The following is a 70,679-nucleotide window of genomic DNA, read 5'->3' as shown; positions in this document are numbered from 1 at the left end:
TGATGAAAGAGTCGGTTAAATTTGACATGTTAATCGTATTTTATCTGGCATATTTGTTCTATTTTGATGGGATTTTTCGTTTTTAGCCAAGTTCTTCTAATTTTACTGTTCTTCTTTACTGATTTATTGAGTTGGCTTTCTTTGATACTTGTCAAAACAAAAATTAACGAAAGATATAAACTGTAACATAATCAAAATCTCGGCCTCCCAAAGGGAAAAAAAAATTCCTAACTCGGTCACTGATTGAACTATAAAGGTGGGGCTAAAATTAAAAAATAAAAAAATCGACTTAATTTTTGATGAATATTAAAGGTGTGGCTAAAATTAAAAAAATGGACTTAAAAGGCATGGATCCTAATAATATAACGGGTCCCTCATCCCGAGCAAACATTATACCGTCGAAGGATCATTATTCTAGTCGAATTATCATAGCTAGCTCGAACCTCGAATATACTCTAGGTGGTTATATTAATCAAAGAATTATGTAATATTGCTATCCTACGGAGAATGAACCTGAAATTTACCCTATCAAAGCCGGTTCTCCGTTACCTATTTGCCTCGGAATGCTCAATTTCATTACAGAAAACTTGCATGATTAGAGTTCTCGAACCAATTCAAAACTTTCGAATCAAGTTTTACCCCGAGAACCGGTCTTAAAAATCACATAGGACATTCGGAGTCGATTATACCGGTCATTGGTCGGTTTCCGTATTCTTTACTCGAGATTCGAGCCCGTCCTCGCACGAATCAGCTTGGAATCGGGATCGGTCAAATAAGATCCCGTCCGGTTCGATTTTTTTGGGTTACACCGGTCCGACTGCTCACCTCGAATCAAAAGTCAAAACCCAACCCACGAATTTGTCATGTTTCGTCTAATCTTTTTCAGTGTTGAGCGTTAGAATCACCATTTTCAACGACACTATAACTCGACACTTGACAGTGCCGCGAGTCACGACAAAGCCAAACCTATCCATGAAGAGAAGCCATTTCAACGCCTACCTACGAAAGAACCAATAATTTAATTTGACTCGCCCGATCCAAGGATATGTTCGTCTATACGGACCAATAATTGGGACCTGTCCACGTCACGATGGGATGGTGGCCATTTGATCACGCAGATAAAAAAATTATGTGCTTTCTGAATAAAATTATATAATATAATAGACACTTAACTGTAGAGCATTAACATTGCAATAATGACATTCTCCTATTTAAACTAAAAAAAAAATGTTAATGATTGTGTTGTCCGCCGATGTAAGCCTGAATCATATGCTTCAAAATAAAATAACCACGCGATGAGATGGTGGATAAAAGAAAAAGAAATTATGGATGGATTGAAGTCGGGAAAATTATTGAAAAAATCATAAACTTATTATAATTGTGCCAATTCAATTTTAAATTATTTTGTATCAATTCAATTCTAAATATTTTATAACTATGCCAATTCAACCATTCGACTAATTTTGATCGGCCGACAATAACGTGGACGCCGACCTGCTTCCATCGTCCGGTGATATAATATTTTAATATTTTGTTAGTTTTTTATTGGGAAAATGCCAAAAAAGGGTCCCAACTACACTTATTTTCTCAATTAAGGGCCCAAAGTGTAAATTGATTTAAAAAGGGGCCTTGAAGTGCCTTCTTTCGGTTCAAACAAGGGCCCGAATGGGGGCACTTTCGTCTTTTTATATTTTGAGATTTTTTTTCCTCCCTTTTTCCTTCTCTTTTTTCCCTTTTTTTTTTCTTTCCTCTTTTCCTTGCACCTGCGTACGGATGGTTCAGCCCCCGCACCTCTTTTAGCCGCGACTTCCCCGACGGCGACCCCTCGCCCAAGCCGATCGCCTTCCCACCTCGTCCCGCAACGGATGCGTAGGGGGTCCCCCCGGCCCCCCGAGGGAGACTTAGAGTTTTGCCTCAAAGATGCGATCGCTATGCTCTCGGCCGACGAGCTCTTCTCCGACAAGAAAATCATCCCGCTCTAGCTCTCCGCCGCGGAGCCGCCATTGGAAGCGCCCTGTGCGGCGAGCCTCCGGTCGCCAGAGAACAACTCCGAGCGCAACCGGAGGATCAAGATGAACTCCGGCCGCTGGAAGGAGCTCCTCTACCTCAAGAAGTTGTACCAAAATCAAAACCCTAAGCGTGCTGAGTCCAATCGAAAGAACACCCAATCTACGTCCAAATCGGTGATGATTTTCTCCACCGCAGCTCCAAATCTACCTTCGATGCCTCAAATATCAGCCTCCCGTTGCTAAGAGAATCCTCCGACGGCGAGTCCATCTCCATCTCTTCGTGTCACTCGCTGTCTTCTTCGTCTTCCTCCAATCATGAGCTCGAGGACCTCCACCGCCTCTCGCTAGATTCCGACTAGCCTAACCCTAACTCACTCCACAAGAACGGTAATATCGTGGCAACGATGAATGTCCCCAGGATGAGACTCATGAAGTTGAGGCCGGACGATCCGAAGGCGTCGACGGATCACCATCCGGCGGCGGGCGGGGCGGAGAGGAGCCCGATGCGGAGATCCACGGAAGAGCCATCGGTGACGGGTAGGGCAAGAACCGGAGCGAGCGTAGTCGGTGAAATCTCTCTCTATCCATCTTCGGTTATAGGAAAAATCCCCTGAAAAACGCCGTGAAACCGACCCTCGTCCGAGCCGAGTGAGGCAAGCCCTCGCGGCCGCTCGGTCCACACCCACCGGCGACAAGGAAGGGAACAAAAGGAAACAAGAAAGAAAAAGGAAAAAAAGAAAAGGAAAAAGGGAAAAAATCACAAAATGTAAAAAGACGAAAGTCTCCCCATTCGAGCCCTTGTTTGAATCGGAAGGAGGCACTTCAGGCCCCTTTTTAAATCAAGTTGCACTTCGGGCCCCTAATTGAGAAAATAAGTGTAGTTGGGGCCCTTTTTGACATTATCCCTTTTTTATTTTATTTTCTTTCTTTTTATCTTCCCTCTCCTTCCTCCACCCGGTAGCCGGATGACCGTTGAAGTTGAGCTCGCCGACCTTAGGCAAAGTTTGCCCTCGCCATCCCGGATCGAGCAAGGTCGAGCCTCTCCCAGCCATGGTGAGGCTCATCGCCAATCAAAGAAGCCTCCTCAAAGTAATGGCTGAGTTCCCTTATGCAAAATCACCCTTTAGTGTCATCTTCATAGGAGTTGCTTTGCAGCTTCAACCCAAATTTTACTCTATCTCCTCCTCACCATGGCCGAGCGCGGCTCACCTTATCGTGGCTACGCAAGGCCAAGCCTTGCTAGATCCGGGTTGGCGAGGTCGACATAGACGATCGTCGCCTCTGGTTGATCGTCAAGGTCTGGTGACCGGCTAGAGGAAGGAGAGAGAAGAAAAAAAAGAATATAAAAATATAAAAAATATTAAAATACTGCATCGCCGGATGGCCAGCACCGGACAACATCTACGTCAACGCCGACCGGCCAAAATTGGCCGGGTGAACATACTTAGCACAATATAAAAGATTTAACACTAAATCGAAAAAAAAAAGGATTAAATTGGCATAATTGCAATAGGTTTAGTATTTCTTTTTGTAATTTCGTTATTATGACAATATGTCATAATTAAAAGGTGTGCACTTGCTACCTAAAACCTAGTCGCTTAAGCAAATCTTTAAATTCGAATGTAATAAACTCTAAGCAATTTCGATTTTATAATATGCGTGATCGTTTAATTTATATCATTCCCTACTTGCTAAAACCAGTGAATGGGTCTGTCGTGGCCGAGACATGGCATTGACCCGATGGAGTCGTTCTCTAACCTTTGCCGGAACTGAAAATATGCTCTATTAAGAAGGAAAAAGAGTTTGGATGAAAAAAATGAAAAATATATATTTTAAAAAATGTATGTTGAGTTTGAAAAATGATTCTTAGGAAGAATTCGGTTTTTATATTAGGAAAAAAAATGAAATGGAACGAGCAAATTATAAAAAAAAAGAGTGTAGAATCTAAATTGAGTCTAAGTTACATATGAGGCTTTGTCTTATTAGACATGCTTTCCAATGGATCCTCGATGGCTCGTTTCGCGGTTCAAATCCATCCTCCCTTTTTCGACTCCTACCCTCATTACCTCCCATACCTAACTTCATAATATCCGGATGTAACATGTAGATCATGTAGCACCAAACGAATAACAACTTTTCTCGAATCAAGGACGATAGAATGTCCCAATTTGATCCAAATCGGCCCCATGTATCTCTAAACCTAACTTATCGGTCGACACGTTATTGCCATATCACGGCCAAATCAATCACGCTGTTGTGACTATAGCGAGGGAAGGGTCCTGTATTTGCATTATACTAGTCCAATTCTCTCACATGTCGATTTTCTACCGATAATGATTGGAACATTCTATTTTACTACTAGAGAACCCGATCCAGGTCCTTAATACTTTATTTATCTTTAGATTTCACTCTACGTTTATATATATATTATTTAGAATATGCTTTTCGGGAAAAAAACTGTTTTTTTTTTTTTTTGGCTTTGCTATTTTGTGGAATAGAACGTATAGACAAATGATCGATACGGTGTCGGTTATAAGACCACATCAACAGGCCCGTCAAAATTATTGCCGAGCGTGCATGGAATGCATGCATGAAAAACGATTCAAGCAAATCATCGGTGGGGATGAATTCCTCGAGACATAATCTCTTTGAAGTGCCAACCGACAACTCGAATGATGTCGATAGCCGAATCTTAATGACTACATAACAATTGCGAAGGCTCGAACCCAAGACGTTATCGACTCACGATATCGACATTTTCAATCAACTTCGACCGCCCCATGCTATGCTCAAATTTTCATCCTAATCAATTTTTTTTTTTTTAAATGACACAAATGGTCTATAAACTTTGGCTTAATGTATAATGCAATTACTGAACTATTAATTTGTTCAATGTTGTCCATGAGCTTCAGTCTAATGTATAATGTAGTTTTTGAACTTTTAATTTGTTTGATGCGATCCTTAAATTTTGGATACATGTTCAATTTAATCTTTAAGATATGTAAAAAAATAAAGTTCGATGTTGTCGTATTAATTCAACTTAAGAAAACTATTGACATTTTTGTCTAATTCATGGACTAGACATATACTAAAAATTCAGAGATTACATCGAACACATTAAAAGTTTAAGGGAGAACATTACATATTTGGCTAAAATCAGAAACTACATTGTACATTAGACCAAAGTTCATAGATCATTTTTGTAATTATCCCTTCTTTTATGAGTCCAATTTATCTCTCTATCTTGTTCACCTGTGAGCCTGGGTAGCAAAATTATCGGGTAAAGCTTATACGCTAGATTAACAGATCGATCTTAATAGACAGGGTTAATACCGTTAAAAATCTCAAAGCGGTACTTTCACGATACATTTAATCTAAATTAATTTTTATTTCTCACAAAAATTGCAAATTGCTACGCCCAACCCACATTTATCATTCGTTAGTATTCTATCCAATATCCCTTTAAAATGCATATTGTCGGTACATGTGTCGAAAATCTATCTTGCAGCTATTCGCGCAACGTGTTGACACGTATACAAGTCTAATGTAGGGTAGATTTGGATCGATGGTACTTGTTTCTGATTTTTCATAAGAAGAAAAATTAGTTTGAGAGTGAATGTGTCATAGATGCATCGGTTTAATTTTTTTTTTTTGGTGAGATGGAAATCAATTCTGAAAATATTATAGAGGCATAGGTTTGAGATTTTTAATGGTATTAACCTAAATACATATCCGAAGAATTTCATTGAGGATTGGATTGGGGATCAACTTAAAGGGGACACACCCAATGAGTGTACGAGAAGCCGACACGTGTAAAACACTAAAAGAAAATGAAAAGTCAAAGGAACGATAATGAGGGCTACCCAAAATGTCTTGAGTGTTGACCCCGAGGTTGTCGGCTTGTGTGCCGACTCCTCCCACGCGCCGCCGCGTCAAGCACTTGACACTCGCCTTCGAATTATTGAATTTAATTTCCACCTCAATTGCTCTTATTTTGCCGCCTTGGCCGTTTTTCTTCTTCTGTTTCCGATGCCATTTTTTGCTTCCTAAAATTAAGGAAAAAAAGATGAAATTACACAATATAGTAATCGGTAAAACAAAATCTTTTCGCCACTTGTGTGTGTCCCCCCTCTCTCTATTTCACCCACTCTAACCTCGGATCAGTTTCTCCGTATCTTTCCTTAGTAACCGTTTTTTATCTGACGAATTCGGTTATTGCAGAAACGATTAACCTATTAATTTAAACATGGTTAACCATATATTCGATTGACGAATTACAAATATAAATATTACAGACTTTTAAATCGAGTTAATTTTGCCGTGTGTGATTGCCATAACGTGCGACCAACTAAAAAAAACATAGTTTAAAAAAAAGAAAAGAAATGAAAGAAAGCATAGTTGGAGGAGATTTCCTTTAATTGGAATTGAAGAAAAATATAGCAAAAAAAAAAAGGCGTCTTACTTGGGTTTTAGAGAGACTGTAATGCCAAATTTAAAAAGGTACATTATAATTAAGAATCCAAGCATGAACTTTTTTATTTTTATAAATTGTCTAATGAATCATTAATAATTATAGAGCGATATACATAAGATTAGATGACATCATATTTGGACTCTATCTATTTTACGAAAAATGAATTATTTTAAAAATATTAACGATTGCTTACTGGGAACATTTAATGTATCATCGACGTCCCCTCCATGCAAATTGGCTGATGAAGACTTGAGAAAGTTAAAAAAACAAAGTGATATCCAAATCGATATCAATGTGATGGTTCGTTCGGTCAATTGCTGACTTCAATCTCGCACGATTCGTCACTTTCACACGTGTTGGCAACCGCAACCTAATTAATTTGCATGAGTCGTCTGTTTCAGTAATGTGCATGCATCATGTGATTTTCTTTTTGTTTTGTTTTTTCTTTAAATAAGTAATTACTGGACACGGCTTGTCTTATTGTCATCTGTAATTTTCAGGACATTAATGATCTTTTTTCATTTTAGGTTCTCGACTAAATCATGTTTTGTCACATGTCATGTCTTTTGTAGTTGGAACGAAAAGGACCAAGAAAAGGCCAGCTTCCAAGTTCCGAAAAATTATCCGTAATATGAAATTTTAGTAAAAATTATATTACTAAAATATTTTGGATGATTTGTATAATTAAAAAATAAAAATAAGTGTTTATAGTGACATGGGTCGGATCGAATATGGACTAAATTGGATATGGGTCGTAAGATTTATACTGCTTAAAAATATATCAAAATGGGTTAAATGAGTTAATATAGGTCGGATCATATTCAACCCGACCCACATGTTTGACAACTCTAAGTACAATACCAGTCTTTGGGGAGGAAATTTCTCGCCTCGATCCGAGTCCGATGGATCGTACCAAAGGCGGTCGCTCGTCCTATGACGGTTGTGATTCGGCCGATCTATGAATTAGCGTGTCTAGGAAAGTGTTTTGTCATTGTGGTCCAGGAGAGTCGGTACCAAGTTCCTGAATTATTGTTGTGTGGTTCGGGGGATTTGGCTCGTGGCCAGGCAAAGTTCGTCATCCTAGATTTTTTGCCTATTTTTTCACCCACTGCGCGACAGCTTTTCCCTGTTCCTTTGCTCCTCCCGAACTCACCCCCATCATTCGATGTAAGATAAAGGAGCAATTTCATCATCGGACGTATTCGATTTGTCGTCTTGTTATTATTTGCCGATTCCTTCTTAAGGAATATCCCAACAACACTTACTAAAATAAAATTATGTGCGATTTTTACAGCATCGATTTTGCATGTCGCGAGTACAGTTAATGCATTAAGACTTTCGATAGCATTGTATATGCACTTTTAACAAAAATTAATGACACATAAGCGGTTTTTGCTAGATTCTTATTAACGGGGCATGTTAAAGCATTTGTTGCTTAGACGCACTTTTATTTAACAAATTTACTAACCCATGCCCCCAAAAAAAAAAAACATGCTTTCGATTTATAAAGCACTGATTATTTCATTAAAGAGAACCGACGTCTTAAAAGTTATTTATTTGATTATCTAACAATGGTTTAGGTTAAAGTCCTATGCTTGCTATTTGACATGCATGAATATCTTATTTAAGTAATTGCAATGAAAGATCGGCTTTGTTAGTGAATAAATTAGGAGCACGGCATAAGTTCGATTTTTTCACGCCGTTGAAAAAAGGAAAATAAATGGTACTTGAAGCTCTTGTCGCCTCGGCCTGGGCTCGTATAGAACATCGTGATTTTTGTGAACAAATTATGAACAGGTGGCGATTCGAATCAACATTCGAAATAAATGCATCTTCTCGCACTATACCCATTGTTTTTTTTTTTTTTCGAAAATTCATTTCTCATATGGAATGGTGGTCATATCGTGCAAATGGGTCGTGTCCAAAAGTTACGACCAAAGGACCTTTCGAGGAAGTCCATATGTCACATTTTTAGATATATCGATACATAGAATGTGAAGGAAGAAAGCAAAACATGAAAGAGAGATTTGGGAAGGTGGAATGATGCACACAAATCCTTTTTTGACTATTTCTCTCGTGTAAGCCAGCTAATGAAACAATTGAATGACGTACCACACTCTCTTCGCCCATAATTTTTCTTGCTGTTGGCCGGCTAATATCTCGAGCTCCCTATCCTTCTCCAACAGTACAACATGAATAGCTCGTTGGAAAACTAATTAACCACCGTTGATTATGATGCGGGAATGATTCAAGATGATCCTATACTTGAAGATCCATCAAGTTACCATAAGCTCGTTGGAAAACTAATTTACCCGACAATGACCAGGACTGATATATGTTATGCTGTACAAACATTAAGCCGGTTCATGCATAGTCCAAAACAGTCCCATATGAATGCAGCTTTGAAGGTCGTAAAATATTTAAAGAAATGCCCAGGACTTGGGATACTTCTTTCACGGTGTTGCGCGTCGAAATCTTTCGACGGGGCTTTGCTGGTTATGGGTTCTAGGCCCAAATTGACTATGGCCCAAAGAGGGTTACTTGCGCGAGAATCTTTTATCGAACTTAATCCGTTCGTTTTCCGAAAAGGAATTCTGAGTCGGTTTTGGACAGAGAGTGTCAAATGCGGTAGATTTACACAAAAGGGCGTGTTACAAACGGGCTTTCGACAACTTCGACGGCCCAATGTGTGCAATAGTAACAGTATGTGACAAACTTCGACGCGACGCCGGAATCGAATCGACAGGATCGGGAGATGATATAGGACACAATGCTGGAATTTAATCGACAGCATTGGACGGGGAATTGTAGGACACAATATCGGAATTGAATCGACGGTCTTGGACAAGATGGGTGAAGGGTGCAATACCGAAATTTAATCAACGATCTTGAACCTAACGAGTAGACGCCGGAATCTAATCGACGACACCTAACTCTGGCTATGATACTCGCCGAAATTGAATCGACGACGGGAATCTGATAACTATAGCTAGGCTAGGCTAAAAGCTAAAGGTTAAGAGCTAGTTTGAAAATGCAAGTGTCTTGGATTTGTTGTGTGTGTGTATCTTGCTATTGCGAGGTATTTATAGGCAAGCTCTTTGGTAACCGCCGAGCGGTTTCTTCCTTTGGCCCCACGCTTTGCTCTTTTTCATAAGCCACGTGGATGACGGTTTCCCGGGCTTCGCGCCTTTTCTTTTCACCTCGTAGGAATTACCGCCAACCACCTCGATCGTGGCCTCCCTCCGCGCGCTTTTTCTTGCTCTAGAAGGAAGTGGCGCCAGAGTTTACCTCGACACGTGGCACCTTTCCGATTGGTACGTACCTTACTTCGGTGTTCCTTCCCGTAGCCGATTATCGCCTCCTTACGTGCTCGTCACGAGTCTTTCTTGGATTATTTTAAGTGTCAACATATGCCCCCTTTAAAAGATGTAAATCGAAGATTTACCTCTTTTAAAATATCTTCCTCCGGTTCGGTGATCTTCAACTGTACAAATGATGATTACGCTTTCCCCTTGATCTCTTTTCCCAAAATGCAACCTTTTCGACTTCGTACCGTGCACCGGCTTTTTCTTCATCTCGCTTTTAAGGGTCTTGAAAAAGCTCCCAATTGTCGTCTTTCTTCATCAGCGGTTTTCCTTAAACCCTAAACCCCTTTTTCCGAGCATTCCAAGCTTTCATGGCGACCGAAACCCCCGAGTTCCTTCCTCATCGGCTCATCGCCCTTTTCGATGGGATCATCAATAGTGATGACGCTGATCATTGTTTCCTCAAGTTGTTGAATACTCACCGAGAGCATGCCGGTCTCATTCTCGGGCCCGGTCTCCATGATCACCACCACATTCCGTCATCTCTTCAGCCTTGCTTCCCAATGCGGGCCGACGAGCGACTTCCCATTCAAGCCTCTTTGCTAAAGGACATTTGGTCCATGTCGCCTCGGCGGTTTAGGAGTTTCCCGTCATTTGACGACAGGGCTTATACCTGGTTCCAAAGGCTTCAGGAAGATATTCCAACGGTTGGCCTCTGGGAAACGGCACAAATCAGGACAGCAATTGAGGTCAGCATGTTGTCCCATGATTTGAATAAAGGTCTACCGGGGTCCGTTACAAGCTTCTGGTCCTCCTCTATCAATTGCTTTTTCTTCCAGTGGGGTCCCATGTCCGTAACCCTTCTAGATACCTTCGTCATAGCTGGTCTCTCCCCCTATGGGGCCTCGGTCAAGAATCTGGGAAAAACTAAGGATTACCCTATTTCTGACGATTCTTTTGCTTATGGGAAGTTCATCGATGCCCATAGTAAAACGTCCGGGGATGTTTCCTTCGAAGAACGAACGGCTTTCCTTCTTTTTTGGCTGTCGAAATATCTATTATTTAGCCAAACACTCAAAGTGTCCAAGGACTATTACGACCTTGCCTTACTTCTAGCAAAAGGAAATATTGTTGCCCTTGGCCCTCTTGCTCTGGCGTCTCCGTATAGGAGTATTTCTTACGTTGCTCGACTAATGTCGAATTCCGAAGAGGATGGTGTAATGTCGGGTCCGCTCTGGATTCTCCAAGCCTGGGTCGCATTCTACTTCCCTTTCATGTTTGAGAGCGTCCCTTCCTTCAACCCTAACATGGTTCCTTTGAAGCTTGGCGTACGACTACTCCAAGCTGTCCCCCCGAAGGTCCCCGGTGATGTTCAACCTTTTCGGTTCTTTCTTCGACAACTTCTATCTCATGAGGCCGATCGAATAGATTTCTTTCCTTACCGCTCGGGCGAATTCAGCTCTTGTTTTAACTCTCGAACCTTAAAACGGTTCAACCACCGTGACTTTTGGACCTTTGTCCTATTCCCTCGAGACCTTCCAATCAGGCTATGTCTTAAGGGAAGGTTCTATCCCGGCTTTGAACCATATTCTCCTCAATACTGCGCCGGGCGGTTCGGCTTTCGACAAGCAGTGCTTATGCCCATCCCTTATCTCATGGATTTCCCATCGATGGACAAGAAGATCTATAACATCAAAATCGATGGACCGTTCACCTGTCGTGCCGAAATTACCACCATGATGTATCGGCGGTTTTCGGGGGACATCCCATCGGCCATTCGTTCTAGTCCCGGCGTGACTTCTGAGTTTACGACCTGGTGGACGTCCTTCGCCTTCGAAAGCCCTTTCGAAGATGCCATTTCATCCATCCTTCAAAGCAGCGAGATACTGCCCTTTGGTCCCGCCTTGAAGAAAACTTGGAAAAAGGGTGCAACCAAAGCTCTCTCGATTGGTGGTCGCAAACGTCCGACGACCGTTTCTGGTGAGTCTCTTTCTTCCTAATATTCTCGGTATTACTGGCCCGGAGTGATTTTTGCTTTACTTTCGCTGTTAGGTGATGATTCTGACGACGAAGCTGATGAGGAGACGCTCACTTCTCTTAAACGGCGAAAGATGGCAGCGAAGAAGAGCAAATCTCCGATGGAATCTCCAATAGTTCCTCAGGACGTCGAAGCGTCTCCAACCGCTCGTCTTGAAGATCCTTTGGTGGATCTTGATCCAACCGTTGGGGGGTCCAGCAACATTACCATTGCTAGAGGTTCGTCCGAACTCGCGGCTCCTTCGCCTACTGAGCCTCAAGGGGAACCTTCTTCGCCGACCCTTGCCATTGTCCCGGCCCCGATAGTCGAAGCTCTTTTAATAGCCGAAGGTCCCTCAACACTTGAAGACCCTTCATCTGCGGACGTTATTTGGGATCTTCCTGTCGCTTCTCTTCTTACGTCGCCCATCGAAGACGTCCAAACTCATCTTGCTGGATCTTCTCGCTCTTCGGATCACCCGAGTATGCTCGAATCAAGCGGCTCGCGACTCGAAGATTTTCAGCAAACCGGGAATCATGCTATCTTGCTCCCTGGACCTTGTTCATTCAGGGGTAGCCTCCTTTGTCGACAACCCATCGAATATTCGAAACATCCAATCTGTGATGGAGTGGTCGGTCAAAGAGGAAGTCAGCGCGAAACTTCCCCAAGGCCTAGTCCGCCGGTGAAAACATTCTTGGAGCACTTTCCTACTCCCTTTATGCATTTTCGACGATATCGGGACAAGATGCTTGCTCTATCGAATTTTCCCGATCGGCTCTTTTCTCCTAGCTCAGAAACCCAAGAAGCGAGACAACTTGTAACTCAAGGAGAACAGTCCCTTCAATCCGGTGTCGACGAGCTCGTCGCTTTGGATAAGAAGGAGGCTACCCTGGAGCAACAGAGGCTAGCGATAGAGAGAGAACTAGAGGAGACTCGAAGTCGCCGATCGACAGTTCTTTCCCGTCGATCCTCTATAGAAGATCAACTGAAAACGTTCGTAGCTTCCTTAGAAGAGAAGAAACGAGCCGATTGCGCTCGGGTTGTGCGAGCAGAAATAGATCGACGTCATACTAGGAATGTGTATATAGATAAAAATAGGAAGTTTGAACGTTTACTCGCGGAGTTGCTTGAGGGGATCAAGACGGCTTTGTATCCCGATATTGGTTAATGAAATCTCCCCTTTTTTCCTCCTTATTTTCCGTGTTGCGTTCTGCCACGATCCATGTAATTGGCCACGTCCGAGTAATCGCCATCACAATCCCGAGTCGGTTACTTCGGAATCCCTTATAAATAATGATTGCCTCCAAATGCCAATCCATACGAACTTTGCTATAGAGTTCACATGACTACTCGCGCAGCTCCTTGCTTGTCGCGCTTCGACGCTTTCTCTCACAATGAGGCCAAAAGGGAACTTTCCTTATCCTTTATGGATCACCAACCCAGCAATGGTCACATAATTTTGGGTCCGCATCTCACAAGTCTGCTACCTCCTTCTTTACTGATTAATTGCTTTCCCCACAGCTCCGAAGAAGTCTTACCCTTTGAGCGGTCTATCATTTGTACCTCAGCTTGGTTGTCGAGTAACTATAGATTTTCTTCATATCCAACCTTCGACCATTAATTTTACAACTGGTACAAACGACTAGAAGGAGAAGCAGCTACCATCCGGGCACGAGCCGGGATAGATGTCCTGTTGTCCTTTTGCGGTACATCTATTGATCCCTCGGAGTATGGCCTCGTCGGTAGTTTGTGTTGCTTTTGGTCACCGTCATCGAACTGTTTCTTTTTGCCTATTGGTCCAGTGACGCCTACCATTCTTGATATTTGGTTTCTGACCGGCCTTTCACCATTTATCGATGGTGACTCTCGACCTCCGGACGATCAATTTTTCCTTGATATGTCCCTTGCCTTGACTCGCCATATGGCGAATTCATGGATCGCCATGCTAAATCTTCGGGACCCATTCTTCTCGGGGAACATACGGTCTTCCTTCCGTGTTGGTTTTGCAAATATGTCTTTTGTCTCCCCACATGTCGAATTTCCTCGGAATTCCTTGATATGGCTTATGAACCGGCATGTGGTGTTGATATTGACCTAGGCCGGATGTTCCCGGCTGCATTATATCGGGGATTGTCGGATGCTCAATCTTCGCTAGTAGACAAACATCCCGCCCCCTTTTCGGGCCCTTTATGGATTCCGCACCATTGGCTCCGAGTGTACTTTCCTCATATGTTTTTTGATCAAGCGCTCACTTCGACAACTAGGTTATCGAAAATTGAAAGGAATGATGTACCACGGGCGTTCAATCAGACCCTTCACTGTGTTCCCGACAACCTTACCCCTTTCGACGACTTCCTTATTGAACCGTTGTCTCTCATCGGTTTTGATTTTTCCAGGCTGCTCGTCGATAATGATGTCTATAGCTCCTCCAGCGCAGATCCCGATTCTCGCCTTTTCCGGATGAGCGTGTTAGTCCCAACTGACTTAGCCATGAATTTGTGCGGTGGCGGCAAATTCTCATCAGGATTCGAGATTTATAACCCTCATTATTGTGTTCGTCAATTTGGGCTTACTTAGGGGATTCCAATGCCGGTGGTGTATTCCATGAATTTCCCCTTTTGTGGTTGCAAGGAAGAGGTAACTGACATGATGGGCCATATCGAAGTTGTACATGTTGTTTTCGGGCGCTTTGTATTTGTTTGCTTTTCTCACCATCCTTGTAGCACCTCATTTTTCGACAAATGGTGGCTCTCCTATCGCTCCTCTTTGTTCTCAACTTGTGCAATAGACGTTCTTTCGAAAGTCCGTCCAAACTCATTGGGCTTGCTGCATCCTCTAAGAAGACCTGCTTCTTTCCTTATACCGAGCATTATACTTGAGCAACCAATCGATGAAGGTAAACCCTTTGTCGATATAAACAATCTGATAATGAAAGTGGGTGCTTCTCCGTATTCCCGTTTGATGTAAGTATTGATCCGACTTCATTCCCGGATGATTCATTGGCTTCTGATGGCCGTACGGATGACTTACCCAAAAAATCGTGGGTTGGTCATATGAACATAGCGAGTGCCTCACTTGGCCCATCGAATACTCTTCGCTGCGACTATCCATATCTTCGCGGTAAGTGGTTACGCTTGCATGACTTACTAGGAGGAGGATATGCCGACATATGCAACAAAGCATACATTGCGGACGAGATCAAAGCTCTCCTTGCTTTTCCGGCCCATTTGCCCTATCCGATCCAATGTCGTGCCCTTGGATTTGCCATTAATGAACTCTTCCTCACATTTGGCTCGACTTTAAGGTCATTCAGGACAAGACAACGTGAACTAGCGATCATCGATAAGTTGGAAGCGGATTCTCTCCTTGCCGACAATGAGCTGGCTCATCAACGCAGTGTTCCCGATACCCTGGAAAGTGACGGTTGTACCACCCCGCAAGTACTATCTGCACAATTGAAGGCAATCAAACAGCAAGAGGCAATTTGCGAATCACAGCGCCTTGATATGATGCAGACCAATCATCGAAAGGAGGCAATTGTTGACGCCAATTGCAACAATGAACTGCAACTTCATAGTTTCGTCTTGAGTCTTGAACGGCACGTGCTGTAGTCCGCTGTTGCTAGTCCCACATTAATGCCACCTGTCCTTGTCATCTTATTCTTATCATTGAACTGCCGGTCTTAGTGTCAATTCTCCAAAGTTCATCATGACATGATCTTCTCAAGATCATCCTTTTTCCATGCGGTATTTAATGAAAGACGTCGTTTCCGATTCTCCCTCCGAATTCAAATCGTCATGACGGTTCGACGTGGTTAATAGCCGCTGGGAAACCCGCCACTCGCGTCATTATGGTTACTTATGTGCTTCACCAATCGCGATATACCTCATCGCCTCGATAACCGTCCATTAACTTTACCGCCTCGATCATCGGAAGGTCGTGGGCGGATACTTAGCGTCGTAGGATGAACCGTTCCTTGGCTTTTATCTATAAATAGGACCACTTGCCTGGAATGGGTACTCATCCAAACCCTTCTGCCTTTCATTCTTAGAGAAAAACTTCTCAAAGCCTTAATGGAGCGTGCGTCTTCTTCTTCGGCTTCATCTCCCCCTACATACTTCAGCCGTGAGTTCTCGGCTATCCGGAGGGAGATTATCTCCCTTCCGAGTTACACCTATACCATCTTGGTGGTGAAACCACGGGCCCTCGAGAAGCTGCATACCCCGCTCAACCGCTCTGCGCCCCAAAATCTTCCCTCCGACCACCCATTCCAATCGGACTACGAAGAGTTCGTCACACTCTTCGACTATGGGCTGGAGAAGTTTCGGCCGGAATCGGCAACCATGTCTCAGCACGATCTCACCGACCATGAAGTTTGGTGTAAGATCGAAGAGATTGAGAACGGCGAGGTGGTGCACAAGGAACTCTGCAACGTCCAAGAAGCCCTCCATGCCTCTCACGCTAGCGTCCTTCAACTTCGGAACATTGTTTCCGACCGCTTGACCGCCCGCCAGCGACACTGCGAAGGCTTCTGAAGGAATCCGAGCAGCAGGAACATGAACCGGCTGAAGCTTGTGAGACCCGTTCCTTGGCTTCTATCGGAGCCCCTTTGGAGGGTCTGAAGGCCATGTTGGATTCTACCAATGGTCTTGTGCGGGGTCGGAAGGAGCACCTTTAGCGGCCGGAGAGCGAGAAGGACAAGCCGGAGGCGGCTCGGGAGGAGTTGGTCGAAGCTCATCACCGCACAAGGGAAGAGAACGCCAAGTTAGAGTGCCGGCTGCAGGGTTTCGTTGTTCGTTTCGGGGAGCACTTTTAGTAAGGGTTTGCTAGGGCGAGCGAGAAAGAGGAAGAGGGGAAGAAAGAAGGAGAGAGAAAGAGAGAGAAAGGGAGGGAAAGAGAAAGTGAGGGATGTATTAAAGTTTTATGAATGAATTGAATTTTCTCACTCCTTGTCCTCCGACTCTTCTTGCATTTCCCACATCGATGGGTAGAACTTTTTCAAATACTTTCCGTTGATCGAGCGTTGTAGTTCTCTTCCATCGATTTCCATTACTCGATATGCATTCCCTAGGAGGGCGTCTATTATCAAGTATGGTCCTTTCCACTTCGACGACCACTTGCCAAACTTCTCGCTATCGAGGTTCATAGGCAAAATAATTTTCTACACCAAGTCTCCCACGTCGAAATGTTTAACTTTTACATGTTTGTTGTAAGCCCCGGCAACTCTTCGCTCCTGAGCCATCAATTTTTCCAGTGCTGTGGCTCGGTTCTCTCCCAATTCATCTATGTTGGCGTACATCATTTCATCGTACTGCTCTTTAGCTATACCATCTTGGAGCTTTACTCTTAATGATTGCACCGTAATCTCCAGGGGTAACACGGCTTCTTGTCCATATGTTAGCATGTAAGGAGTGACTCTAGTGCTTGATCTTTTGGAAGTTCGATAAGCCCATAACACCGTCGACAACAATGAGTCTCATTCCCTTGGGTTGTCCTCCAAATACTTTTTAATCAATCCGATGATTATTTTGTTGGAAGCTTCTGCTTGGCCATTAGCTTGAGCGTAGTAGGGCGTCGAATGAATCATCTTGATACCCATCGACTTAGTAAAATCCCGTATTTCTTGGCCTGTGAAAACTTTTCCTTGGTCGGCAGTGATAGTCTCTGGAATCCCAAATCGATGAATAATTCGCTCTTCGATGAACTCCCTAACCGTCTTTTGTGTCACGCTTTTGTACGACGCCGCTTCGACCCATTTTGTGAAGTATGACACCTAAATTTTGATTTTTAGAAAATCATTCATAAAAATGAGATTCATAATTCTCACAAAAAATAAATTTTCATGCATTGCATATTTAATTTTCGTCATGTCGGGTAGTCCAGAGATGAGTCAATTGAGCATGATTCCAATGGACGACCGAGTTAAAATCGACCCGAAAGTCATTAGGGAGGGTGCGGAATTTTTTTTACTATGATTTTGGACTCAAAACAGCCCGTTTGAGATCTTAAAATTGCAAAAAGGCCTTAATTAATTACCCATTTTATTAGTTAAGGTGTAGGTGAGTTCGGAATCACAAAACGAGCCCATAAAACATGGAAAAATAGCTCATTTCTCCCTCCTCATTCATTTGGCCGAAAATTGTAAGAGTCTAAGTCCAATAGGACTCCTCAAGCTCAGAATTTTCGATCTAACGATCGACATCTAATTGGAGCTTGCAATCTAACGGTTTAAATAAACCCCGCAACTCAAAGCCCTACTCTTCTATATAAATACATCTTGATGCCTAGGGTTAGGGGGGTCGGCAATTTTTCTGCTCACACAAAAAGCATTCACGTGAGTAAAGAGAGAGGGAGGGAGCTCGGTAGCTCATTGTTTGCGCCACCCCATCGCTGCGCTATCTGTTCTTCATTCAACCGAAGTGTCGTCCATCATCCTTGCCACATCTTTGTGCCACGTAGTGCTGCTGTTTCCTCGTCTTTGAAGGATTTGCGAGCTGCTGCAAATAATCAAGACAAGAATCTCGTCACAGCCTTTTGCGCCACTGTTCCAGCCACAAATTGAGGTCGATCGGTCCCTCTTTCACCAATTTTTGAAGGTCTAACTTGGTTCCTACTTGTGTTAAGCTGTTTCGAGTATTTGGCCGCGAATCAAGGCAAGAAGAGACTATCTTAAGGTGAAATTCCAGCTTTGACAGATGCAGGATTTTGAGAGCAAAACAAGGTAATTTCGATACACTTTTTAGGTTAAATTGATGTTGAAAAAACATGCTATTTTGATGCTGTTTATATGCTGTTGGTGTGCTGTTTTATCCGAATCAAGGCCCATTTTTCATCTTTTATGAGATCTAACCATGCAGAATTTTGCGAAGGCATTAGGGTAAGTTATTACTGCGTTTTTTAATGCTGTTTCGCATGGATTCGTGCTGTTTTGCTTGCTGATTTTGGGCGTGAATCATTGTTTTTTTCTGAAAATTCGTGCTTGCATTAAAACCCTATTCTGTCATGATTTTTGAAATTTTGGATTATCTTGTATATTCTAAAATTGATTAGATAAAAGCGAATTTTGGCAAGATAAGTTAGTGATATTCAATTGAGATTTGGTGGGTCGTTCATGGATAATGATTGATCTTTGCATATCGAATTTGAATTTTTCCGCATATCTTTTGGCTTGTGGATGATTATGCATATCTTGAGCATATTTTCGGATTCTTTAGGGAAAAATAATTGGTGTATCTTATGGATAATCTTCGAATGGTTGGATCAGAATTTTTTTTGAAAATCTGAATATTTTGGATAAGATCGCATCTCGATTGAAAATTTCAAACATATCTTTAAAATCTGGGAAATTATCTAAAAAATTCCTCTCAAATCTCAAGAGATAATCTTTCCTATTTTAAAAGATATGAAATCTTTTGTGGATAGGAGCTTATCTCCTTAAAAATTCAATAAATATTTGCTCATCTTTAAACAAAACCGCCTATAACGTATGCTCCCCGGTGCCTAGTCCCGTCGGAAAATTAAATCACACGCCTTAGCCACGATCTCGTGAAATGGGATGGTGATTTAAATATAGAAACTCGTATTCTGCCCTTTGGCGAGAAGGGATGTTGTATTTCTATATATTATCCGCATACCGGCTCGAATCTTCGAGGATGTGGCGGATAAAATCTCGCTCCGGCCCGGATCTTCGGGAATGAGAAGATTTATCGGAAAATCGGATTTAAAGGTACATTATAGGCATTTTTGTTTAATTTTGTTCAAATTCATCTGTTTCAATTCAAAAATCCGAAAATATAAAAAAGAAATCAGAATCACAAATCATCAATCAAGAAAAGGCATTTTCATGATATTTGGTACCGAAAGGGTGTTAATTAAAAATTAACATAATCAAATCCCCGAACCCTAAACCTCCGGTTAGCAGAAAATAAAGTATTCTCCCGTATTTTATTTAGGTATCTAATCTACCTACCAAAAAAGATTAGTGGCGGCTCCTAAATTGAAAATCAAACCTAAGTTGCGAATTGGTAGGGCTTGGGAGAGTCCGTATTAGGTTAGTTAATTCATCTAATTAACCTAATAATCCATTAACCTAAAAATCTAATTTTTGGGTTGCGACAGCTAAGGCCACCAAAATGAAACCGTGCTTCTTCGACGAGGGAGGATAAATTTTCCCTATTATGTCCATTGCCCAACCCCGAAAAGGCCATGGCTTGATAATTGGGTTCATCGGTGCGGCAGGTACTTGCTGGATTGGTCCATGCCTTTGGCATGATTGACACTCTTTCGCGTAGTCAATGCGGTCTTGGGTGATTGTTGGCCAAAAATATCCTTGTCGCCTTAACAACCACTTCGTTTTCAATCCAACTCGATGCGCACCACAGATCCCTTCATGGACTTCCGTCATGACCAGCATTGTTTCCTCCCGCCCCAAGCACTTGAGAAGCAATCCGTCGATTGTCTTTCGATACAACTCGTTGTCGATCAACAGATATTTTAGGGCTTTTCTTTTGAAGTCTTTACTACCGGAACCCGAGTTTTTCAAGTAGTTTACCAAAGGGGTTCTCCAATCTTGTTGGCCGCTGGTTTCTCCCGAGCTTTCAGATTGCTCAATCATCATTACCCGAGCATCTATCGATGGTAAGGTCCTTACCCGAGTAATGATGTGGTCCGCTAGTTCCTTCGATATATGATATCCCGATGCCATTTGAGCCAATTCATTAGCTTCTGAATTTTCATTTCTCTTGACATGGATTAGCTCGTATTCGACGAACTTCGACAACAATTCTTTTGCCAGGTAATGATGTCTAATAATGTTTTCATTCAAACATTGATACTCACCATTTAGCCGTTTGATCACCAACTGAGAATCACCCTTTACTTTAATTGACCCGATCCCCATGTCAATTAGAACATTCGATCCCATGATCGGGGCTTCATATTCGGCTTGGTTATTTGAGCATTCAAAGTCAAGCCCGAATATGAGTTTTGTTTTCTCGTCGAAAAGGTGATATAACCATGATTCCCGCCCTCGTGAACCGGATGCCACCGACCCATCGAAATATAATATCCAAGGTGCAATACCAAGATAATTTTCATCATCCTCGATTTTTAAACCCGAAGGTTATTCGGTAATGAAATCGGATATTGCCTGCCCTTTTACCGCTTTGAGCGGGCACATAAACCAGGTCGATTTCTATCAGAGTGAACGCCCATTTTGCAATCCGGCCCCTAATGATTGGCCTGGACAACATGTACTTAATTACGTCCGTTTTACAAATTACATGTACCGCAATCGGCAACATATAATGTCGTAATTTTGTACGGGCGTAGTACAAAGATAAACATAGTTTTTCGATAGACGTGTATCTTGTCTCGGCATCATTGAGCATTCTACTTAGGTAGTACACGGCCTGCTCTTTCCCTTCATCGTTTTCTTGAGCCAGCATACTCCCGATCGTTGTATCAGCGGCCGATAAGTACAACTTCAATGGCCGTCCCGCCTTTGGTGGCGTCAATACTGGTGGCTTGATGAGATATTCTTTTAACCCGTCGAAAGCCACTTGATGCTTCTCTTCCCACACAAACTCTCGCTCATTCTTCAATTTGAGCAACCGAGAGAAAACTTCGATTTTTCCCGAGAGGTTAGCTATAAAACGCCGCAAGAAGTTTAATTTTCCGATTAACATTTGCAACTGTTTTTTATTATCAGGAGATGGCAATTCTGAAATAGCCTTAGTTTTATTCATGTCTACCTCTATACCTCTTTGATGAACCAAAAAATCAAGGAAATTGCCGCCTTCTATCCCGAAAGCACATTTCAAAGGATTCATCTTTAACTTAAATTTGCGCATTCTCTCAAAAGCTTGCTCTAGGTGGTCTAGATGACTTACCCGGTCCGTCTTGACGATGACGTCATCGATGTAGACCTCCATGAATTCCCCAATCATATCGTGGAAAATATAATTCATTGCCCTTTGATACGTAGCACCGGCATTCTTCAATCCGAAAGGCATGACGACCCATTCGAACGTTCCAATGGCCCCGAAAGATCTGAACGCCGTCTTGTGAACATCCTCCGCTGCTATAAATATCTGGTTGTACCCAGAATGTCCGTCCATGAGGGACATCATTTCATTATTGGATGCCGAATCGATCAACATATCGGCGATGGGCATCTGGTACTCGTCTTTTGGGGTAGCCGCATTAAGGTCGCGGAAATCAACACACACTCGGAGTTTGCCATTCTTCTTCTTGACAGGCACAATATTTGACAACCATTCGACATACCTTGCTGATCTTATGAATCCGGCCGAAAGGAGACGCTTGATTTCCTCCTTAATTTAAGGATTACTTCGGGAGTGAACCTTCTAGCAGACTGTTGGTGTGGTCGAAATCCTTTCTTAATTGGCAATCGATGCTCAATTATGCTCCTCGAAAGACCAGGCATCTCATGGTAATTCCAAGTGAAACAATCCTTATATTTCCTTAATAGGTTCACCATTTGAACCTTGTATCGCCGGTCGAGTAATTGGCTCACATAAGTAGGTTGATGACGGGCCTCATCTCCGAGATTGACTTCTTCCAGTGGGTCTCGAGCTTGAATTACCTTGTCGTCCTCCTTAATTGGGGATTCTTCAAAATCTAAAATGCCGTCTGCAAGCTGTCTAGCTCGATCACTTTGCTCGGCCCCGTAGGCCGCATACCTCTTAGCGAGGTTTTGTGCAAATGACTGACTTTCCATCGGAAAACGGGTCGATTGGTTCCACCGGTTCCTTTCTCGGGATCCATTCGGTGCTCCCTTTGTCGAAACGGCAGAATGCAATATCTCTTGGGTCCACTTCAAGCGGCTTAGATATGCGAAGGCAATCATCCGGCATCACTTTGTCCCAGCCGGATATACGGGTCCAGGTAGCACAAGTCCGGGGATTTGCTTTTACATATTCCATTTTATCCCCATTCCAGAATGCCAGCATCTGGTGAAGTGTTGATGGTACACATTGGTTTCCATGTATCCAATCCCGTCCCAACAGCAAGTTATAAGACCCGTCGGCGTCGACGACGCAGAAGGACGTCCTTGATGTTTTGGATCCAACGGTCAGGTCAACGACATATACTCCCTTTACTTCAGTAATCTCGCCGGTGAAATCGGACAACCGTATATTCGATGGGATTGTTTCGTCATCATTCCTTCCTATTTTCTTGAAGAAGCGGTATGGAATGAGATTTAACGTTGAACCCCCATCCACAAGTACTTTCATTACCGGCCGCTCGTTGATCTTGGCATTTATATTGAGCGACCTCAAATGATTTGAGAGATCTTCCACGGGTTTCCCGAATTCCATGGTTTCTTCATCGCCGAAGCGTAACCGAGCCCCTTCCTTTTCTTGCGTCGTTTCCTTGTCGCCGCCGCCCGCTGAGGTCGACTCGAGTCGAAACTCGTGTGGTAACTTAACTCGTACCATACAAGAGCTTAGAGGGGATACTCGACCGCTAATAGGGGTTTTAAATTGGGATTGAGACGCAGATGTTTTCCGTGGCTTTGTACCCTTGTTCTTTTTCTTGAGTTGGGTGTGTTTCTTCCGGTCGTCGCCGTCAAACCAGATTTCTTGGCCTCCGCAGTTTGGTGTGGTTAGGAGCTGTTGCCATTGAGCCATAATCGGCCGGAATCTCCTGTTGGAGTAGTATGCGGACCCTGTTCTTTCTTTGCACTCTTCTTTTCAGAGTTTGGGTCAAAATTTTCTCCTTTTCTTGGTCCTCCATCACCTCATACCACGATCCCTCTACAGGGTTGCTTGGTATCTTAAGGGTGCGCCGACGATGTGGCTCATGGGGGCCTCGTCGAAAATTTCTGTCGAACTCCTTTCCCCATCCATAATGGACTCTTTCTTGAGGATATGGGGGTGGTGGACCATAGCTCACGTAATAATCGAACTTGCCACTTGGCTCACCTAAAGTACCAATTGTAGGGTCCCATTCATCGTATCTCTGCTTAAATGACTTGTAAATTCTCCGATGGTTGGGATTTCTCCGAGGTCCGGTACTTTCGATATGAAATGGTGTCTTGTCCCTCTGATTAATTCGATTGCTCTTTTGGTACCCTTCCTCGGGTGCACTCATGTTTCCCAATTTTCGCTTGCAATGAGCGCATAAATTTGTTGACGTACGCCCTTTACTCGATCGCTTTAAAGACACCATTCCGGTCATTCTTGGAAAAGGGTCAGTGTCCACATCCATCGGGGGTTTCCCTTTATCTTCAACGAATTTGATCTTTCCTTGTCGAATCGCTTCTTGAATGTTCTTTTTGAGGACTAAACAATCCGATGTGTTATGGCTCCATGAATGGTGCCATTTGCAGTATTTCTTCCCGGCTAATTCTTCTTTGGACGGTATCTTACGTCCTTCCGTTAGCTTGATTTGTCCATCGCCCAAGAATATGTCGAAAATTTCTTCCGCCCGATTCGCATCGAATGAATAGTACACTGCTTTTTTTGCTTTAGCCATTATCGTTGATTTTTCTTTCATCCTTGCTGGCTTCAATGCTTGGCACGTGTATGGCTTGTCGATGGTTAACCGGGCGACGGCTACTTCGACAGGATCGGCTAATTCTTCGTCGAAGTCGGGTGGCTCGACGAAACTTACATCACCTCTTCGGGTATGCCTCTTGTCTTTTTCCTTGAGCAGACTCTCATGCTTTGCCGCCATTGTGGATAATTCGAACAATTCTGCGCATGGATGTCCCACCATCCTATCTCGTATTTCGAATTTCAATCCGTTGAAGGCGAACTCAGCCAACGTCTTTTCCGGTAAAAGAACTAAACATTTGTTCCTAGCCCGTTTAAACCTTGCAATAAACCGGTCAACAATCTCGTTTGTCATTTGCCTCATTGTTGACAAATCCGCTCCTGACAAGTTCGACACCGCTCTTTGAAACCGGCCATGAAACAAACGCTCCATCTGCTCCCATGTCAACACCGAATTGGGTGGTAGCGCGGTATACCATGTAAAGGCTGTTTTCGACAAGGATAATGGAAAGAGCCTTAATTTCCAGTGATCCGCATGTGTAGCATCTCCACATAGTGCTAGAAAACGATTGATATGTTCATACGTGGACCGATCATCTTCGCAAGTAAAAAGTGTGAACTCAGGTATTTTAAACCCTCTTGGATACGAGATCGTATCCATCCAATCTGGGTATGGTTTTCGGTAAACATTAGCCCGGTATCCTACCATTAGGTCAATGTATACCGGTGCTTGGTCGAACACCGGCCGATAATATTGCGGTTGATATTGCGGTTGATATCCAGGTTATGGCGGATGATACATGGGTTGCACAACAGGCTGAAACATTGGCTCAGGACCTGGTGGTTGTAAAGCCTGATTCATCCGGCGATATCCAGGTCGTATGGCTTGGTGTCCATACTATCATTGTCCCCTGGCTTGGGGAAACCGATCCCCGCCCCTAGCTCGCCATTGCCCCCTAAAGGGTACTGCTCCCCGATTTTCGATGATCATGGGTACCGGTTGTTCATTGACAGGGACAGGGTTATCTTGAGCAACAACCTCCTGACAAGCAATATTCTCGTCTTGTCGAACGGGGTGTCCCAGAAACATAACAAGATCCGCAGGTATATCTTGTCGAATAGGATGTCTAGGGAACATACCTGTGTCCGCATTTACCGGAGGTCTTGGTTCGTTGGCCGGTATCGCCTCCCCTCGTTGCAGAATCCGCGCAGGTGCCAAAGGCCGAGTATTCCGTCCCGCAAGGCCTATATTTGGCGGTGTCGTTCTTGGTAAACCGCCGCTTGCCGCTGGTACGAAACCATTCCCTTCTTGAACACGAGGTGGGTTAATTGTCATCCCATGTTGTCCCGCAGCACATTCGTGATACGTGTTGATGATTAACGGCTTGACAACCTCGGTCATCCGCTGGACCATGTGATCAAGAAACTCGTTCTGGACTTCTTCGATGGTACGCCTTATCGATGTTAACATGACAGGCGTTATTTCTGGATTTCTCCTTGGCTCCTCAACGTTCTGTCGAGAGACCTCGACGTCCTCTTGATGGGCCATGGATGATTCCATTCGTTGTATTTCTTCCCGGGGTTCGTCTCCACCACCGTCTAAGTTGTTACGTCCTCGTGTGCGTGGCATAGCACTTCTCTCGAACCGACACCAAAGGTCCCACCGGGCGTGCCAAAAAAGATTGTTGCGCGTCGAAATCCTTCGACAGGGCTTTGCTGGTTATGAGTTCTAGGCCCAAATTGACTATGGCCCAAAGAGGGTTACTTGCGCGAGAATCTTTTATCGAACTTAATCCGTTCATTTTCCGAAAAGGAGTTCTGGGTCGGTTTTGGACAGATAGTGTCAAATGCAGTAGATTTACACAAAAGGGCGTGTTACAAACGAGCTTTCGACAACTTCGACGGCCCAATGTGTGCAATAGTAACGGTATGTGACAAACTTCGACGCGACCCCAGAATCGAATCGACAGGATCGGGAGATGATATAGGACACAATGCTGGAATTTAATCGACAAGACTGGACGGGGAATTGTAGGACACAATACCGGAATTGAATCGACCGTCTCGGACAAGATGGGTGAAGGGTGTAACACCGGAATTTAATCAACGGTACCGAACCTAACGAGTAGACGCCGGAATCTAATCGACGACACCTAACTCTGGCTATGATACTCGCCGGAATTGAATCGACGACGGGAATCTAATAACTATAGCTAGGCTAGGCTAAAAGCTAAAGGTTAAGAGCTAGTTTGAAAATGCAAGTGTTTTGGATTTGTTGTGTGTGTGTATCTTGCTATTGCGAGGTATTTATAGGCAAGCTCTTTGGTAACCGCCGAGTGGTTTCTTCCTTTGGCCCCACGCTTTGCTCTTTTCCATAAGTCACGTGGATGACGGTTTCCCAGCCTTCGCGCCTTTTCTTTTCACCTCGATCGTGGCCTCCCTCCGCGCGCTTTTTCTTGCTCTAGAAGGAAGTGGCGCCAGAGTTTACCCCGACACGTGGCACCTTTCTGGTTGGTACGTACCTTACTTCGGTGTTCCTTCCCGTAGCCGATTATCGCCTCCTCACGTGCTCGTCACGAGTCTTTCTTGGATTATTTTAAGTGTCAACACCCGAAAATGCAACATGGAAATGACGGCCTTCCGTGACACGGATTATGCAACTTGCCCTATGAGCAGAAGGTCCATCACCGGTTTCTGCATTAAGCTAGGTGAATCCTTGCTTTCATGGAAGACAAAGAAGCAACCGACTGTCTCATTATCATCAGCCGAAGCCGAGTATCGAGCCATGGCGAAAACTTCTTGTGAGATAGTATGGATACGAGGTCTACTTTAGGACCTTGGCGTGGAGGTTCAGGGATCAACCAAATTATTTTGTGATAATGATGCAGCTCTCAAACTTGCGATGAATCCCATAGTTCATGAAAGAACAAAGCACATAGAAGCGGATTGCCATTTCACTCAAGACAAGATCCAAGAGGGGATAATTGAGACGAGAGGAATTGGAACCACGTAACAACCTGCGGATATCTTCACAAAACCCCTATGTCACAGAAAACATGCATATCTATTGAGCAAGCTCGGTGTCTTGGACATTTATAAGCCACCGGCTTGAGGGGGAGTGTTGGAAGATATGCTTGAGATATGGAAATCAGTCCGGATCCGAATTAATATTACAAATCAATCAAGGATTAGAGTAAATCAATTTAGGATTAGAATTGATTCCTTAGATATATTTTTTCCATTTATCATTCATACTCTGTACTATATTTACGTAACATTGTACACATTTGATACAAGTAGAGAAAATACAAAAATCGCTACAAAAATTCTCTTTCTTCTCATTTCTTTCATCTTTGCAGGAGTTGTTCTGCAGCTACAACCCAAATTTTACTCAATCTCCTCCTCACCATGGCCGGGTGCAGCTCACCTTATCGTGGCTACGCGAGGCCAAGCCTCGCCGTATATGGGCTAGCGAGGTCAACATAGACGACCGTCGCCTCTGGTTGATCGCCGACGTTGGGCGATTGACTAGAGGAAGGAGAGAGAATAAAAAAAAAGAATATAAAAAATAAAGAAATATTAAAATATTGTATCGCAGGATGGCCAAGACCGGATGGCATCTACGTCAACGCCGACCGGCCAAAATTGATCGGATGAACTTACTTGGCACAATACAAAAGATTTAAAAATGAATCGAAAAAAAAAAAAAAAGTTTAGGACTACATTGGTATAGTTGCAATAAGTTTAGTATTTTTTTGGTAATTTTCGTTGTTATAACAATATGTCATAATTAAAAGGTGTGCACTTGCTACCTAAAACCTTATCGCTTAAGCAAATCTTTAAATTCGAATGTAATATACTCTAAGCAATTTCGATTTTATAATATGCGTGATCGTTTATTTTATATCATCCCCTACTTGCTAAAACCAGTGAATGTGTCTGTCCTGGCCGACACATGGTATTGACCCGATGGAGTCGTTATCTAACCTTTGCCGGAACTGAAAATATGCTCTATTAAGAAGGAAAAAGAGTTTGGATGAAAAAAATGAGAAATATATATTTTAAAAAATGTATGTTGAGTTTGAAAAATGATTCTTAGGAAGAATTCGGTTTATATATTTGGAAAAAAATGAAATGGAACGAGCAAATTAGCAAGAAAAAAGTGTAGAATCTAAATTAAGTTTGAATTACATACGACACTTTGTCTTATTAGACATGCTCTCCAATGGATCATCGCTGGCTCGTTTCGCGGTTCAAATCCACCCTTCCTTTTTCGACCCCTACCCTCATTACCGCCCATACCTAACTTCATAATATCTAGATGTAACATGTAGATCATGCATCACCAAACGAATAACAATTTTTCTCGACTCAAGGACGATAGAATGCCTCAATTTGGGCGCTGCCTGTTCCGATTCGATCCAAATCGGGTCCATGTATCTCTAAACCTATCTTATCGCTCGACACGTTATTGCCATATCAGGGCCCAATCAATCACGCTATTGCGACTATAGCGAGGGAAGGGTCCTGTATTTGCTGCATTATACTAGTCCAATTCTCTCACATGTCAATTTTCTGCCGATAATGATGGGAACATTCTATTTTACTACTAGAGAACCTGATCCAGGTCCTTAATTATTTATTTATCTTTAGATTTCACTCTACGTTTATATATTAAGCGTTTGGGGAAAAAAACTACCTTTTTTTTTTGGGGTTTTGCTATTTTATGGAATGGAACATAGAGACAAATGATTGATACGGTGTCGGTTATAAGACCACATCAACAGGCCCGTCAAAATTATTGCCGAGCGTGCATGGAATGCATGCATGAAAAACGATTCAAGCAAATCATCGGTGGGGATGAATTCCTCGAGACATAATCTCTTTGAAGTGCCAACCGACAACTCGAATGATGTCGATAGCCGAATCTTAATGACTACATAACAATTGCGAAGGCTCGAACCCAAGACTTTATCGACTCACGACATCGACATTTTCAATCAACTTCGACCGCCCATGCTATGCTCAAATTTTCATCCTAACCATTTTTTTTTTTTGAAAAATGACACAAATGATCTATAAACTTTGGCTTAATGCATAGTGTAATCCTTGAACTTTTAATTTGTTCAATATTGTCCCCGAACTTTAGTCCAATGAGTAATGTAACCCTTGAACTTTTAATTTATTTGATGCGATCCCTAAATTTTGGATACATGTTCAATTTAATCCCTAAAACATGTAAAAAAAAATAAAGTTCGATGTTGTCGTATTAATTCAACTTCAAAAAACTATTGACATTTTTATGTAATTCGGAGACTAGACATATATTAAAAGTTCGGGGATCACGTTGAACACATTTAAAGTTTAGGGAGGGCATTGCATATCGAACTAAAATTCAGGAATTACATTGCACATTAGACCAAAGTTCGGAGATCATTTTTGTAATTATACCTTCTTTTATGAGTCCAATTTATCTCTCTATCTTGTTCAGCCGTGAGCCCAGTTTATCACATGCATTGGGATCAAAACTTGTTAATCTGCAAACATGTGTGGGATGTACGGAGGGAGGCACCTTCGTTTTTGGCATATGCAGAGGTAGAAAAACATTCGGGACCAAACTTATCCTTTCATAAAGCTGCCACAATAATGTTATGTACGTTAAAATGAATTCACCAAATTAGAACATATTCCTTTTCCTGGGTAGCAAAATTATCGTGTAAAGCTTATATGCTAGATTAATAGGCCGATCTTAATATATAGGGTTAATATCGTTAAAAATCTCAAAGCGATACTTTCACGACACATTTAATCTAAATTAATTTTTATTTCTCACAAAAATTGAAAATTGAAAATTGCTACACCCAACCCACATTTATCATTCGTTAGCATTCTGTCTAATATCCCTTTAAAATGCATATTGTCAGTACATGTGTCGAAAATCTATCTTGCAGCTGTTCGCGCCACGTGTTGACACGTATACAATTCCAGTGTAGGGTAGATTTGGATTGATGATACTTGTTTATGATTTTTCATAAGAAGAAAAATTAGTTTGAGGGTGAATGTGTCATAGATGCATCGGTTTAAATTTTTTTTTTTGGTGAGACGGAAATCAATTCTGAAAATGTTATAGAGGCATAGGTTTAAGATTTTTAATGGTATTAACCTAATACATAGAGGAAGAATTCCATTGACGATTGGGGACCAACTTCAAGGGTACACACCCAATGAGTGTACGAGAAGCCGACACGTGTAAAATGCGTATAAGAAAAATGAAAAATCAAAGGAATGATAATGAGAGCCAACCAAGATGTTTTGAGTGTTGACCACGAGTTTGTCGGCTTGTGTGACGACTCCTTCCACGCGCCGCCACGCCAACCACTTGACAGTTGACACTCGCCGTCGAATTATTGAATTTAATTTCCACCTCAATTGCTCTTATTTTGCCGCCTTTGCACTTTTTCTTCTTCTTCTTCTGTTTCAGATGCCATTTTTTGCTTCATAAAATTAAGGAAAAAAGATGAAATTACACAATATAGTAATCGGTAAAACAAAATCTTTTCGCCACTTGTGTGGGTCCCCCCTCTCTCTATTTCGCCCACTCTAACCCCGGATTAGTTTCTCCATATCTTTCCTTAGTAACCGCTTTTTATTTGACAAATTCTATTACTGCAGAAACGATCGACCCCAATAATTTAAACATGGTTAACCATATATTTGATCGACGAATTACAAACATGAATATTATGGACTTTTAAATTGAGTTAATTTTGCACGTGTGTGATTGCCATAACGTGCGACCAACTAAAAAAAGCATAATTTAAAAAAAAGAAAGAAAGAAAGAAAGCATAGTTGGAGGAGATTTCCTTTAATTGGAATTGAAGAAAAATATAGCCAAAATAAAAAAGCGTCTTGCACGGGTACTAGAGAGATTGTAATACCAAATTTAAAAAGGTACATTATAATTAAGAATCCAAGCACGAGCTTTTTTATTTTTATAAACTGTCTGATGAATCATTAATAATTATAGAGCGATCTACATAAGGTTAGATGACATCATATTTAGAGCTCTGTTTATTTCACTAAAAATGAATTATTTAAAAAATATTAACTATTGCTTATTGAGAACATTTAATATATCATCGACGTCCCCTCCATGCAAATTGGCTGATGAAGACTTGAGAAAGTTAAAAAAAAACAAAGTGATATCCAAATCGGTATCAATGTGATGGTTCGTTCGGTCAATCGTTGACTTCAATCTCGCACGATTCGTCACTTTCGCACGTGTTGGCAACCACAACCTAATTAATTTGCATGAGTCGTCTGTTTCAGTAATGTGCATGCATCATGTGATTTTCCTTTTGTTTTGTTTTTTTCTTTAAATAAGTAATTACTGGACACGGCTTGTCTTATTGTCATCTGTAATTTTCAGGACATTAATGATCTTCTTTTCATTTTGGGTTCTCGACTAAATCATGTTTTGTCAAATCTCATGTCTTTTGTAGTTGGAACGAAAAGGACCAAGAAAAGGCCAAGCTTCCAAGTTCCGAAAAATTATCCATAATATGAAATTTTAGTAAAAATTATATTACTAAAATATTTTGGATGATTTTTATAATTAAAAAATAAAAATAAGTGTTTATAGTGACATGGGTCGGATCGAATATGGACTAAATTGGATATGGGTCGTAAGATTTATACTACTTAAAAATATATCAAAACGGGTTAAATGAGTTAATATAGGTCGGATCATATTAAACCCGACCCACATGTTTGATAACTCTAAGTACAATACCAGTCTTTGGCGAGGAAATTTCTCACCTCGATCCGAGTCCGATGGATCGTACCAAAGATGGTCGCTTGTCCTATGACGGTTGTGATTCGTCCGATCTATGAATTAGCGTGTCTAGGAAAGTGTTTTGTCATTGTGGTCCAGGAGAGTCGGTACCAAGTTCCTGAATTATTGTTGTGTGGTTCAGTGGATTTGGGTCGTGGCCAGGCAAAGTTCGTCATCCTAGATTTTTTTGCCTATTTTTTCACCCACTGCGCGACAGCTTTTCCCTGTTCCTTTGCTCCCGAACTCACCCCCATCATTCGATGTAAGATAAAGGAGCAATTTCATTGGATGTATTCGATTTGTCGTCTTGTTATTATTTGCTGATTCCTTCTTAAGGAATATCCCAACAACACTTATTAAAATAAAATTATCTGCGATTTTTAAAGCATCGATTTTGCATGTCACGAGTACAGTTAATGCATTAAGACTTTCGATAGCATTGTATATGCACTTTTAACAAAAATTAATGATACATAAGTGGTTTTTGCTAGATTCTTATTAACGGGCATGTTAAAGCATTTGTTGCTTAGACGCACTTTTATTTAACAAATTTACTAACCCATGCCCCCAAAAAAAAAACAATGCTTTCACTTTATAAAGCACTGATTATTTCATTAAAGAGAACCGACGTCTTAAAAGTTATTTATTTGATTATCTAACAATGGTTTAGGTTAAAGTCCTATGCTTGCTATTTGACATGCATGAATATCTTATTTAAGTAATTGCAATGAAAGATCGGCTTTGTTAGTGAATAAATTAGGAGCACGGCATAAGTTCGATTTTTTCACGCCATTGAAAAAAGGAAAATAAATGGCACTTGAAGCTCTTGTCGCCTCGGCCTCGGCTCGTATAGAACATCGTGATTTTTGTGAACAAATTATGAGCAGGTGCCGATTCGAATCAACATGCGAAATAAATGCATCTTCTCACACTACATCCATTGTTTTTTTTTTTTTCGAAAATTCGTTTCTCATATGGAATGGTGGTCATATCGTGCAAATGGGTCGTGTCCAAAAGTTACGAGCGAAAGACCTTTCGAGGGAGTCTATATGTCACATTATTAGATGTATCGATACATAAAATGTGAAGGAAGAAACCAAAACATGAAAGAGAGATTTGATTTTGTCGGTGTCTACACCCAATTCTAGGAAAAAGAAGGGGGGGAGGCTTTGGGAAGGTGGAATGATGCACACAAATCCTTTTTTGACTATCTTCTCTCGTGTAAGCCAGCTAATGAAACAATTGGATGACGTACCACACACTCTCTTCGCCCATAATTTTTCTTGCTGTTGGCCGGCTAATGTCTCGAGCTCCCCATCCTTCTCCAACAGTACAACATGAATAGCTCCTTTGTGGTCCTCAAAATTCCCCCTTCTTTCCTAACTTTGATTGGAGATGGAATTCTTACCTTCCCGCTCCCAAAAAAGAAATGGAAATTGGGTCTCTTGCTCTTCTTCTTCTTCTTCTTCTTCTTCTTCTTCGATGAAACGATTTTATCAGATAGTCGAATCTTGTTGATGAGCGTCTCGAGGCATTGGTTAATTGTACTTAGGAAAGAGCTATTCCGACCGTGCTTTGGAAATGGGAGCCTTTCATTGTTCGGATAGTTTAGTAAGTGCCCTTGGACATCGTTAACGAATATCTCGATATAGGATAATTCCAATTTTGTAATATATAAAGGGTCCTCGATGATAGTGTGCACAATCCATATGGTAAAGATCAAATAGTCCATCATGAACCATGTTTAACGCCTGTTCAGACGTTTATTGGCTAGATTCTCTGCACGCAGCATATACATGACTTGTTTGTTTTAACTTTTTTAAAGTTAAAAGTAAAAAAAAAAAACAAAATTTAAAGTTAAAAGTAAAAAGATAATGAAAATCTCTGTGTGTGTATATGTATACTTTGAAAGACCCTTGAATTTGTTAAATAAAGATGAAATCAAACAATGTCTATTTACTTATTAAGGAATTTGATAATTTACCCACAGATATTCAATAAGATGACTTAATTGTGTTTTGAAACTTGCATTCCTATGTGTGCCGTCATAAAAAAGAGAATAAATACCCATTCTTGAATATTTTTAAACGTGTTTTGATAATCGACCTCTCCAAATTTAGATTCTTTTCGAGCGTCCCTAGGATATCTATGTGTATTGGCCCAAAATTTAAGTATTTCGCACTAATCTTTCCTTATATTTGTGGTTTAATGGAGTGCCCGTGCACAAAATTGAAAGATTTGAGAAGAGAAGCGATGATGATGATGATGATGATGAGAACCAGTGCAGAATTTAGAGCACAACTGTGCAATTTAATACATGAGCTCATCGACCTAGCAACGTTGGCCTGGTAGGGTCTAATCTAATCTAAATCCAGTTGGGGGTGAAATTGAAAGATCGAGAAAGAGATGGGTGCAGAATTGACTTAGTTTTGTCCTCTCTAAATTGGAAGAGAAAGGACAAGGAATTGGGGTGAAGTGACGATTTCGCCCTTGGCTCTGGCGATACATTGCAAATTCAGAAATTCTTGTTAGGGACTTGTTTTGGAATGAAAAGAAAAATATGTTATTCCGTCCACTTTTTTTTTTGAAGCAATATTTAGGACAATCTAAGATCATTTAGAATACCTAAGATAAATAGTTATCAGTTAAGAAAACTAATGTCGATTGTTCAACGATTAACATATTATCGACGAATTATTACTCTATTTGGCAATAACAAAAAAAGATTACTAGTAATCAATGTCGCTCGCACTAAAGTGCCCACCCATAAAGATATCAATATATCACTTAAGCCTCTCCAACTTTCTTGTACCGCATCGATTCGAATCCAAAAAAGAAATGGCTTAAATGCGATCATAAAAGTATGTATACTCTACACTTTGCTCCATGTGGATTGTAATTCAATTGGTTAGAGCATCGCTCTATCAAGGTAGAAGCTGCGGGTTTGAGTCCCGTCAATCTTGACGGAATCAAATCCAACAAAAAAAAAAAAATACATTAACTCATCCCTTCACTTGGATGTGAAAAAGAGATACAAATGAAATAGTCGAATTTGTGATGGCCTCGTGTCGAGAAATTCTTTTTTTGTTTTTTGGGTCTTTAACAATAGTCATATTTCGCAATTAATAAGAGTCCACAATAATTCACAAACTAATAGGGAGCATTTTTATTTCTTTTGGTCTGTGATATTCAATAATCAAAAAAGATGTCACCTAATTTATTTATTTGTTTATTTAAATGTTTTCGTGTCTCTTCAAAATTGGCGTGCACGGGAAGTGGGGGTCTAGAACGATAAAAGTCAAGAGTCGCCATCAAGAAGCTACTACGAGCCTCCCCTCCTTACGGGTTACAGCTCAGACAGCCACGTCATCCCTCTGACCGTGACAGCCTGGCAAAGACTCCCATCGCCACATCCCCCACCAATTGGTTCTCTCCACGTGGCAACTCCTTTGACGTTGACCCGGATTCTTTCTCTCGCGAGTATCCTACGCCATTACAAGTTATTACATGTACCAAACTCCTTAAAAAAAACAAAAAAACAAAAGCACGTACTTCCCAAATGGCCATCGGTTTTTTTTTCCCAAGAGAAAAAGATATTGACGCAACACTTTTCATTATGAAAAATTTCAAAAAATAAAAATAATTGATTTAAGAGAAACTAATTTCCATTAGAAAGAAAAAGAGAGAATTCTCGACCCATCTTCATGTAAACCACTCACCCCTCGCACAAAACCCAAGAGAACGGTTCGTCGGCGACAAGGAGGTACATTTACGGCTAATTTTGTGAAAGAGTAATATCTACTTTTCTTTTTTGAATCTTTTAAAAAAGTAAGGCTAATTCTATCTAGGATATATTTTTTTCTTTTTTTTTTTTAGGGGCGGGGGCGTGAAATCCAATCACAATTGAAATTGTACTTAATTTATTGACTCGAGTTCAGGCAACAATTTCTCATTCCGATCGCACAAAGAATAATAAGCTTTTATTTTTGCATTTGACTCAGTCGCATCATCACATACAAACACTACCATATCTAAGTCGGTCATGTCTACATGTACCGGTGAAAATTTGAGTATGGCCCAGAAAAAAAAAAGGAATATTATTAACATTAAAAATCAAAAATCACAAGGATGCATATGAAATTAACTTATATTTTCTCACGGCTGTCTTCCTCTCCTCCTCCTCACTATATAAATACCCTCTCCCTTCGTATATCTTTCCCACTTCTCTCCCTCAGCCTCCCTCTCTCTCTCAGAGCTTCGAGGCAACGTCAATGGCTTCTCGCGCTCTCGCCGCCCTCTGTCTCTTCTTCCTCCTCCTCTCGTGCTCCATCTCCTCCTCCACCGCCGCTCTGGTCAAGGAACAGCCCCTGGTCCTCAAGTACCACAACGGAGCTCTTCTGAAGGGCAACATCACCGTCGACCTCGTCTGGTACGGTCGCTTCACCCCCACCCAGCGCTCCGTCATCGTCGACTTCGTCCGCTCCCTCGCCTACGCCCGCTCCCCTCCCCCCTCCGCCGCCTCCTGGTGGCGCACCACCGAGAAGTACAAGGGCGGCAGCTCCAACCTCGTCGTCGGACGGCAGGCCCTCCACGAGGCGTACACCCTCGGGAAGTCCCTCAAGGACCGCCACCTCCGCGCCCTCGCCGGGAAGTTCAACGCCGCCCCCGGCACCATCACCGTCGTCCTCACGGCGGCGGACGTCGCCGTCGACGGGTTCTGCATGCGGTGCGGGTCGCACGGGTCGTACCGGCCCGGGTCCGCCTTCGTCTGGGTCGGGAACTCGGAGACGCAGTGCCCGGGGCAGTGCGCGTGGCCGTTCCACCAGCCCATGTACGGCCCGCAGACGCCGCCGCTGGTGGCGCCGAGCGGCGACGTCGGGGCCGACGGCATGGTGATCAACCTGGCGACGCTCCTCGCCGGCACCGTCACGAACCCGTTCGGGAGCGGGTACTTCCAGGGCCCCGCGGACGCGCCGCTGGAGGCGGTGTCGGCGTGCACGGGGATATACGGGTCGGGCGCGTACCCGGGCTATCCAGGCCAGCTCCTGGTGGACAAGGTGACCGGGGCGAGCTACAACGCCCACGGGCTCGGGGGCCGGAGGTTCTTGCTGCCAGCGATGTGGGACCCGGACACGTCAGCGTGCAAGACCCTGGTGTGATCGCGCCGCGTGGACGAAGAAGATCATCGTCATCATCATCACCCATGTACTATGGGCCCTGTAGATATTGTTGGGGGTGGTTCGCTGTTACTGTTGTATTAAAAGTTTAAACTTTGTCTAGACTCGGTTCGCGGTTGACCGGATGGCCCCGAGTCGATCTCGGCTCGGTTCAATTCGGACCGGGTTTATGCCGAGCATTAGCGAAGGTCGGTGTTGTGTATCGCGAGGCTCGAGGGATGGAGGGATAAGGATGAGTTCTCTTTTTTGGTTTCTTTTCACTCTTTTTTTAATTAAAATTTTTTCTTTGGCGGGTCTTCGCGAGGCATGTAAATTTTGGATTTGATCGAAGGAAAAGGAAAAAAGCCATAAATAATATATATAAACGAAGGAAAATGATGAGAATGTGTTTAAAATAAAGTGAGTTCTTGTCCTTTTTGTGGGCCCCCCATGTTGTGGTAATGATGTCTGTGACTGTAGAGAACAATAATGCGACAGCCCCCACCTTTTTTATTTTTTTTCGGTGGAAGGATTGAATTGTTATTATTATTACTTGGTCGATCATTTCATTTATTTAATTGTGATTCTCCAAATTGCCTTTTTTTTTTTTTAAGTTTTACTTTTAAATCCTGTGTGGTTCTTATATTACGAAATTGACATTGTTTAATGGTTCTCTTTTGGACCACAAGGAGTGCATTGTATTTGGGGGATTGTGGGAGGTAGATTTGAGCTTTGATTCGATTATGTTCTTTCGAAATGATTCTTTTTACCCTTGCTTTTCTTTTGGTCCAAAGAAAGATGCTATTCATATTAGAATGTTACTATTTTTCAAATCTAGCCAATTTAAAATATCTACGGAACAAAGCAAAAGCCAGAAAGTAATGATGAAACACAATTTGCAACTCGAAACACTATCATCCCTAAAGAATAAATTTGTCGCTCTAAAATTTCCGCGGCCGATCAAATCAATTAAAGTATGAGCAAACATCGAGACCTCCCACTGCACGTCTTAGATTCAATGTCCTCATCATCATTGCCTGGTAGAGACACCAATATCTATTTGTTGAAAGAAATATAGATTAAGTACCTATAAATAATTATTAGACCTATATCTAGATTTAGTTCGGGAGAGTAAAAACTCCAAACCTTGACTTAAATCTAAATTGGAAGAGGGAAGAGAGGAGAGTGACCTAATCTCTAAGAGATTATGGAGGCATGTCACGAATATCCTCTTCGATGGCTGTCAATTGGATGGATGGCTAAATTGATTTCCGCATTCACTAAAGTTCGGTTGTAGAAATTTATCCATACACACAAAAGGAAAGCTTCAAAAAAGGGAAGAGGTCTTAGGATTCGACGCACAACTAGAAGTAAAACGCAAAATGAGAAAAAAATCAAATCATAATGTTTTATCTTGATTCACCTTTAAACTAGAGCTACATTTAGTAGATGATTTCACTATAATTAACATCGCATCTCTCACTACATCAGTTGATTACAAGATAAAGAGTATATATAGCAATAGTTATTTTTGGGCCCAAATCCAAACTATTAATGAAAAAATATGAGTTCAAACTATAAAAACCATCTAATATCCGAGGGGCGTTGGCCCCTTTAGACCTTGGCCAAGGCAATTGCCTTGGATCCCCACCCATTCAGTGATTTCCTATTGATGAAAAGTATGATGCACACCCCAATAAAAAAGAAGCATAAAAAAGGGGAAGGGGGAGGGGGAGGAAGGTCCTCTCTCTTTCGACTTAGCAAAATTTGATGTTACACTCTATGCTAGGTTTTACGCGGTCAGGGGCGGGTCCTCAATTTAGTTTAGAGTTTACAAGTCATGCTAAATTAATTTCGCCTAAAAAATAACTTTGTCCCCATTACGTTTCTTAAAAAACACACAACTAAGTCAATTGTAAATATAATCACTTGAATGTGTCCCCACAAATTGATGATGCTTGATGAAGAAGTCCACAATCATGAAAATTGTAACTGTTACAGATGAATAAAGCCTAAACAATATTAGATTTTCTTATGTTTTTCAAGCGTAACAATGTTGTACTAATCGCCAAAAGTGATGTTCTTGACCAAAATTTGGCCCATTAACTTTTGACCAAATAACATAGGTCTCGACATCAGAACTTTTTAATTTTTTTTTTCCATTTTATAGTTTTTAACAGATGCTCAAAATCCAAATAGCACATGGAGCTCATGCTCATGTCCTTTGTTTGCTCTTTTTACTCTTGTCCTTTCTCGTTTTACACGTTTTTCCTTCGGGCATATGCTCATGCTCTCCGTTTGCTCTTCCGTTTAACCACGTACGTCTCCGCAAGATCAACGTATTTGCAGTTGCTAGGGCCTCAATTTCACAGTATTTACATCGGCGGAGGGAACTAAATTTTAAGTTTCTCTGTCAGTCCTTTTCGGCTCTAACTATAATAATATTACGAAGGTCCACTTATGCTTTCAGAATGTGCCCCAGAATATGCAAAGGACGACTCAAAACTTTTCCATTCATTGGTTTTGGTTGCATGCAATAATTGCAGCTTTCCCTTCACCTATCAAAAACACACACACACACACACAAAAGCTTTGCTGAAAAGGAAACAATCTTACGAAAATCTAAGCGCTGGATTCCAATGTCTCCAAACCAGTTTCCAAGTTGCAGAAACAATGTCTCAATCGAATTGCCTGTACCTCAATTATTATGATTGGCATGAGATGACCATCTGTTTCATGGATACAAGATGTTAGCGCTCTCGATCAGAATGAGGACCTAGTGGTCCTCGCAATCTCGCGAAATGGGTTTCAGTATTTGTTCCGACAAATAGGATACAGTCGTCTACACTATAATTGCGAATTGGAAAAATGACTGTTGTCAAGACATTTTCAGATATGGGTCGTCCCTGTACTTGGCATACAACGGCAAATCGAGGGCTTTCTCCGCGATCTCCCCATCCTCGTGGATCTTTGCTATTAGGCTCTCGAGTGACGGGAAATTCGCCTGAATATTTCCACAGCAGATTCATGTGAGGCTTATTAGCCAAACAGGAGCAGAATATTGTATTCGATTTGCCTAAAACAGAAGAAATGCCAAAGTGAAAAAGATGCATTTTTGAACGATACCTCTGGTCGTATATAGCCGAGGATGATGAGACGCAGTTCCTCTCCATAGAAATCCTCGTTGAACTTGTGTAACAACCAGGGCTCCTGGAGAAAAAATTCCATTAAATGTGTTGCAGAAGGAGAAAGTGGTTGCAGATTGGACCACCGGTTGGGTTTACTTACCATTGTCTTTTCCTTGTTGTCAAAGTATGGATTCCAACCGATGCTCATGACCATTTTATAGATGCCTCTGGCTGATAGTCCAGCCCAACCAAAATATACTCCGGAGGGATGTTCCAAGAGTAGATCTGAAAACTCTTCTGTTGATAGATTAGCTGGAAAAGCAAAAGGAATTATAAGGGAAAGAATGCCACAGTCAGTCTAAGTAACAAACTATTGAAGCTATAAACTATGCCATAGAATTAGTAATCACAAACAATTGAGCAGAAGAATGAGATACAAGAAGCAAAAATAAAAATGCACTCTGGGCTTCACTTGTTACTAGTCTCATAGAAGTCTACCATATCTCAATAAGAACAACCTCACATTTTCCTGTCTCAAAATCAAGAAGGATCTAAAACATGGCTACTTGATTTATTTCTTATTTAGAGAGATGGCATTTCAATGCTAATCTGACCCTACCTGTTGGAATCCCAAGTACTTTGGAGCCACGACCAAATCCCTTGATGACAGGGCCACCGATATGCCATGGTTCTATTGGCAAAGTACCCTTGATCCCTGCCATTAAAACCAATGTTCTGAATAAGAATCTGCTATGATAAAGCTACCTATCATAAAGCATAATCGCGATTGAAGGTCTAGGGTTTTACAATCTTGAAATGGAGGCAAGCCCCACTTTTCAGGTCGTAAATCAAGTAGTGAGTTGATGACCTCATCGGCCGAATTGTAAAGGTGATTCTGTTTGGGAAGGGATGGCACAGCAACAACTTCCATTCCAGCAGCCTTGCCAGCAGTAACACCTGGTCTGACATTATATAAACAAGTGAAAAGCCGAAAAATAATGACCTAGACATGAAAAAGAGTCCAATAAGAATAAGAGATGGCAGACTCATTTCCCGGATAATTTATGTATGATGGACAAAGGAAGGCCCTCCACAATGCTACCTTAATCAGAGCTCTCCTTTAGACAATAAAGAAAAGAAAAAGAAGAATAGGAAGATGAGATCCTACCAAAAATATCCAGAATGTGAACTCATTCGTAACATACACCTGGAAGATAATAGCAGCCTTATCTATTCAACAAGACATAAGACGGCCTGTTACAAGTATCAGGTAAACTATGTTTAAAAGACTCTACCTTCTAAGGTGCATTAAAAATTATGTACTAGCAAGACAGGCTCAGATAACATGAATCATTCGAGGGGACAACTCCCCATGTAAAATGTGATATGTGCAATTTATTGGCCATATTGAACAGAAAAAATGGAAGATTTAGTTACGATTAGAAATAAGGACATCCTTTCAACAGGAACCCATTATCAAGGACCTAGTAACACTTCCTAAAGACAGTTCACTTTCAATTTTTAGCCTATAATGCTTCTATAAAAGTAGTTACATTGGTACAAAAAAGTGTATGGAAAAGCTGTCACATTGGTTTATACCTTTCTTAATTGAATGAATGGACTAGTCAACACGAATATATATTTTAAACAGAGAGAAAAGAAGAAAGAAAAGACTCCAAGGTTGTGGTGATATAAACTATTTTGACAAACGGTAGCAACACCGAGTAATTTGTAACTTCAATTCAATGCCACTTGTGGGAAAGACCGATCCAATTTTCAGACAAATCACTCCGTAAAGTGGAACTGAGAAATGAGCATAATGACAACCTCATGACACTCGTGAGGCAGAAGATTCATAATGCCAGAGCGAAGGAGAAACATTATCACAGTTGATATAAATCACTTACAAAGAATCTTCAATAACCAGCAAATTAGAAGATTCGATCTTTAATCTATTAGCTGCTTCAAGAAATCTGGAATTCATAGCAAAGGCTACAGTTTAGAAAAAGATCCTCACATTACTAGTAATTTGAATGATGCGGAGATGACTAAATGATATAAATATACATCTCTCACATTTCAGGAGATGGTTTTCCGTTCCTCACTTCGTCACCCCCAATGATGACAGAAAATGACTCCTTCCAACCTATGTTTTAACACATAGTTGATTTAGCAGTTCCAATTGCAGGGCAAAAGATTTCAAGGGTATGAAGTACCTACCTTGATGATAAGAAATCTTCGTTTCAATGTTTTCTTTTGGAGAATTAGATGCCAGTGCCACTGGTACTTCATGCCGTCTCATATGCTTTATTAACCGGTTGGCACCTGGAAGTGCCTTAATTTTGCACCATCTGCACCGAGATCAAATGGTAGGGCAAATTAAAAAATCTCCAGACATGTATTACAGTGCATCCAAAGCAAGCTGCTAATAACTTCTCTATACACCAAACAACTGCCTGAGATTGCAAGTGGAGTTTCGTCAAGAAAACATATTAACCCATGCATGAATCGCTTATCTTGATCAAATGAATTACACATATTTTAATAGAAGAATTTTGCCTCCACATTTCAAACATGAATACAAAGAATGCACTATTAGACATGACCTAATAGAGTATCACTGTATAAAGATTCTAGGATCTCAGCCATACATAGAATGAATATCTGTAATGTCTCTGTTTGATGAAATACATATTATCACAAAGGGTAGGTCTTAAGAATCTCTAAATATGAAATAAGCACGCAACAAAATTAAACAAAGTTTATAGCTCAATTACTGATTACTAAACATTGGAGTGATTTCAGAGATGAATTCTTCTGTTGCACAAGGAAGTCCATAATCTTCAACTATAACAGCCGCAGACTCAAAGGGTGTCTTCCCTGCTATTTTTAGAGCTTCTCTACCATCCCACTGTTTTCCATATTTAACCAAGAATGCTTTTAAAATCTCACTTACGATGCCATCTGCAATGAAGGGAAAATAACAAATTTATCAAAATGAGGGACTTTTAACATGGGGAAAGACGCTAGATAATTTAAGCACTCATAGACATTGGAGTCTTCATTGGAAGAAGAATTCAACTACACACTCACAAAGTATGCTATCTGCCCAAAAAGTTCTCGTGTTCACCTACTGCATCAGATTATGAGGGGAAAAAAATAGCCCTCTGACTAAGATTGATCTTTTTCAAATTGCGTCTTGACAAACACAAAAAACACAGACAGATGCACAGATGACAAACAGGGTTTGTTTCATGAATAAAGTGGAGATAAATAAGAGTCTTCACAATGGAAAGACAGGTGATAGAAATAGAATGACCGTGATAGAAACAGAATTACCCATGGAATATTATGTGGACACAACGTACAAAAAAAAAAGAAAAAGTAAAAACGACCTGTGTTCAAAAGAGTGCCATCCAAATCAAGGACAACGCCCGAGACTAACTTCTTCAGAGGCTGTGCGGTAGACATTCGAGCAAACCTATGCAGATTATGATTCAGTCGCAATGCTCTTGTTCCTGGATCATGCCTAAAACAGAGACACATGTCTGTCAGTCCAAGAGCTAATAAGCAGGAGAAATCTGCACAGCATCAATCTGACAACACCCTCAATGTCGCCTTTTTCACCAATTGGTTACTCAGAACCGACGAGTTCGCAAAAATGAGATTACAAACTCTTGAATATAGAATCAAAAGGGAAATCGAGCACATAGAAACGAGCTGAAGTCCCGACATTTCTTCTCCCTCACGGCTTCGTTTGGTCCGTCGATATAGAATTGGGAATAGAATTTCAACTCAAAAAGCAATCAAATTCCTCGGGAGGAGGGTTCACAATCAAGGGTTTGGTAGTAGTCACTCATAGCCGCTCGCGTTCATCACTCCAACTAGATTTCACTAGGCAATAGATCCTAAGTCTAGCCGCAGTTTTCACAGAAGCATTTGATCGAACACGTTAGATGCAGCCAAAAGGCGACTTAGCTTACAATAGCGTACTTACCGAGAGAGAGAGAGAGAGAGAGAGAGAGAGAAAGTACCGTCGACGGCGGAGGGACACCGGCGCCGCGCACGGAGAAGGGAGCGGGGCGCAATCTGCACGACCAATGGTTTATATCTTGTCACGTGGGGTTTGGCAAGCCTCGTAACTTATCCCACCAACGGAATATCCCCCATGCCCGGCCAAATTTGGTAAGTCTCTTTTCATTTTGCTTTTCGATTTAAAGAATCGGTTTCTTTTTTCCCAAAATTTTTTGACAAGGTCATCAAAGTAAAAAAAAAAAAAAAAGAGGCCTATTTCTCATTAAACAAACATAAACTTTCACTTTTTTTTTTCTCATAGCAAAATTATAAATTTTTAGCATGAATTTCAATTCTAATCCGACCCCTTTTTTTTATCTAGTAAATAATCACAAATTTTAACCTCAAAAAAGAGTTAATATTGCAAAAAATCTCAAACTGGTACACGTGACAAATTTAACAAAAATTAATTTTTAAAATTTTTACACTCCATTTATCACAATGTACTAGTTTGAAATTTTTCTAATAATAATAATCCAATTTAACAAAAACTAACGGGGGGTAAATTTGTCATAAACACATCAATTTGGGATTTTTGATGGATAAAAAATTAGTCTAAATTAAATTTACCACATGCGTACCAATATAGGATTTTTTGTGGTAAAAAAATCATTCTTGAATAAATTTATCACATATATGTTAGTTTGAATTTTGATATTAATCTAAAATGGAAGAAGAATTCGACAATATATAAACTCATTTTCTTTCCATCTCATTGTCTCAATTTCTTGGCTAATTTACATATTATAACCGCATCGAAAAGAATTATAAGATTTTTCTCAATAAATCTACTAGAAGCACTAGTCTCATTGTAGATTTTTGCCCCTAGAAAGGATTAAAAGTCCCACTTTGATATTGTGACGTATTCTAATCTATTTCCTCGACCAAATTTGTGCAATCAAATACTCCTCACTGATGAGGCACAAATTGACACGTGGCTGTCCACGTGGCACTAATTTCTCCTTTACAAAAGAGAAAATGTAATATCCAACTTCCAAGTCTCTGTAAATATAGCATACAAAATGACAGCCTGAGGAGTGTACAGGCCAAGTGTCCATACATACAAACATACATCTCTTGATGGTCCGAGTCTAAAGATAAAAGAGCCATGTTCACATTTCAATACTATACTCAGCATACTTTCACACACCACCTACTATACTCTGCATCGGTAACTGCAAAAGGAGCTTGGAACCAAGTTGGATTTGCCGGCGAGGTCGATGAGAGCCTTCCTTAGAGCCTGAAAGAAGATGGAGGGCTCCGAGGTCTAAGCCGTCTTCTTCTCAACCGCTCGGCAATGATGAATGCGAGCTCCAGCGATTGGGAAGCATTCAGCCTCGGGTCGCAGTGGGTGTGGTAGCGCGAGCTGAGGTCGTTGTAGGTTACAGTGCGAGAGCCTCCCACACATTCCGTGACGTTTTGGCCTGTCATCTCCAGATGAACTCCACCTGGGTAACTTCCTTCTTGATCGTGAACGTCGAAAAACGCTCTTACCTCGGCCTACAGCAATAGCAGTATCATCGGTAACTTTCCAGAGATAGCAAATCCATGTAACTCCACAAGATCACAACTCTAATAATCTAGAATGATGATGTGGAAATGAACGAATGAGGTGATACCCGACAAGCGAACGAGGGGCTTCTCTTAGTTATCAATCTTATTTCTACGCTCATCAAGCATTTAAATGTACATTGTTGCGTAGGCTGAGGTTCATGATGAACCCCATTAATAGGCTAAAAGGAAGAAGGGACCCTCAATTCCCATTCGGAGCTTAAATAAGCAGCCACTTAAACGAAATTTGTGAAAAGATCATACCCTGATTGCGTCAAAAGATCGAGTCTTGAGTCCACAAGGAGCTTTGATGGTGTTTCCATGCATGGGATCACTAACCCAAGTAACGATTTGACCAGCTCTGCGAACTGCTCTTATCAGATGAGGAAGCTTGACTCTCATGTTCTCTGCTCCCATTCTCACAATCACCGTTATCCTGCCGGGCTTATTCCTAGGATTCAGAATGTCTATGAGCCTAACAAGCTCGTTTGGGTCCATCTTGTCACTCGCCTGCATCACAATTCAGAAGTGTCGCGTAATAAGTATGTAACACATTTAAAACATAGTAGGCTGCAATTTCAGAGTCAGTAGTATTTAAAACATAGTAGGCCGTGATTTCAGAGCTGAACTACTGACTTGCAAACTAAGAAAGATCCACAAAGATTTACCACGTTTCGAATGGAAAAGCTTGACACGGATTTTTCTTTGCCATTTAAACGATTCCAGGATTAAACTTGTATACCAAGGATATGTGTGTGTGCTGATTTTAAGTTCCAACAGCACCAATTCTTAAAAGTTAAAATCATGAATAGAACTCTAGAAGTAAAAGTAGAAGTTAAAATCATGAATAGAACTCTAGAAGCAAAAGTAGAAGTGATGTTAAAAGCATTCATGAATAAAACTCTAGAAGTAAGAGTAGAAGTGATGTTAAAAGCATAAATCATCCTAGACAAATATTAGACACATTCATACCTTAATACCAAGGGGATTAGAGACACCTCGCAGGAACTCAACATGAGCACCATCAAGTTGACGCGTACGTTCACCGACCCAAAGCATATGGGCAGAGCAGTCATAGTAAAGTCCAGAAGTTGAGTCCTCCCTGGTTAGAGCTTGCTCATAGGGCAAAAGCAAGCACTCATGGGAAGTCCAGAATTCAGTTGTAGTCATTATTGGGTGATCAACTGTGAGACCAGCAGCGGCCATGAAACCCAGGGCTTCGTCCACCCGATGAGCCAGTTCACGATATCTGGAAAAATGCAAACCAACAAACTCAAATGTCAGCATTTACTGACCCCCTAAATTCTATGTGAATCTATTCTCAGTTGAGATTTTAAGTACGAGTGTTCAAATTTTAAGAACAGAAAAGATTTTCCTGTTCTCTTTGTTTTGGCTTTAAATAAAAACATAGAGTGATACCAAAAAAACTAAGGGTCCTGTAACATTGTCACACTGCTAAAATTTAAAGGACAGCACCGAAACTTTATACAGCCAAGAATTTATCCACAAATTCCATAGATTGAGGCTGAGCTCACTCAACTTCCCTTCAGATCTTAGCCTGGTTAAACTGCTTTTTGTAGGCATTTTAGATCAGATATGGATCACTTAAATTTTAAATCCCACATATCTGCAAGCACGCCCACAAAACAAAAAATCCGTGACAAAGCAAATTCTCTTGTGCATTTTTTCCTACTAGTGTTGAATTTGGATGTTCCAATCTCATCTGAAGTAAAAGAACCAGGACAATTAGATTCGCACAGCTTTATTGGTAGAAAGATCTAGCTTGCAAAAGCAACTACCCACTGACAGTAATTGGAAATAAAAGTTTGAATGTCTCACAGCATTGAACTTAACCAAACATCAAAATTTTTCAACAGCAGCATTTTACAGGACTCTTAACATATTAGGACTTTGGGTAGTAATTTAGAAAGCAGCCCCCGAACTGTTGCCCTCCATTTGACCCTAAAATAGTGTCAGCAGATAAGAGGGGGAACAACTTCTAATTAAAGAAGCATAGTGATATAGCAGCAATTTGTCTAAATCATGCCTAATGAGACAATTAAAGTTCCACGTGTGGCTCGCGAAAAGCAAGCCATTCATTCTTACTTAGAAATGACAGGGCCCAATCTTTTTGAGAATAAGAAAAGAAAGCGACTTTTTATTGGAAATTGAAGCATAAAAGCCTGCAAATGAAAATGGATCATTAGACTTGAAACTTAGGGGAGTGCAAAAGGTACCTGTCACCTTGCTCACTATGCTCTGTGAAATCCAAATTCCAGTGTGTGACTCGCTGCATGGCCGCATAGCCTCCAGTTGCAAAAGCTCTCAGAAGGTTCAAAGTAGCCACAGACTGAGTGTAGGCCCGAATCATTCTCTGGGGATCTGGGACTCTTGATACTTCATCAAATGCATCACCATTTATATTGTCTCCTCTGTAACTAGGCAGCTTCACTCCATCTTTCTCTTCAAATGATTCAGATCTGGGCTTTGCAAACTGTCCAGCCATTCTCCCTACCTAAAACACAATAACAATGATTTCTGTCCTCCTAAAAGGCAACCATTAGAAAAGAAAATCCATCCAACAGTCATCCACTGCACTGTTGAAAAAGGAGGGAAAAATGGCAAATTTACAGCAAACATTGTACGCCAATCTTAGTAAATAATGATTCACTCCAATTCTGGAATGACTTAACAGCGAATGGATCAGTTATTAGTTCATCAAATCATAAGCCATGAAGTGAAGAGAAATGTGACCATAGCCTTGACCCTCGGTTGCAAAGTCAACCTCTCACTTCAAAATGTTAGAATTGTATCACACTAGAATTTATTTAGAGTCAATTTTGAAGTTCTTGCCGTCACAAATTATTACCCTCTGGAAACTTCTTGTACTTCAACTTTTCCTCCAATGCCAAACATATTGTTCAAAGACAAAACTGCACGAGCGAGGTCTTAAGACCCAAAAAGGCTGAGGCAAGTGCAGAAAATAAACAAGTTCGCGTAAAGCCAAGCTTAATTTATTCATTGTTCAATTTCCTTCCCTAGGTAATAACAGAAAACTGTCGAACTCTGATAGCAGTACAACATGCACCCAGTTCACCTCAACTGTAGTAGTACAATGTTTACTTAAAGGACATAGCAAAACAATTAAATTTTCCTAAAACTACACAGTACAAGAAATCAGCATGATCAGCATAAGAAGATCCTCAAACAAATTAAATGAAAAATTAGAAATTCCCAGTGACCATGGAGTCAATGGGGTTCACCAAATGAACTGCTGAACTCAAGCACAAGGCAGAGGATAACAAATTCAGCTACAAACACTGGGACGCATTTAATTTTCAGTACGAGGAACTGAATGTGTCCAAAATATCAATTAGTCTCAGACAAGCAAAAGTCTCTGCTAATCAAATCAGCCTGGCCGACGGTCAGTAAGACATAAAAGAATTCAGGGGGGATGAAATTGAAGTCAACAGATAACACAGAATTGAGTTCTTGCCAGGGAAACAGGATCTATCCATGCAAGTCGTGCAATTAAAGGCACGGTTTTCATTGAACTCTCGGAATTCAACAGAAAGGACAATCACCAACTCGTAGATTTCCAAGCACCAAACGACGCATGCAGGCCGAAAGAGAGGGAAAAAAAATCCAAATTTTTAACGCAATTCAACAAATAAAACACTATTGATGACGATCACGGATCTTGAACCAACCTTAATGACGGGCATTTGGCCGCCGAACATGAGCACGACGCCCATCTGGAGGATGACCCGGAAGGTGTCGCGGATGTTGTTGGCGTTGAACTCCTTGAAGCTCTCGGCGCAGTCGCCGCCCTGGAGCAAGAAAGCGTCGCCCATGGCGGCCTGGCCGAGCCTCTCCTCCAGGCTCCGCGCCTCGCCGGCGAAGACGACGGGCGGGAACGACTCGAGGGTCCTGAGCACGGACTCGAGCGCGTCCGGGTCCGGGTACTCGGGGAGCTGGAGGGCGTTCTTGGCCTTCCAGCTCTCGAGGGTCCATCGCGTGGGGACCGCGGAGGACGACGATGAAGAAAGAGGGGGCGGGTCCGTCGCGCGGACGGCTGAGATGGGTCTCGCGGCCGGGAGGGGGAGGAGGGCGCGGCGGGGTTGGAAGGAGACAGGGTGGAGGAGGGACTTGGAGGAGAGAGAGGGTGGAGATGTGATGAGAGCCATTGAAGGAGGAGAGGGGAGGACAGAGGAAGTGGGAGAGTTTCGGGAGACGGAAGGAAGGGAAGGGAAGGGAGGGTCTCCGTCTGTGATGTGCACTTCCAAAAGGGATACGGTCAGTGGCAGAGGGATATTTCACAATGCAACTCCAAAATCTTTGTTTTGTTCATTAATTGATTGAAATTTGCTAGAAATGTAATTCTTGAACAATTATTATGATATACTAAAAATTTTTATTATGATATAAATGACATTTTTTTGAAAAAAAACTCTTAAATTTTTCGACCCAACAAAATTTAAAAAAAAAAAAAACTAAATTTGAACAAGATCATTGTTTTACTCATTTATTCATATATAATGACACAAATATATATTTTAAAACATGAATGACTGGATTAGGTTTGGCTTTCTCAGCACAAATCATTTCCTAAATCTCCTTCTATTTCACAAAAAGATAAACAAGTTAAAGAGAATATATATTTTAAAAAATGATGGCTTTATTGCTTAAGATAATTAATTAATGAAAACGTATTTTCATTAAGGCAATATTTTTTTTTTTTATTATTTTTGTTAGCGATACTATCGATCATTTTTTTTTAGAAATGTTTGCCGAATGAATTCATTTTTTTTTTTTAGAAATAAATGGAGTCCAAGTCTCCATTTGACCTTTGACCTAGAGGGCTTGAGAGGACAGGGTGAGTACCCACGACTATAATGGAGTCTAATGAGCACGAATTCAGTGACCTCATGAGTCCATCAATTATATATTATATATATACGCACACATACATATATATACATATATGCATACATACATATATGTGTATATATATAAATGTTTCGAGAGAGAACTTAGGTTATTCCAACAACGAAAAAGTGTATCATGTCTTGAATTTAATTGGGTCTTGCGATAATGGAGGAATTGGATCGGAAATTACATACATACATACATATATGATGATGTGCTATTACTATCTCTAGGGCATCTCACACATTTTCCTCGACAGAACTTTAAGGCTAGCGAGGTTCGGTCTTAAAAGAGTGTGTGTGTTTGTTTGTTTTTTTTTTTTTTTTTGGGGTTTTGGGGTGGTTTTGTTTTTGTTTTTGTTTTTTTGTTTTTTTGTTTTTTTTTTGGTGGGGGGTGGTTTGGTTTTGTTTGGGGGGAATGCTGTGGGAGGCTAGAATGCTCTCTTCAAAGGAATGAATTCACGATGCGTTTGAAATGTGATTACATTCTTTGAGTTTGAAGTCAATGAGCAAGTGATAGTTATGTAGTTTGGATACTTCTTTACATCCTTGATCGAACCTTTTTATTGAATTTAATATTTTAAATAGAATTATCGTATTTGAGTCATCTTCGATTATGTTTTCAAATTTGATTGCCCCGGATCGAATTGTGCGTTGCTTGTGTTCGATTTGGAAGGATGTTGCCTAAACGTTTTTGAATTTCAATTGCATTATTCTTTTGAGCTCCGATTATCTGGGAGTTGGAAATTAAGTACGCCTACCTTCGTTGGTTGGCATAATTCTCTAAAAATAAAACCCGCCATAAACTTCGAGTTTGATTCTGCCTTGAATTTTTTTTTCTTTATCTAAAAAAGATCACAAACGCTCACTTTACTAAACTGAATGAGTGCTGACTCTTGATGGGTGTGATTTCCCTTATTGTTAATAAATGACTCCAACCCCTTTTGATGGAGAATCTTATTCAAATGGAATCTAATTGTAATAACATCTCTTGTTCTATTCTAAATAAAAAGTACAGTTCATTAGTTGTCTTTTGGATAGTAAATTAGCTTTGTTCATCATTGTTGTGACTTTGCGAAAGCTATAACAAAATTAAAACTAAAAAGAATAAAAGAACACAAAGCTTTATGTGGAAAATCTTTGTGGGGGAAAACCACAGGGAAAGGAGTTTTATCATTTTCAATTGAACCATCCATTAACACAACTAATAGAGGATTGTAAATGGATTAACTTTTTTGATTTTTACTAGAGATTGGGAATAGACGGGCTAATTCATCACTACTTTAGCTACTTTAGCGGCTCGAACAGTTACTCGAGATTTTCAATTATTCCATCTCCGATGAAAAAACCTTAATAGTTTTTTTTGTCTCAACTTCTAACTTAAAACTTGAGAAACATACATTTATGCTGCTTCATAATGTCGGGCTATGGGCTTGGGCCATTAGCCAAATTTGGGTCAAATACCCATAAAAAATTCAATACATACCCAACAAATCTTTCACCTTGGCTTGAGTTTCTCAAATAGATATAAGCAATAAACAATTTTCTCCTTTACTAAAGTAAAACTCAAATGCATCAAACATTAACCAAATCCAAGCAATGCTCGACTTTTGGCAATATGCAAGGAATTCGTTAATATATTGGCTGGATTGTTTTCTGCACCAATATTCATGACCTTGATATAGCCAGTGAATAAAATGATATTGCACATCTATGTGATTCGTTCTCTTATGATATATAATCCGCAGAAAAATGTATATCATTATGACTATCACAATGGACAATAATTACACCATGATCCTCATTGTGCTCCCTAAATAAGCCACTTAGTTATATGGGCATCTTTAACTGCCTTTGCAATAGCCATAAAGGCTACATTTATAGCAGACAAAGCAACTTTATGCTGTAAAATAGCTTTCCAATCGACTGCACAAGATGAAGAAAGAGGAGGTGGGTCCATCGCGTGGACGGCTCAGATGGGTCTCACAGAGGGGAGGGGAAGGACAGAGCGGCGAGGGTGGAAGGAGAGAGTGTGGAGGATGGGCTTGGAGGAGACAGGAGATGGGGGTAGCGATGAGCGGCTGAGAGCACAATTCAACTGCTCCATGTGATTCTACACATGTATGATCCAGTGGACAGATCGTTGCTTACTAACTTACCCCTACGATCTCACACACAACTTCATACGTTGCTTTGATTGAAAAAAAAAAAAAAAAACTAGGGAGGAGTACATCAAAAGTGCTAAAAGTTGTGTACGACGTTCACTTTAGTGCCGAAAGTTTTCGCCGGGTCACTTAAGTGCTAAATTAAAAAAAAAAAAAAACTGATCACTCAAGTGCCTCTTACGAAAAATTCTGGCTAAATTGATTATGTGGCATTTATAATTTGATGTGGCAATTTTTTTTTTAAGAAAATTCAATCCGCATGGATTTCTAGAGTTAAAAACAAGTTAAAAAATTAATTTTAATTTGAAAATAAGCTATTTGTTTTATTAAAAAAAAAAAAAAAGGACGGCACTTTTCCCACATCTTCTTTAGCTTTGACACTCTTTATTTTAATATTTTTCCACACCACTTTAATTATAATTCTTAAAAAATGATCCCCTTATTTTATTTGGTCAACTCTTTTTCATTTTGTTTCTTTTTTTTGCCTTGCGGGTCTCACTTCCCTTTCTTCTTTCTCACGTCTTTGACATTTTCAGCTCTTGCAAAAACATTGTCGGCGGCATTGAGAAGGAGAATATCAATGATGCCAACCCCATCGTCCTCTACACTTTTCAATGGCACCGGCATTGGGCTAACCATTGGCCTCCCCAACGAGTCTCTTTTCTCAGCCGCACGCAAGTTCTTCTTGCACTATGCAAAGTAATATTGAGAAGCACTGCTTCTGTCTCTTCCTTTTTTAAGGTTTTTCTCTAGTCTTCTTGCTCGCGAGTGTAGAGAAAAAAAAAAAGGAGTCTCCAAGTCAAGGGCAATTGCGAGTTGTGTGCTTTTAGAAAATATCAAGCAGGATTCAAATTAGGGTTTTAATTTGATTGTAGTTTACAATGCAATGTTGAGTGTTAAAATAAAAGTTGTGCTTTCACAGATTAATTTCTTGGAACACACTGCTACAAAACCGTATTTATTCTTTCATTTGTGTTGCAGTGGTTGCTTTTAACCATAGATTATAGTTGTGTGTAGAGTGTTCAAATAAAGGAACCTTTTTGGAGTTAACCATGATTTTACGAATTGGAGTTCATATCAAAGTATTTTACTTAAGCATATGAACCTATAAGGGCTAACAACACCAGAGAACCTTGATCTTTCGAGTGTGGCGCTTCCAAGGTTTGCCAATGTACGTTTACCTTGTCTTTGTGCATTCGATCTTTGTTAACGTGAATGCAAGCCAACGGTGGGATTTTATAGGATTGCAAAGTTAAAATTCAAAGAAGCAATACGACATCCTAAGTCAAAAAAATTGCTTGAATTGCGAAAGAATTCTGTTGAATGTGAGACGAGCAATAGAATTACGTGCAACTCAAAATAAGAGCTTTAAGAAAAAGAAGGAAAGTATGACCCGCAAGGGAAAAAAAGAAACAAAATAACAAAGAGCTGACGAAATAAAATAAGTATATCACTTTTGTAGAATTGTAATGGAAATATTGGGTTACACAAGGGATAATATTGTCAAAAAATTAAAATAGGGAGTGCCAAAGCCAAAGAAGGAGCGAAAAAAGTGCTGCCCAAAAAAGAGAGGGTTGCACAGACGGCGAGGGCATGTGGCTAGGGCTCGGCGATTCCCACCGGCCTGGCGAGGGTGGGTAGTGCCCTTGCTGCCTATGCAACCCTATGTTTTTTTTTTTTATGCTTAATTTTAGCTTTTTATTTTCTTTTTTTTTTTATTTTTTAGTCTAACTAATTTTGAAATTTTTTAATCATTTTAATGTACTTTTTAAAACTTTATCTTTTTTTTTATTGCTCGACTGGACCTCCGCGAGTTAGATCGGCTTCAAATATTAATAAGAAAAATGCTATGTCGGATTTCCGATCGAGTAGATCGAAGTTGGCACTTGAATGATTTAAAAAAAAAATAGTATTTAAGTGATCATTTCGAAACTTTTGGCACTAAAGTGCGCGTCGTATATAATTTTTGGCACCTATGGTTACTTTCCCCAAAAAATTCATAAGTTGATTATTAACCAAATCTCTCCATTTCAAAATATGCATGGTGAGCCTAGGTCAGGCTCCATTTGAAGTTCGATCTAGCAGGCTTGGGAGGGAAGGATGAGCATCCGTGCTTGCAATCAAGTCTATCGAAATCGAATTTGTGGCCTGGTGTGCTTGTCACATTACTTCATAAGTTCAAACACAGTATTGTTGGAAAAAGCAGGGAAAACACCACTAAAAATGCTAAACTATGCCTACCGTAACATATTTATCTTAAACTTTTTCTTGTGACATCAAAAACCCTAAACTTATATACGTGTGACACATTTAGCCCAAATATTTTTTTATGACACAAAAAATCTCAAACTTATATCAATGTGACACATTTACCTCGAATTATCTTTTCGTGATACAAAAAATCCCAAATTTATAAGTATGTGACACATTTACCCTAAATATTGAGGTAAATGTGTCACACAGATACAAATTTAAGATTTTTAGTGTCATAAAAAAAGTTTGGGGTAAATATGTCGCATTAGTGTAAGTTTGGGGTAAATGTGTCACATGGATAAAAGTTTGGGGTTTTTAGTATCACAAGAAAAAGTTTAGGGTAAATGTGTCACAATAGGCATAGTTTAGGATTCTTGATGGCTTTTACCGAAGAAGCATCTAAATTTTCATGCGACGACACAACCACAAAAAATCTAATGTGGAAGAAAGTATTCACCATTTTAATCCGAGGGCCCGGGGACGCACGATAATATATCGGGCCTGTTTCTCGCATACGGCCTAGTTTTATACCTCGGTAACTAGCCGGAGCACCAAATCGGTCCATAGGGTCTAGCCCTCAACTTAGGCTTAAGGTGAGCTCGTTCGCAAGACATCCTATACTTGCGAAAAGTGTAAAAAAAGTCTCAAACTGATTTTAGCGGTACCGTTTCAGTCCTAAACCTTTTATCGGTGCCATTTCAGTCCCGAACCTTTTGCATTGGTGCCAATTCAGTCATAAACCTTTTATTGATGCCATTTTAGTTCTAAACATTTTATATTTGTGCCAATTCAATCATAAACCTTTTACATTTATGCCAATTCAGTCCTAAACTTTTTGCATGTGTCAATTGAGTCAATTTGATCGATATTGAACGAAAATCGCTGACGTAGATGTCAATTGTCCTACGTGACATGGCTGATGCTGATGTGGATATTTTAAATATTAATTAAATATTATTAATAATTTCTTCGATTTTTTTTTTTTTTGCAATTTTTTTTTTTGGATTGGGGGCCGGCGAACCTTGCGGCACCGGGCCAGGCTCTCGGACCCTTGCTAGCCCTAGGAGAAGGCTTTGCAGCCCTCATGGGGGCTGGGCGAGGGTGGTGAAGCCCTTGCCTAGGGTCGGTCAAGGTCACAATGCCCCTCGCTCAGCTGTCGGTGAGGGCCGCGGTGCCCTCACCCGGTGCTGGCGAGGGTTCCTAGACCTCACCTAGTGTCGGCAATGGTCGGCCGGTGACCTTTGTTGGACCCCAATCTAAAAAAAAAATTGCAAGAAAAGAAAATCTAAGAAAAATGAGTGGTATCTATGCTTGTGATATTTCTTAACGTTAAGAGATTTAACCATTTGTTTAGGTTACTCGACGATCGAAACTTGTGTGAAAAAATATAAAAGATTCAATATGCCATACTTTGTCGAGGTTGTTACAAATTTGTCCTATGTAATAATTCCTTGAGGGCCTATTTGGTAACGCTTTTGATTTTTTGATTCATGTTATTTTGTTCTCGAGAACGGAAAAAGAAAACTTACTTACGGAGCATTTTTTTTTTTTTACTTCAGAAGTAATTTGGGAGCTACTTGAAGAAGTAAAAAGAAAAAATACTTCCGTTCAAAAGCAGAAAAATCAACTTTTGCTCAGAATTAGAAATAGAAAATTTAATTTCTCGCTAGAAATTGATTTCTAAAGGAGAAATGTAGCCAGACACACCCATAGATAGCTAGAACGCTTCTTCTTATTTCGAGAATTATGTTCACTACTACGTTCTCCGAAAATGAAAAGAAAGAAAGAAAGAAAAGAAAACAAGTGGCTGCCTCGACTCTACCTAAGCTAATATTCTGCACTACTGACGAGATAAATTACTCGTACAATAGAATTAACGGTTGTGATTCATCCGACGAGTCTGAGCAAGTATTAGCCGTTCCTAACTGGGAGAGGACAGACACACCAACAATCTTTACCCAAGGATCCTAGGAGTGAAACAAAGCAACGCGAGTGCACTTTCAGAAAAGCGAAAAGAGGCAAAGGAGGGCTAAAAGTTAAAGTGAAATCACTGGGGACAGTAACAACTATTTGGCCCACCATAACATATTTACCTACGAAATTTTTTGGTGATACAAAAAATTTCAAACTTGTACCCATATAATACATTTAATCCAAATTTATACCAGTGTGACCCATTTGCCCAATTTTTTTTTATTGCGACATCAAGAATATGAAATTTGTATCCGTATGACATATTTATCTCAAAATTTGAGGTATATGCTTCACACAGTTACAAGTTTGAAATTTTTAGTGTCTCGAACAATAAAATTTAAAGTAAATATGTTACAGTTGATATAATTTAGAATTTTTGGTGATTTTTTCCCCCCTAAAAAAAATTAACGGATCCATCAATTAGATTGGACATGGTGGGTCATGAGTTGATTTTAGTGCTTTGAAGCCCTTTGAATCAGATTCCAAATAAAAAAAGAAAGAAAAGATTTCCTTAGCTCAATCGAACTCCAACACCTCACTCCATCACTAACCACTCCTAGAACTTGTTCCCACACTCACCATTTTTTGTATCTTTTCCATAAGGCATTAGATACGACCTGACCATCTAATTCAAGATTAGGACATTCATTTAGAACGACCATGCACCTAAGTTAAAGATTCACCCCACATAAAGGTCAATCTCTTTATCAATTCAGACTAGTTTTTCGAAATTCTCTACCGCGGAGACAACGCGAATCTAGAGCAAAAGCAAGCGACAACGGATGCCGGCATCAACCTTTTCTTGGTAGAAAATAAAGCATGCTTTTGTTTTGGTAAAGTATTGCCGCAGGCATGAGGCAAATTCATAATGTATGGCATTCGGTCCATTAGCTGTCCATGGCGGATGTCTCCATCGCCAAGATTTGCAAAGCCTCGCCAAAATATGGAAGATGATATTTCTGTCTTTCAACCGAAAATCGACGCTGTCCAAAGCACTAGAAATTCTACACTTCTAGCATTTCTTATCCCTTAATCTTAAAAGAACATATCAACGCCTCACTTGTGCGCTCTTTTGTGGGGTCCTGCCTTTTGATTCAAGGGATAAGTTTACCGGAATCTTAAAACTTATCACAGAAGTGCAATTGAGTCCTAAAACTTACAAAAAGTACAATCAAATCCTAAAACTTGTCAAATTAGTGCAATCGAGTCCTTTCGTTAACTTTATCTGTTTAGACTAAGGAAAAGTGTCGAAGAGACATTTTTATTTTGAATTTTTTTGTCTATTATACGTGACAATGGCGTGGCTAAAATAATATTATTTTGATCTAATTTGATTTTTTAAAATTATTTAAATAAAATTTAAAATATAAGCTAAATTAAAAAAAAAAAGAGGAGAAGGGAGAAACCAACCCCACCATTGCCGAGAAGGGCCGGTGACGGTGGGGGATGGCCGGACCATTTGCTTACTCCTTCCTCGTCTTTCTTTCTTTAATTTAGCTTACTTTTTAAATTTAATTTAAATAAAATTGCATTAAAAGTCAGTTTTGGACGAAAACAATGTCGTTTTAGCCCTATGTTTCATGAGTTAGCCATGTTATTGCCCGTACAGAGAAAATATTAAAAAAAGTCATGTCATCATTTTTCGTTAGTCAAATTAGACAGAGTTAACGGAATGACTCGATTGAACCGATTTAATAAGTTATATGACTTGATTGCACTTTTTAAAAGTTGTAAGACTCAATTGCGGTTTTGTGACAAGTTTTAAGACTTTCAGTACATCTATTCGTTAAGACAAGAAAAACCTCAAAGTAGAAAGCAGAACAAAAAAAGTTAAAGAAGCTTAAAAAATAAAAAAACACAAAGTTTTTTTTTCTTGGTTTAAAAAAAAAAAGCACAAAGTTGATTCGGCGTTATATGGCTCCATCCATAATTATGTCCTCTTTCTTCCTCGGCCGCTGATTATCTAACCTGTCCAGCAAAAAGTTGCCGTGTATCGACGCTACCCCTCCTCCATCCTTTTGGCGCTCAAATCTCTGCGCCTTCATCGTCTCTCATTGTTCTTGCTCCGTTTCGCTCTTCCTTCTCCTCCGGACAACCATTGTTCCTCCTGCTCTTCTTCTTCTTCTTCTTCTTCTTCTTCTTCTTCAGTATTTGCTGCAATTTGTCATCTGTCATCGCACAGTCTATCTGTCTCTCTGTTTTCTTGCTCTTTGCTTCTTGGGAAAAAAAAAAGTCAAAAGAAAAATGTTGATCGATCCCATCGTCTCTATTGCATGGGACGTCTTGAAGTTGGTAGTTATTCCCGTCAAGCGTCAATTCGGATACGTGATGTCCTCCGAGAGATACGTCCAGGATCTTCAGAAGGAAGTCGGGAAGCTGGCCTACGAGGTTGAGAGGGTTCACAATGCCGTGGAAGTGGCCAGAAACAATCTTCAGAATGTCTACAGTCAGGTTATTGAGTGGCAGGCATGTGCTGAGAAGGCCTTCAAGGACTCGCAAGACCTGTTGGGCGACTCCGAAATGGCGAGCAAGACTTGCTGCTACGGGACTCTTCCCGACCCCAGTTGCCGCTGTCGGTTCAGCAGGAAGGCCAAAGACAAGATCGAAGTCATTCAGCGACTTGCTCGAGAAGGCAGTGAGTTCAAGGACATCTCCTTCAGCGGTCCTGCTCCAGGGAATGTCGCTGCTCCGACTCTGGCCAGGAGAGAAGGGAAAGACGTCGTCCAATTGACCACCGCAATGGCCTCCACTTCTTCTGCCTCTACGTTGACTAAGGTAGAGGATGACCGCGTCTTCGAATCCAGAGCTTCAATCATACGGGACATCATAGATGCTCTTGCTGACAACCGCTATGGTGCGGTTGGGGTTCACGGGATGGGCGGGGTCGGGAAGTCCACCCTTTTGGTTGATGCCGAAAGGCGAATAAGGGAAGAGAGGTCATTCGATCTGGTCGCTAAGGCCGATGTGTCGGAGAATCCAGATATCAAGAGGATTCAAGAAGAGATTGCGCACGCGTTGGGACTGAGTGAAATAGAGAAGAAAGAGTCCGTCAACCTGCGAGCGGAACTTCTTCGCAGGAGGTTGGAAGAAGAGGAGAGGAACAAAAAGAAGGTGCTCATAATACTGGACAACCTCTGGGAAGGGCTCGACTTGAAATCAGTCGGCATTCCTTGCGGACATGACAACAAAGCCATAGGATGCAAGTTGTTATTGACGTCGAGAGATCGAGATATTTTGCGAAGGGAAGTGGGCTGCGATAGGGACTTCCTCCTTGGTGGCCTGAAGGAGGAAGAGGCAAGAAGATTGTTTGAGAGGATGGTGGGAGACAAAGTTCGGGACGACGATTACAAACCCTTGGTGGATGAAGCCCTTCACAAATGTGCCGGTTTGCCTTTCCTAATTCTCGCGATGGCCAAACGTTTTAAAGATGCCGATTTACCTGAATGGAATGATACTTTGAAGCAAATCGAGATGTGTAAGAATGAAGGAATCGGTGAGGCGGTAAATAAAATGTTGCGATTGAGTTATGATCATTTGAAAGGCGAGGAGGTGAAGTCATTGTTACGACTCTGTGTTATCTATGGCGTCTCTAAGCCCTCTCTGGAAAACTTGGTGAGGTACGCCATGGGATTGGGGTTATTTGGAGAATACAGTCGCATAGAAGATGCTAGAAATAGGTTGAGCTCATTGATCCATACTCTTCAAGCCTCCTCCCTTTTGTTGGACAATGAAGATGCTGATAGTTTCAAGTTACATGACTTGGTTCGTCAGTTCGTTGCCTCGGTCACTTCAAGAGATCATCCTTTTCTCGTGCTGAAAGATAAGGATAAATCGGTGACTAAGTTGTCGAAGGACAATCTCACAAGTTGTAAGGCTATATGCTTTCCCTATGTTGACATGAAGGAGCTTCCAGAAGAACTATGTTGCCCCGAACTGCTCATAATTTTGCTGTTCACGAACAGCAAATCTTTTAAAATCTCAGATTCATATTTCAACTCTATGAGAAAAGTCATGGTCTTAAATCTTACCGGGATATGTCTTACTCTTTTGTCTTCGCTATTTCAATTCTTGGAGAACTTGCACACTCTATGCCTTGATGGTTGTTCGTTAGAGGATCTAGCTATTCTTGGCAAGCTAAAAGGACTAGAAATTCTCAGCTTTGTGAACTCCAAAATACAGCGGTTGCCAAAAGAAATAGGGCAATTGGTAAAGCTTAGATTGTTAGACGTGAGCTGTTCCCCACTTGAGATAATTGAACCGGGTGTGCTTGGAAGCTTGATCAATTTGGAGGAGTTGTATATGGAGAATAGCTTTCATCATTGGAATACCGTGGAGCAAACTCCATCAACTAGTGCCAGTTTGATTGAGTTGAATAACATGAAGAATCTTTGCACCCTGCACGTGTCCATTCCCGATCCGAGTGTGCTCCCACAGGATCTAAACCTCGAGAACTTAAACAAGTACCGCATCCAAATAGGTAATGCATGGCGCTGGCCGAGCGAGTGCAAAGGATCGAGGACATTGGAGCTCAAGTTGAATCCAACAAGTGAAGTTCTTGGGAAAGGTTGCATACAATCCATTTTAGGCAAAACTGACAATTTGTTTTTGGATGGGTTGAACGGAATTGAGCAAAGTATTTGTGAGCTATCCTCGAAAGGTTTTCCAAAATTGAAGCATCTACACGTCCAGAATAGTCCCTCCATCCATTACATCCTTGGATGGCCTTCCGATTCTACTTTTAAGACGTTAGAGTCGTTGATTCTCCATAATCTCATCAACTTGGAGAAGATATGCCACAGCCACATCTCCTCCAAATTCTTCAGTACACTAAAAGTAGCACGCGTCATGAATTGTGATAAGATGGAAGTTCTGTTTCCTCTTTCATTAATAAGTGAACTTCCACATCTAGAAGAAATCAATGTTTCCGAGTGCTACTTAATGCGGGAGATTGTAGAAGCTGAAAAATGTGGCAAAGTTGGCTTGCGTAATCTGCATGTACTGAAATTGTGTGACTTGCCAAATATCATCAACTTTTCCACTCCCGGGACAGCTCCTTCGAGTGGTACATCGGATGGCCAAGTTGCATTCTTCAATGGGCAGCAGGTAACTTTCTATCAACAGAATAAAGTATCTATCAATCTTTCCTTCCTCTGCTAATTAGAAGTAACATGATTATGATGCTTATCCATTTTGTTATTTTCAGTTCATTTTTGTTTTCAATTATTTCTTATTGCATTTCTGGTATGACGTTTGCAAGATGAGGATGCGTTCACAAAACGATTTTTGACAGAAGAAAAGGAGACTTGAGGAATCTCTTTGAACCAAGTATAAAAGGACCACAATCGATAATTTTCCCAAGTGGTTCCTTGTATCCAATAATTTTTCTTTACCACAATTTAGAAAATAATTATTGAACTTCAAGGTTGATGGATGATTAGTCGCCTGTATAGTCTCGATCTCTCCATCATTTTCTTCCATTTTGCAACTTAAATAACCGTCGCCATGTGATCCAACAGTCGCTATAAAAAAAATGCAAAGAAAATAGGTGGAGGAGAGACTAAAGTGATTATATGCTTCCTTAGGCACTGGCCATGCACATTGTTTGAACTTTTGGTCCAAAATTTGAGGTTGAAAGTATCGTTGGGTTTGCCTTATTGTATTGAAGTTTCTGACCTCAATACGACTACTAAGCAGATTTTCCATTCAGAAAAATTCCTTAGATGGAATGAAACTGGCTCACTAATTAAATTAAGCTCTGCAATGCAAGAACTGATACCATCTTCTCTAGTTCTTTTTTTTTTTTTTGGTAAGAAAGGTATCTTCTCTAGTTCTTAGTGATTATGTAGGGCAAAAAAGGACTTTTTCTTAACCTTTGAGGTGTGATTGAGTCTAATGGTAAATGCTTCATCGTATAGTCCGTCCCCTACTCCCTGGCTCTCTTCTATATATAGATATTGGAACTTCATGAATGTGAAAAATACACGATCACCAATTCCGTGAGCGAACATTGTAGGTTGCATTTCCCAGCTTGGAGAGATTGGATATCAGTGGCATGGATAACATCGAGATGATATGGGACAATCAAGTTGCTGAGGATTCTTATCACAATCTGAAAGTGCTTTGTGTGCATGAATGCAGTAAGCTAAAGCGTGTATGGGATAAGGAACTCCATTATCAAGATAAGTTTCAGTGTCTACGTTCTGTTAGCATTTCCAGATGCGAGAGCCTCATCTCTCCATTTCCTGCCTCAGTAGCTAGAGATCTAATGCAACTTGAGGAGTTGAAGATCGATAAAAGTGGCATTGTGGAACTCATCGAGAAGGGAGGACTAGAAGAGCTGACCATCAATGTGAAAGCCGTGGAAGGCCCAAGTCATGAGTTACCCATTTCAAGATGCTTTCGACATCTTAGAACCCTAGATGTCTCGCATTGTGACGGGTTATCAAAAATGTTCCTGCCTACCATAGCTGGAAATTTGGTGGAACTCACAAAATTGAGGATAAGTAATTGTAAAATGTTGACAGAAGTCATTAGTGATGAGGGAGGTAAGGAGGGGTATATAGTGGCTTTCAATCAATTGAAGTATATGGAGCTTGAAGGATTGACAGGGTTGAGGTGTTTCAGCTCTGGTAAATACACTTTGATGTTCTCTCTCTTGGAAGATGTCATTGTGACCGGATGTTTTCACATGAAGTTCTTCTCTGAGGGACCAATAGAAGCGCCAAAGTTGAAGAGAGTACAAGTATCGGAAGAAGCATGGTTTTGGGAGGAAAACCTCAACACCACCATCCAAAATATGTTCAAAGAAATGGTATGCATCGGTTTCCAATTCTATCCAATTCGATGGTTTTGATCACCTTTGAGTAAGTGCTTTTTGCTAACTAGAAGTTTACGTTAAATGATGCATTTTTTGATATGGCTACGATTGCTAGAGTAAACTTTATTCAGCTATCTGAGTTCCCTAGGCTGATTGGAAACTGGCACAGCAAACTTATTCCCTTCAAGTCGCCTTGGCAATTAGAATTACTGGTGGTTGATAAATGTCCATAATTTATTAACGCTATGTCATCCAGATTAATGTCGTTTTTAGACAATATGGGATCATTGCAAGTGCACGATTGCTGAGTCGCTAGAATTAGTGTTCGATCTTGAAGGGTTGGGGGCTGTGGAGAGCACTTGGGTGTTGCCTCAATTATAGTATCTGCACTTGGTCAATCTACCAAAGTTGAGGGGACTATGGGATAAAGATCTTCAAAGGATGCTGCTCTTCGGTTCTCTAAGTGTTCTGACTCTTTATAATTGCAGCAACTTGAGACATGCTTTCGCTCTGTCGATGGCACGGTGCCTCGCCAATCTTACATCGTTGGAAATAAAGGAGTGTGGTCAGATGGAAGGTGTGATAGAGGAAGAAGGGCAAGAAAGTGCAGTGGACGAAATTAGATTCCCAATTCTCTGGGCGATAAAGCTGGATTGCTTGCCCAATTTGACTAGTTTCGTTTCAGGGAAGAATCATACGTTGAGTCGTCCTGAATTATATGAGCTGAGCATTGCCCACTGCCCCAAGATGAGAAGTTTGACTTGGCAATCTGAGATTGACCGAGGCAGCCATTCACTTTTCACTCCCCAGGTCAGTCTTTTTGTTTTTAAGTACAAAGAGAAGCGGTAAGGACCGTAAGCTAATTCATCTTGTCGCCATGAAGTATACTCGCCCTCAGTCATCTGTCAACTGAAAGACAGCATTAATCAACCCTCCTGTTTGTATCACTAAGAATCTCTAGAATTGTCATCATATGTGAGAACCGGGAAATTCTGGAAATTTCTTCTTTGAGGTGATAACTCAATATAATCACGTTCATTGTGTCAATTTTTCCTCTTAATATGGCAGGTCCAGTTTCCTTCGCTCGTTACGATGATTCTCTCCCACATGGACAACTTAACCAAAATATGGATTAACGGTTCTCGAGAAACTCTTGCTTGCGAACGTTTAGGCAAATTGACGGTTCAGAACTGTAAGAGCCTTGAAAATTTATTTCCGCATTGGGTGGCTAGTAGCCTACACCAACTTGAGAAACTTCGAGTGGAGTTTTGTATGATCGAGGAAATAGTGGCGAGTGGAGATGACACTGCACTCTCCTCTACCGCTCAAGTTCTTTTCCCAAAACTGAACTCTCTGGTGTTACATGGTATGCCACAACTCAAGAGCTTCTGCCCCAACCTGCCTAATTTGAATTGGCCACTCTTGAAGAAATTGCGAGTGACTCACAGTGACAAACTGAACAAGTGGACTCAGAGAAACGATGAACAGAACCTTTCAGGTGAAGAAGCACACTCTTCATTTGAGATGGTATGATTACAGCTGCTCTTCCTAAGTTTCTGCTTATGTTCTTTAACACACTTATTAATCTCATGTCCACTGTGTAGTCCTGTGATATTATGATACTACAGAAAGCATGATATCCCTTCCCTATCGGTATTTGAACAGCATAAGATGTCCCTAATACAATAAGTATACTTTCATTCGTGGACACCAATAAGATATTCCATTACCGAAATTTACAAAAGTAGTAACAGACTGTAGTTTACAAAATAAGAAGTTCGCAATCTAATCTAATTAAATGTCATGAATTGTGGTGCTCCTTAGAGAAGCGAATGAGGACCTCTCACGTGGTCCTGTCCATTGTCGACACATTGTCTCACATTCCTTAGAGAAGTGAATGAGGATGGTTATAGTGGCATTCGGTTACAGTTCTATTTTGTAGCATGACTTCAAAATCTTGAAACTTGTATGCAGGGCTTTTGAAATTTAATGAACTATAAGAACATGGCCACCTTTCAAGTGAATCATCCGACTTAAGTTTACCGTTTACAACAAATGATCTAATTACTGAATCTCTGTTGGATTTACTTCTCTTGTTGTATTGGCAATTCCGACAGGAGTTTCCAAACCTGAGGAGACTTTTACTAGACGCTGAGGATATTAAAATGATACAACATGAAGACTTTCCTCATGACATCTTTGGCAAGCTAGAAGCACTAACATTGGCGTGCTTTCATGATGAAAAGGCTGTCTTTCCTGCTAGATTCTTTCTAGAGAGATTTCAAAATCTACGAAGCCTTGAGGTCTTCTATAGTTCCTTTGAAGAAATATTCCCTAATGAAGGGCTTTTTGATGACGGAAAACCTTCGGCACTTGAAAATTTAAGGAAACTTAAGTTAAGCCACCTACACAACCTAAAGCAAGTGTGGAGGGAAGACTATTTAGTATCAAAAGTTCTCCAGAGTATCAAATCTTTTAAGGTTTGGGATTGTCCCGGTTTGACAACATTATTTCCAACTGCGACAGCCTTCAAGAATTTGACGGAGTTAGTGGTGAAGAATTCCTGCGGATTAGTACATCTAGTAACAGTTTCAGCGGTCGCAAATTTGGTGCATCTCACTTACATGTCTAGAATAGGATATGAAAGAATGAAAGAAGTGGTGGCAAATGATGGAAACAAAGAAGGAAAAGTGATTTCTTTTAGGAAGCTAGGAACATTAAGACTCCAACATCTGCCAAGCCTAGTATGCTTCCCCTCCACAAGTTGCATCTTCAGATTTCCATCCTTGAATTATTTTGAAGTGGAAGATTGCCGGAAAATGAAGATATTTTCCAAGGGTCCCGTGAGCACACCAAAACAACTTCTCCCGACACTTTTCAGATACAATTGCGAAGTGCAGTTGGAAGGTGATCTCAATACAGCCATACAAAAGTTTTCAGCATAAGCAAGTGCTGGAAATAGTACAGAGATCTGGAAGTTACAAAGGCATAGTCAAATGGTACAGAGATCTGGATGTAGTTGACGTTGTACTTTATTCATATGAACTTATCAATGGCAGTCACTTACTTGAACCTCCTTTAATCGAATACAGGAGGCTGATGGACATACTCCAGCAGGTGAAGATAGAGCCATTTCAATACTCCTTTTTCATTTCATCCTTCAGTCGGGCAACTGAAGTTTATGGCAGTCCCTATGCACATTAACAAGCACGGAGTTTGGGGAGAGACCGAAATTTGAACAGCTCATCACGAGATTTTCAAGGTGTGAATCTGAATCTACAAGCTTACTCTACCCTTGACTGTGTTGTTCTCTTGTTTGATTCGAATTCCGTACGGGAACTTTCTACGTCCTTAGGCTAAGAGAGACTCTGCTAATTCATCCTCGTGATGTTTCTCTGGCTCTGGCTCACCCATTTGCACATATGTATGCGTTGCGGGATCTCGTAAATGTCAAGCCAATGGATTTGTTTGTGCTGAAAATTACTTTGGTGTGCTTTTTATAGGCCTCAAGAGCCAGACCATTAGCAAGAAGAGTATGTTCCCAGAAAGTGAAAGCTTTCTTCTCATGTTCTGTTTGCAACTGATGCAGGTAATCTGAATGAACCGGGTGCATGCAGGGCTCTTGAACCGATCAGAAAATTTAAGATCAACTCTTTCTTCCAAATTTCTGTCAGGCGAATATACTGGTTGTTTTCTTGTTTCTGATGACAAAACTGCCAAAGAACCAGACAGTTCCTGTTTCATTTCCTAAAGACGCACATCAAGAAAAGCCCGCAGATCGTGCCTCTCACATTTCAGGACAAATCATGGCCGGCGAAGCTCATCAGCCACCTTTTATGTAATACGTTACAGCAGAGGAAGCATCCGCTTTCGCTCACTTCTGTTGAGTTCAAAATTGCCAGGCTAAAGTTTGCTTCCAATTGAGCAGATCGGATAAAAGCATGAGTTATGTTCTAATGAATGGAATGGTCCTGAAAATGTGTGAAACATTTCGTTGATCCTAGTCTCTATAGTCACCATGTGGGCAGTGCACGGATCATGAGCGATGACACGGAGGAAGCCGATCGCGTTAAGTACAGGTCAGGCGGGCTCATTTCCTCACTCGTCCCATGGCAGATTTCCCTTGTTGAACCACTCTCTATATTCCGAAGCACAACAGGAAATTTAATTTCATCTAAGCAAGAATCAAGCCGTCCTGCAAGTCTGTGTTCATCAAAATATGCAGTTTTCTCTGGTGGTTCTAGATTTCACATCTACTTGGCAGACTAATGAAGAGCTGTATAAGCCAGCAATGACCTAAAAGTAACTCCATAAGAGGGCTCAATTCCTCAACTTATGGAATCAATCACTAGCCAGGGAAAAGAATTTAGGGATTAATGTCATTAAAGGCAATTTTTTTTTTTAAATCATGGATGGGGTTAGATGAGGAGTTTTAAGACGGGCCACAAGAGGGACAATGGTCATATAGGGGTAAGCAATGTCCATTTTGGTAGGTGGCTCATATAGAAGTTGCAATCTAGAATTAGTTTGTAACCTAATTCAAAAAAATTAGGTGGCTCTCTCAAATTAAGATCGATAATTTTACATTAGCCGTTAACTTTGGGGTGTTGTTAAATTATGGTGAGCGGAGAAGAAACACTTTTGTGGATAATTGTTGATACATAAATTTTGGCTACTCATTTAGGATTAATTGCATAAAAATTAGAAATCGACCTCAGTCAATTGCAAAAATATTTAAATCATTTTTCATATAGTTTTTATATAGGCGAGTTTAATTTTTTGCATTCATACATTCACATTTAATTGGATTGGTGGCGGAAACGAGCCCGAAAGACGGACCCATAACTCATCGGAGAATTCGGCCAAGGCATGGCGAGTACTAGCCGAAAATTACAAAGTGCTTAGGGCCTATCCTTAGCTTAATTCAGCCCATTTAACTCCAATTAGGAAAAATGCCTTTTGATTAAAGGCTAATTAATCAAGAAAAAGGCATAATTAAGCTAGCGAGAGAGCAAACAAACCCACGAGGGGAAGAAGAAATTCAGCCCGCCCATATACTGGCCTTGGCCGAATTTCACATAGAGCATTAGGCTCAATTTAATGCAATTTGGCCCTCCAGGGGTTTAATTGAGACAATATTTCGATCACTGGTCAATTTTGCAAATATTGAAAACTTGAGGCCACTGATCTAAACGACATCGTCTATATAAATGTTCAAGGTGGGCAACATTATTCATAAAACACGAGAGAGAGCTCTTGGTCACAATCGAGACTCGACGGCCCTGTCGCCAGAGCCCCTGCCAGGCCTGTCTCCGAAAACCACCTTGCTGACAACACCAGCCAGACATCCCAACCCTTGCTTGCAGCTGCTGAGCCATAATGCATCCACCGTTGCTGTGCCGACAGAAGAACGAGCCCCTACTGCCGTTGCCTGACCAAGCTGTCACCAAGAACTATCGCCGACAATGACAGCTGCTCTGATCCGTGATGTGCAGCCCTGACAAGCCACTGTCCCAGTCCCCTCGACGTCGCCGATTGCTCCCCTGGTACCCTGACGAGGCCAACAGCCCTAGCAATCGCTCCTCCCTCTCTGTCCAGAAGAAAACAGAGCAACCTTGCTCTGTCTTCTGCGAATCCGTAGCCGTGGCGACTTGCGACCCTCGACGGCGATCCCCATTGATCCAATGTGGTCCCTGATGAGTCCTTGTCTCTGCTCTGCCGGTTGTGTTAGCCGCCGCTTGACTATAATTGTAGATCGAGCTCGGAACAGGGACGCCTTCCAGGTGTTTGATGGTTTGTCGAGGAGCCCTTGCTGTGAACCCCCGAGAGGTCCTGCTGCCATGAGCCTGCCAGTCCGTGATCCGTAAGCATTACCAACGACCACAGGCCTCCGTGTCCGGCCTAGTTGTCGCGACCTAAAAATCAAGTTTCTAGGTTAATGAATTACTAAGGTAATTAAATTAACTAACCTAATTCGAGCTCCCAAGTTCTATCAAATTATAATTTAAGATTCAATTATGATGCAAAGATTTTCAATTGGAGTCACCACTAATTATTTACGGTACATTAATTAGATATCTAAGTAAAATAATGGAAGATTATTCTACTTCTACAGTCAGAGACTAATGAGTTCGGGCACTTGATTACACTAGATTTCTCTAACGTCGTTACGATACCATTCTTTCATGAAATTCATTCAGTAGGCAACTTGGATCGCTTTTAGACTAAAGCTCTAACATGCTAGGTCATCACACGGGTACGCAAACATCATTGAACAATCAATAAATGAAAGCGATGAATAAATTGCAAGTGAGGGATATAAGTGTACTTATCCTAAGCAAACATAAGCACCTGTACTGATAGCTAGAAAACCATTCAGACAGTCCTAATATTATCTCTAATTAAAATTGCCTCAAACAAATCTTCTTTAAGGTTTTCTGGTTTAAATGAATGTAGGCTATACTATATGACAT

General features: G+C 40.9%; 4 protein-coding genes across 12 annotated transcripts; 2 read left to right on the top strand and 2 right to left on the bottom strand.

The window, feature by feature from the left end:
• The first annotated feature begins 36,388 nt into the window (after nt 1-36,388).
• On the top strand, nt 36,389-37,587 carry LOC115727919 (protein EXORDIUM-like 2). Its single transcript, XM_030658235.2, has one exon. It carries the CDS (start codon nt 36,432-36,434, stop codon nt 37,317-37,319), a length of 888 nt encoding a protein of 295 aa, XP_030514095.1. The 5' UTR covers nt 36,389-36,431; the 3' UTR covers nt 37,320-37,587.
• A 2,261-nt stretch (nt 37,588-39,848) lies between these two features.
• LOC115727920 (bifunctional riboflavin kinase/FMN phosphatase) lies at nt 39,849-44,619 on the bottom strand. Of its 6 annotated transcripts, none has more exons than XM_030658238.2 (11): nt 44,479-44,619; nt 43,840-43,973; nt 43,222-43,408; nt 42,665-42,795; nt 42,521-42,590; nt 42,352-42,417; nt 41,252-41,406; nt 41,064-41,159; nt 40,605-40,756; nt 40,443-40,526; nt 39,849-40,320 (listed from the first exon to the last, which is right to left on the bottom strand). In XM_030658238.2, exons 2-11 carry the CDS (start codon nt 43,913-43,915, stop codon nt 40,195-40,197), a joined length of 1,143 nt encoding a protein of 380 aa, XP_030514098.2. In that variant the 5' UTR covers nt 43,916-43,973; nt 44,479-44,619; the 3' UTR covers nt 39,849-40,194. The 6 variants fall into 6 exon arrangements, with proteins under 6 accessions (XP_030514098.2, XP_048135373.1, XP_048135374.1 ...); XM_048279416.1 differs by having other exon boundaries at nt 43,840-43,976; nt 44,453-44,610; XM_048279417.1 differs by having other exon boundaries at nt 44,442-44,606.
• Nucleotides 44,620-45,393: 774 nt separating this feature from the next.
• On the bottom strand, nt 45,394-50,356 carry LOC115727913 (phospho-2-dehydro-3-deoxyheptonate aldolase 2, chloroplastic-like). 2 transcript variants are annotated; one of them, XR_004013747.2, is made up of 6 exons: nt 49,780-50,356; nt 48,307-48,584; nt 47,042-47,318; nt 46,334-46,579; nt 45,649-46,018; nt 45,394-45,580 (listed from the first exon to the last, which is right to left on the bottom strand). XR_004013747.2 is itself a non-coding variant. In XM_030658229.2 (5 exons), the coding sequence occupies exons 1-5, from the start codon at nt 50,254-50,256 to the stop codon at nt 45,752-45,754; spliced, it is 1,545 nt and encodes a 514-aa protein (XP_030514089.1). In that variant the 5' UTR covers nt 50,257-50,356; the 3' UTR covers nt 45,589-45,751. The 2 variants fall into 2 exon arrangements, 1 of the variants encoding a protein (XP_030514089.1); XM_030658229.2 differs by lacking the exon at nt 45,394-45,580 and having other exon boundaries at nt 45,589-46,018.
• Nucleotides 50,357-59,563: 9,207 nt separating this feature from the next.
• On the top strand, nt 59,564-68,458 carry LOC115727912 (disease resistance protein At4g27190-like). 3 transcript variants are annotated; one of them, XM_048279399.1, is made up of 8 exons: nt 59,564-62,492; nt 63,403-64,200; nt 64,338-65,016; nt 65,275-65,733; nt 66,844-67,205; nt 67,299-67,468; nt 67,710-67,795; nt 67,881-68,458. In XM_048279399.1, the coding sequence occupies exons 1-3, from the start codon at nt 59,634-59,636 to the stop codon at nt 64,437-64,439; spliced, it is 3,759 nt and encodes a 1,252-aa protein (XP_048135356.1). In that variant the 5' UTR covers nt 59,564-59,633; the 3' UTR covers nt 64,440-65,016; nt 65,275-65,733; nt 66,844-67,205; nt 67,299-67,468; nt 67,710-67,795; nt 67,881-68,458. The 3 variants fall into 3 exon arrangements, with proteins under 3 accessions (XP_048135356.1, XP_048135357.1, XP_048135358.1); XM_048279400.1 differs by lacking the exons at nt 64,338-65,016; nt 65,275-65,733; nt 66,844-67,205; ... (1 more) ...; nt 67,710-67,795; nt 67,881-68,458 and having other exon boundaries at nt 63,403-63,827; nt 63,914-64,056; XM_048279401.1 differs by lacking the exons at nt 64,338-65,016; nt 65,275-65,733; nt 66,844-67,205; ... (1 more) ...; nt 67,710-67,795; nt 67,881-68,458 and having other exon boundaries at nt 63,403-63,536; nt 63,641-63,748.
• The last annotated feature ends 2,221 nt before the right edge of the window (nt 68,459-70,679 follow it).

The sequence above is a fragment of the Rhodamnia argentea genome, chromosome 5, assembly GCF_020921035.1.
Source record: "Rhodamnia argentea isolate NSW1041297 chromosome 5, ASM2092103v1, whole genome shotgun sequence".
NCBI lineage: Eukaryota > Viridiplantae > Streptophyta > Magnoliopsida > Myrtales > Myrtaceae > Rhodamnia > Rhodamnia argentea.
Note: the sequence above shows the minus strand (reverse complement) of the source record. Positions and strands in the feature narration are given on the sequence as shown.

Excerpts from the sequence above, each read along its gene's own strand:
- LOC115727920 (XM_030658236.2), bottom strand. The coding sequence starts at position 44,179 with ATGTCGGGACTTCAGCTCGTTTCTATGT. Across the intron at positions 42,591-42,664 it reads GAAGATTTCTTATCATCAAG|GTTGGAAGGAGTCATTTTCT; the intron begins GTAGGTACTTCA and ends GTTAAAACATAG. Across the intron at positions 40,321-40,442 it reads TCGGCTATATACGACCAGAG|GCGAATTTCCCGTCACTCGA; the intron begins GTATCGTTCAAA and ends GGAAATATTCAG.
- LOC115727912 (XM_048279399.1), top strand. The coding sequence starts at position 59,634 with ATGTTGATCGATCCCATCGTCTCTATTGCATGGGACGTCTTGAAGTTG. Across the intron at positions 62,493-63,402 it reads CATTCTTCAATGGGCAGCAG|GTTGCATTTCCCAGCTTGGA; the intron begins GTAACTTTCTAT and ends CGAACATTGTAG. Across the intron at positions 64,201-64,337 it reads AAAATATGTTCAAAGAAATG|CTATCTGAGTTCCCTAGGCT; the intron begins GTATGCATCGGT and ends AACTTTATTCAG.
- LOC115727919 (XM_030658235.2), top strand. The coding sequence starts at position 36,432 with ATGGCTTCTCGCGCTCTCGCCGCCCTCTGTCTCTTCTTCCTCCTCCTC.
- LOC115727913 (XM_030658229.2), bottom strand. The coding sequence starts at position 50,256 with ATGGCTCTCATCACATCTCCACCCTCTCTCTCCTCCAAGTCCCTCCTC. Across the intron at positions 48,585-49,779 it reads GCCAAATGCCCGTCATTAAG|GTAGGGAGAATGGCTGGACA; the intron begins GTTGGTTCAAGA and ends ATTGTGTTTTAG. Across the intron at positions 46,580-47,041 it reads CTAATCCCCTTGGTATTAAG|GCGAGTGACAAGATGGACCC; the intron begins GTATGAATGTGT and ends ATTGTGATGCAG.